Genomic DNA, 72,089 nt, shown 5'->3' on the forward strand with positions numbered 1-72,089 from the left:
TGTGATCATGCTCTATGGTATTTCTGGAAAATGAAAATATCCTCAGTAAATACCAACAGGGATCCCTTAAACAAAAATCTTGAAGGCATAGCCCACTCTGTTGGCCCATGAAATCCAGAGCACCACAGACAAAGGCACTCAGGTTGTTACTGTCTTTCTTGACTTCCAGAAGGGATTCATTACAGTTCTGAAATGTCATCTAGGGAATAAAATAAGAGAATACCAAATATCAGACCAGATTCATGACTGGAGTCAGGACTCTCTAAAAGACAGAAATCAAAATACTATTCTTAATGGAATGAAACTGAGAAATATAAAAGTAATTTTTGAAGCACAACAAGGATGTGTTAAGAGGCCTTCACTTTTAGAGTATACATAACTGATCTTGTAGCTAACATCAGAAGCTCAGTGAGGCTTTTTGCATATGATGCTGTTACCTACAAGAAGTTTACAACTGCAGAAGACTGCAGAAAATTGCAGAAAGACCTGCAGAGGATCAAGGATTGGTGCAGGGACTGGCAGTTGCCGCTGAATATATATAAATGTAGTTTAATGTGCGTAAGTAGACAAAAAGATCCATTATTGACAGACCACATCATTTGCAAGAAGTCACTGGAGAAAGTACCAAACAAAAAATTCCTAGAAAGATCAATTTTGAATGACGCAAAGTGGAATGATCACATAAAAGGAATTTTGATAAAATGTAATTCAGTGGTTTACAAAACACTTGCTTGACTGTTCTTGAGTGTTGTTCATCAGTGTGGGACACTTACTATTAAAAGAAGAGAGAGAAAGACAGACAAAGAGATAGAGATAGAGAGAGAGAGATAGAGAGAGAGAGAGAGAGAGAGAAGCTCAAACGAAGTGTGGTTATCTCATCACAATATCATTTAATAAGATCTTTAAGGAGAGGCTTAACAGTAACAAATACTACAAGAGAGGTTTTTTGTATCATGCAGAAGGTAACTGTTAAAATTTAAGAGTGTATGTCCAAAGATGAGGTGTGCTACATATTAATTTTTCCCACATATTTTAAAATGGCAATGATGTAAAAAGACAGAAATTATAGCACATATGGAAGATTATTGACATTCATTCTTCAAATGTATGACTTATGAATAAAACAGAGAAAGGGGAAAATAATAGTGGTAATAGATCTAAATTTCAACACAGAGCATAAAGTTGCTTGCAGAGTATAGATGTAGTAGTAGATCTAGATGTAGCAGGACCACATCCCAGGCCTGAATGAATGAGAAATGTATCAAAATATTAGAAGTATTCACAGTCAAGCCACAGTAGTCCATTACAAATAGCATTTTAATGTGCTTAAAAATGTTACTAGAAAGGCAAAGAGTATGTGGAATACAAACAGAATACCTGATCACAGGATACAATTAAAATCATATGGACAGTGGTCAAGGAAGTGTCTGGTGAGTAGTGCAAGGTTGCCAATATAAATTCAGATTTGTAGTAAAACTATTTCTGTTACTGATAAGTCAGACATATGTAAAGTATTAAAGAATCACTTTTTGAGCATTACTGGTGAATTAAATAAAACTTAGTTTCTGCAGAGAATCATATAACCCCCTTGGAAAATTTCTTTCCATGATTGATGTCTAGAATACTCCTCTGTGATGCTGACATGGGGGGGATTGAGTCAATAATTAAATCACTGAAGACTAAGGACTCTCATGGATATGATGAAGTGCCTTACAGAATATTAATGTACTGTGATGCACATGTTGGCTCTGTACTTACACATATTTGTAATGTTTCCTTCAACAATGGTCAGTTTCCTGAATCATTAAAGTACTCAGTAGTAATGCTGCTTTATAAAAAAAAGGAGAAAGAGATAATGTAGACAATTTTAAACCTATTTCTATGCCACCAATGTTTGCTTAAGTTACTGAAAAGGCAGTGTACAAAAGAATAACCGGGCATTTTATTTCACATAATTTGCTGTCAAATGTATAGTTCAGTTTTAGAAGTGGATTAACAACTGATAATGCTATATTCTCTTTTCACTGTGAGGCTCTGGATGGATTAAACAAAAATTTTTGAATACTAGGCATTTTTTTGGTTTAACTAAGGTGTTTGATTGTGTTGATGACAAAACATTGCTCCAGAAGTGGGACCATTATGGAATACGGGGAGTAGCTCACAGTTGGTCCACTTCTTACATTTACATCTGACAGTAAAAGCTCAATATCTGCAGTGTTCAGAATGGCAATGATGTGGGATCTGAGTGGGGCATAATTAAATGGGGGTGCCCCAGAGATCACCACTCTTGCTCCATATTTATATAAAAGATATGCCCTCTAGTATTACATTTGATTGTAAAATATTTCTGTTTGCTGATGCTATTAGTCTGGTTGTAAGGGATATTGTGTGCAACATTGGCACTGTGTCAAATAATGCAGTTCTTGACATACGTTCATGGCTTGTAGAAAATAAACTTACCATAAATTACAGTAAGGCTCAGATTTTACAGTTTCTAAGACACAATTCAACAAAATCTGATGCTTTAAATTCACAGAATGGGAATATGATTTGTGGAACTGAACAATTAAAATTTATTGGTGTTCAGACAGATAGTAAACTCCCTTGGAAAGCCCATGTTCAGGATTTAAACATCTTTCCCTGTCATACCTAAGCAAAAGAACCTGAGGAAATTCTGGTCACAAGTGAAATCAATTAGAAGTTCAAAGTCTTCTGTTCAGTCACCAATTGACCACCCTGGGGTGGCAATCAAAGATAGCAAAAGGAAAGCTGAAGTTTTAAATTTCACATTTCAGAAATTCTTCATGCAGGAGGATTGTATAAACATACTGCTGTTTGATTGTCACAAGGCCTCCTGCATGGAAGACACAGAAACAGGGGTATCTGGCATAGAGATGGATCTGAAAGACCTGAAAACAAATAAGTTGCCAGGTCTAGATCAAATCCCAATTCAGTTTCACAGAGGCTCTTCGGCATCATTGGCCTCTTGCTTAACTTGTATTTGTCATGAATACCTCACCAAGCAGGAAGTCCCAGGCTACCAGAGAAAACTGCAGGTGACTCCTCTATACAAGAAAAGTAAAAGAACACACCTACATAATTACAGGCCAATATACTTAACATGGGTTTGCTGCAGAATACTTAAAAATATTCTAGGTCTGAATGTAATAAATTTCCTTAGAGAGAAAATCTTCTGTCTATGAAAAAGCATTGCTCATGCCAAATTCAGGTTTCTGTTTTCTCACGTGATATCACATGAACATGAATTAAGGGTAACAAGGATATCCTATATATCTTGATATCTGTCAATCATTTGATACACAGACGTAACAACAGATGGTTGAGGAAGGTTTGAACATATAGATTGAGTTCCCAAATAAGTGAATTCCTCAAGGACTACTTAAGTACTGAAAACCAGTTGATTGTCTTCTAAAGCCATTGTTCATCAGAAACAGGGAGATCATCAGGAGTGCCCCAGGGAAATGTGATAGGACCGCTCTTATTCTTCTGTATACATAAATGATCTAATAGACTGGTGGAGTAGCAATCTGTGGCCTTTTGTAGGTGATACATTTGTGTATGGGAAGGTGTTGTCATTGAGGGCCAGTAGGAGGATACAAGATCACTTAGACACAATTTCTGATTGGTGTGATGATTGACACCTTGGTCTAATTATAGAATAACCTAAATTGAGGTAGATGAATAGGGTAAACAATCTTGTAACATTATCATATGGCATTATAAGTGCACTGCTTGACACAGTTACATAAATTAAATATCTAGGTATAACATTTCAAAGCACTACGAAATGGATCAAACACACCAGGATGGTAGAACAAAAGGCAAGCAGCTGATCTTGTATTATTGGAATAATTTTGTGAATGTGTAGTTCATCCATACTAGACATGGCATATAGAAAACTAGTGTGACATGTTCTTGAGTACTGCTGGAGTGTTTGGGACCCATAAAAGGTCAGATTAAAGGAAGTCATGGAAGCAGTTAAGAGGTGTGCTGCTAGATTTGTTAGCACTAGTTTCAGCTAGTATACACGCATTACGGAGATGCATGGTGAACTCAAGTGGGAATAATACTCTTATCCATTATGGATGTGGAACACTGTAACTGTGATGAATAAAGTTTCTGAGAAATTATTCCAGCCGTCTGCTTCTGTTTTATTCTTCGATTTTTCTGTATCACTATCGGTTTCAAATTGCCTGTTGATTCAGTGTCAGATGGTTCATATTTACTTCATGTTTGCAGTAGTGTGGGAGTCAAAGAGTTATTAGTATCTGTTGGTACGTTCTTGGTGTGCACATCATTCTGGAAGACATAATGTATGTTTTCCAGTGATACAATTTAATAGCACTTCACAAACTTTACCACAGGTAACAACTTCCACATGTTTTACGAAATGAAAAGATAGTCTTTGCTGTAAATGTCTGAAGGTGGCCGTGTAAGCTGAAAACCGGTTAACAATAAAATTAATATTGTAGAACAAAAGCATACTGGTGCTTTTCATTTATTATAGTCTTTGAAAGTTACTTTCTATTAGAATGGTTATATACGTCACGAGCCCTAACGTGGAACCTAATGAGATAAGGGTATCATTACAACAATGTGAGAATTATATTAAGACATTAGGAACAGTCACAATCGAGCTGCAGGAGCCCATTGGAAATAGTACTGTAAGGCAGCTACAAATCATTAAGAAGGCAAAAAGCACATGGTATGCAAATTGAATAGCTCATTGCCAAGATAAAATTAAAATTATATGGTTACTCATGAAGAAAGTACCTTGAAAACAATAGTAGTATCCCCAGACACGAGTAGTAAAAATCTTTTTGTTATTGATAAGTCACATCTGTGGCACATATTAAGTGGACACAATGTAAGCACTGCTTACTCAGAATTAACTCGATTACTGGAAACAATGGTACAACATGTGGAAACATTAGAGTTTAAAAACATTTCTCACATGGATTTGTAAATCCAATATTACACAAGTTTTGTATCAATGTACACTCCACTGTACAATGCAAATTTAATTCTGAAAACATTCCCCAGGCTGTGGCTAAGCCATGTCTTGACAATAACTTTTTTTCAATGAGTGCTAGCCTTGTAAGCTTCGAAGGAGAACTTCTGTGAAGTTGGAAAGGTAGGAGATGAGGTACTGTTGGAAGTGAAGCTGTGAGAATGGGTCATGATACATGCTTGGGTAGATCAGCTGGTAGACAAACATCTCGAGTTGAAGTTTTTGTCCAGCACACTGTTTTAATCTACCAGGAAGTTTCATACCAGTGCACACAGTACCACTGAGTGTAAATTTCATTCCAGAATTGCCAATCATCAAGAACGCTAAAGCATTCTAGTGACTGTTATACCTATCACAGAGAATTGCAACTCTAATTATTTACACATCACAGACAGCGTTTATGCATACAGAGTTACATTGACAACTGTCTGCATCTTGTTGGTAAATACCCACAAATGGTCTGCATCTGTACAAAGTTACATTTACAACTGACCATGTTTCTTCAGTAGTCTACTCTCTTTGTCAGGTGTCTATCTTCTGATGTCACTGTCTAGTTTTATGAGGGTACATCCAACAAAGCATATTTTACTATGGTACCATATTATTCTGCTGTGAGTTGGTTATCAAGATGGTACTTAATAACGTCACAACTGAATTGGAACAGAAACATTATTTAATAAAGGATCATCATGTTACTCAGTTGTCAAGAGACTAATATCAAGGTCACTGATTCCTTTACAAGCTGGTATTTTTTCTTTCAAGTTTTATATGTCAGTGGTTTATTTCAAATATTTCCATAAAACCCAAGTTTATTTTTGGTATCTTGACAAAAACTTTTAAGTACATATGATTCTCAAACTTTTTACTACCTACTGACAACAGCATTTCACAATTACTCTTCAAGTTTCAGTAAAAAAAATGCCTTTCAATAGTTGTCCTGGAGTGCCTCAATTCCATTTGTTGCAACAGCTGCTAAACTGTAACTGTTCTAGACAAGATTTCATGTTGTAATACTGTGAAAATAAACTTTTAACTTGCCTTTGAGTGAGCTGGCTGTTCTCCTTCCCATGTTTCCTCCAAATTTACAGCTTTCTGCACAGGTGCCATGCCTGGGTCTTCATCCTAATAATAAAAAGATAATCTATTCAGTTCCTAAATTTATAAATGGAATTAAAAATGTATACACTGATCTTAATTGTAGCATAAAAATAAATGTTTGGAGAAATATCTACACTCCACGCAAAATCAAACAATTCAGAATGAGCTAGTAAAAAGCATTTAGCATTTTTACTAATTGCTGTGGTTCCCTCACCATTACTTCCTTATTGGATTACAACAGTAATGTACTGAAATTGCATTTTGAGAATCTGCACCTTGTGACTTGTGTGTACCCACTTACATTGGCAATCATGATCTTTACTTTCTGCTTAGGATTTCACCTCTGGCTGACATGGATGAACTTCTTCCCCCCCAAAACAAATTTCCTGATTACACATTGCTGATACCAGTATCATATGACATGTTGTTTTATATCTACATGACACTTACTGCTAGATGCTATGAAAATAAGAAGTCTCACAAACAACAAGTGCTAATGAACTCTGGATAAGGGATAACTTTTAGGAACAATGCAATTTGGCCAACAGCGAGTTGAAGTGTAACATTTTGGACCTGGTCAATTTGATAAGCTACAATATCCCCTAGAACATAGTGGGTTTATGCACATTTTATTCACTGTATTACTTTTTACTCTTTTTTTTCTTCTACTGGAATTCACTGTTGAATAAATCATAAATACTGAAAGGTAATCAGAATATGAACAGATCAGATACAACCAGTTACTCAAAAAAAAAAAAAAAAAAAAAAAAAAAAAAAGCTCAAATGTGCAATTGTGTGTGAAATCTTATGGGACTTAGCCGCTAAGGTCATCAGTCCCCAACTTACACATTACTTAACTGAAATTATCCTAAGGACAAACACACACACCCATGTCCAAGGGAGAACTCGAACCTCTGCCGGGTCCAGCCACACAGCCCATGACTGCAGCACCTTAGACCCCTTGGCTAATCCTGCACGGCACCAGTTACTCACTGACTTGTATAGAATGATAGTCTTCCACTCTCATTGAGTTGTAGTAAGTAGAACGGTATAATGATTTTGTGATATTTAAAATGGTATTATCAGAGAAGAATTATCCAAGTAAGACTTTTCTGTTGTTTTAGCTGTAAGAAATAAGGTAAATCTCTCCTCCAATCAAAGGCTGGTTTGTAGACTGCAGTGTAAAATTCCACTAGATGTGGTGTTGCTTAGACTACCTCAAAGTTTGGAACTGATTCTTGATCTGATTTGATGAGTGCCTATAGTCCAATGAGGTTCCAATTTATGATGTCACTGGGAACTTTTCACATAATTTTATCATCGTAAAGGGTGAAAAACGCAATAAGTGACAGAAAAATTGTAGAATTGACAACACTGGACTGTTGGACATATTGTTTGACACTTATCCAGCAAACACCCCAAGCTATAAAGGAAAAAAATATTCCCACTAATTTCTTTGATGAGCAAAAGTATAATTTTACATTTATAACATAGAGAACTGTGATACAGCAGATCATCTGCTTATAGATAAAAGAACAGTGCAATGAAAAAATAAATTGAACAAAAACAAAAAAGAAAATAATAATAATAATTTACTCAATGCCTGCATATCTAATTCTAAATATTTAAACAGAATGACCTCATTCACATAATTTTGTTGGTATATTAATTCAAATTAACTTGCATCCTTCACTACAAAATTTATCCATTCAGGTGTTTACAGTTCTTCACAAGCAGGCTTAAATACCCTGATGAGCCAAAACATTATGACCACCTGCTTAATAGCTTGTTTGTCCATCTTTGGAACAAAATACATTACTGATACTGTGTATTAGGGGTCTGACAATTTGTGAATAGGTTTGTGTAGGTATGTGACATTAGATGCCTACACACAGGTCATTTCATTCACATAAGCAACTTGCCGCTTCTTTGCGTACATGCTGATGCTACCCGACAGCACCCTGGGTTCCATAGTATTTACATCAGGTGAATTGGGTAGCCAAAACATCAGTGTGAGTTCATTATGATACTTCTGAACACCACTGTTACATGGGTCTGGCTCCAAGACGTGGACAGTTATACTGCTGAAAGAGACATTGCCATCAGGGAAATCATCAAGCATGTCTTCAATTTCTACCCCAGGTCCCATGCAACTCCAACAGAATGTCTCTCACAGCATAACACCATTCCCACCAGTATGTGTCTATGGCACATTACACATTTTGAGCTGCAGTTCACCTTGATGATTGCATTTGTAGAGATGATCAAGGACCAGATGTAGCAAAAATACAATTCACCCAATGAAAAGACATGTTTCCATTGATCGACAGCCAAATCCTGATGATCTTGTGCCCACTGTAATCCCAATTGATGGTATTGTTCTGTCAACATGTGAACGCATAGTGATGGTCTGCTGCAGAGCTCCATGTTCAACAGTGAACGATGAAAGGTGTGCTCTGAAACACTTGTTCATGCACCAGCATGGTGATCTTTCAGCAGTGGAACCACAGATAACAATCTACCTTAGTTTACAGAGCAGACAAGCCTCCACAACCAACATTCTGTGAATAATTGAGGATGTCCAACTATTTAACTTCTAGTGTTAGTTTCACCATTCTTCAACCTCATTCTGTACATACTCATGAGAGTAGCATGTGAACGTTTGAGCAGCTTACCCATTTCTGAGTTACGTGTTCACACGTTCAGCATTTCCCCCTTTTCAGTCCACATCTTCACTAGGGTGATCCCTCCTTCATGACTGCTCTGATTTCATACTTTTGTTACTGCGTCATGTGCCCAGAATGCCGCTAGGTGGCATCCAATGTCATGGTGAGCATGGGTCATATGGTGTCGCTCATCAGTGTAAGTGCTTGGATTTAAATTCTGCAAGATAATCTTCACCGAAATAAAATTTTGTTGATATTTACAAATGAAGAGATTCCATGTAATTGAAAGCAAATCAATTTTGTAGCTGCCCAGTCATTTACTATAGATATCAATACTGGCCAAAATCACCTGAGTGTATCGTTAGGGTTTTCTGTGACCAGATTGTCTAATGACTGAAGCTAAAGGTAATAGACTGAAACATAGATAATATTTGCTTAAAATATGTGACAAACTCACAAATACACACACAACACTATATTCATACGAGAGATAAAAAAAATTACAGCTGCATTATTTTCGGCAAATAATGTTCATTGCACATTATTGAAACATGATAAGCTGCAATATTTTTGCCACAATCAGTAAAATTTGATGAGCACTTTCAGCAGAATGCAAAACCTTGTGTTAAAGTATACCAAGTACTTAAACACCCACAGTCTACTGAATGCTAGTCAACATGGCTTTCAAACAGGAATGAGAACAGAAACAGAAACAAGGGATTAAGTTGGAAGCAATGGGGTAAATAGGGTTGAAGACAACTGGTTTCACTTATACTTTTGTAACTGATCACAGGTTGTGGAACTCACATCAAATTATTTTGATCATAAAATCAGGTAATATGTGATGTAAAGAAAGTTGAAACAGGAGTACAACATGGCCTCCGCCTGATCCTTACTTATGCAGATGACATACACACCTCAGAAACTGCAACTGAGTTCATGGTGTTTGTAGATACGTGAGTGTAATGGTGCACAATGTTATGGTCATGACAACTGATCAAAATCTCAAGTTCTTGCATTCATTGTTCAATGCCAACAGACTGTCTCTTATCCAGACCATGCTAACTAAATTCTGCTGGAGACTCAGTTCTGCATATTTTGCTCTAAGAACTAATTCTAAGGTTTGCTCCACAGATGTTACTAGAATGGTTTATTTTGATTACTTCCATCATCTGCAGCTTATGGAATGACTTTATTGAGATCAAATTAAGTGTTAATTAAATAAAATTGTTACAGAGAAGGCTACTCAAACCATGTAATGCTACTCTGCTAGGATCGCTGTAACCTCCCTCTACATTTACAAATGTGTGTTGATGACAAGAGCTAGACTCTGTGTTCTGCAAACCAACTGTGATTACCACTTTTATAATACTCACAGATATGGGTCCCTACATACAGAACAAATAAAAACAAATGTGCTCAAGGGAATAGGAGCCATTTTGGTGTCGCTTTTGTAATGCACTACCTATTTACATAAAGAGGTTAGAGAAGGATACTGCTTTTACAGCAGGGTTAGAATTATTTCTTGTTTAAAGTATTTTTACAATGAAAGTGAGTGTAACAGATAAGGGGAATACTGGGCCCTCATTTATTGTTGAGTTCTATTGATTCATGTAACTAATGTGCCATGTATGCTGTATTTGATACCACAAAAGGATGTTTCTGGTGTCAGTTTTTTTGTTTCCTTTGTTCTAGATGCAGTGCAATACAATTTTTTAGAGATGGATTCTGGCACTAGATTAGTTGCGGTGAAACTAGCAGCAGCAAGTTTTTTGTCTGTTTTCTTTTTGGCAGTGTTATATAATGCTTTTTTCCTGAAGGGTTTTATATCAAAATTTCATGTTCTAGTAGCAGCACTGATTTACTTCTTGTGCACATTGTTATGTAATATGTTCATATGTTTTCATTTTTTCAAAACTGTTTTATATCAAAATTTCATATTCTAACAGGGTTCATATGACTCTTTAAAATTCTTATAAGGCCTTATTTCATTAACTAAGTTTTATTGGCCTTCAAAAGTCTTTATTTATATATGTCTCCCAAAAATTACTATTTTCAAAATGTCATTTCATTGAATGATTTCTGTAACTTTGTTTTACTTTATTACCTCTGGAAAGGACAATTTGGTGTGATAAGTTTACATGTGATGTGGGAAGCATTACACCATTTTCAGCTAGCATTGGAAAATCTATATGCTCTATGTGACATCACTACAAAAGCCACAGTACTTGTTAAGAAAATTTAGGTCACAGTTCTCCATCGGGGTGTACAATGACATCTATGTAAATACGACTCATGTGTACTCTTAATGGGAAAGACTAAGTCACCTGCTAATAATTTTCTTTTATTGGTTTGTTCAGTATGCTGGGTGGTTAGTGTGGTTTTTTACACATTACAGGTCACACCAAACATTTTTTTACTACAGTAAAACATCACCAGTAATTAAAGAAAGAAAGAGATTGAATTAAGCAGTTCTTCGACACTTCAAAACCCAACACATCAACTGTTTCTGAGAATTCTACATTGTGAAATACAAGCATGTCAGAGACAGCAGAGGCTCAAACAACACAAACTATCACAAATACTGATAATACATTTTCTCCTTACTTTTCTGGAAGTAATAACATTGAGGCTCAAATTCTCTGGCCTAAGAAGTGTGCAAACATGCATTACTCCTGTAATAGGTGCACTAGTATTATTGAACTTTTTGCCACTATGTTACATGGTAGACAAAATGTGAAAAACTTTTCCTGAAGAGACAGAAAGTGTGTGTTTATGCTGTTTCAGGATAGGTCCCATTTTCAGCACATATTGCTTTAGTGTGTTGATACAGAAGTTCATATTGGTTTACTGTTTGAGAAGACCCTTAATTCTTCAACACAAACTAAGCAAGTGGATATTTATTTTCAATTTTGGCATATTGAGTGGAACAGATTGTTACTTGCAACCATACATCAACCTTTATGAGACACACGACTTCTGAGGAAATATTTAAAAAATTCCAAAGTGCTACATATAATCTTGAATTTTCAAAAACTTTGCAAATATCAATGCACATTCCAGATGCAAAGTGTTGTGGGGAGGGGGGGGGGGGGGGCATAGCTTCAATTTCAATATGGACTTCATTTTGAGTAGTCTCTACCATTTGTTCAAAGATTCACCTGTGAGATGTGAAGGTTATATACTATCTTCAAACACCAAAAAATATGGGTTAAAATTTTGTGCACTTTGATGGTTATGCAATCATCCAGCAATGCCAACCGCTACAGAAAACTGGGATGACATGGAAAAGTATGCATCCAATGTTGAGAAGGGATAGGTAACAAACCAAGTTGTAAGTTATTCACAGTTACACAAGACACTGTAAAAGATAAGCTCATACTTGTTAAGTTAAACATCTTTCTTCACTTTACAAAAGTTACTGACCCATTTTTTGCTCACTATGAAAGTGAAAAACCCCTGCTTCTACCTGTTCATGCAGATCTGACAACTTCGAATTGCAACTTAACAGGAACATCCTATGTGTGAAAAGGAGAAAAAAATTACAGCTATCAGTTCTCCAGCAAAATAAGCAGAGTGCAAATATGAGAAATTTAGCTTGGGATTCGTTGGGGACCGATTCCTGTATGAACATCAAAATGAGAATAAAGTCACAGAGGGGTACACACTAGAAGTAAAACAGTTCCAAATTTTTAAAGATTGTAGAAAGGTCTCTAGTAAACTATACTCTAGTTAGACTTATTTCTTGTCTGTACACAAAAAAATTGTATCAAAGAAAGACTCCCATGTCAAGAAAATGAATATGGCTTGAAGTGGTTATGTTCATCCAGATGAATGGGACAGCTTGTGCCTACAGTATAAAAATTTTGTAGAATCAGCACCATTACAGCATTTTTTTTTTTTTTCCATTTTGGTCTTGTATTCCAAAATCTAAAAGTGGATGATATTTTGAAAACACGTGTTTAAGAAGGAATATGTGGAAACAAGAGTGTTCATGAAAGTAATGTTGACATTATCACATGGACAAACTGTCACAGAAAGAAAATTCTCAGCAAACATAAAGTTGGAAATAGAATATCTACAGGAGTCTTCTCAAATTTCTTATTGAATAATCAAAGACCACATAAGCTTTAATGGTGACTTACTACAGGTGTTAAAATGGATTTTGTCCTCAGCAAGTTCTATTGGACAGAGATATATGCTACTTCCTGACAGTAAAAAGAGCCCAGAGAGATGGGTGTGGCTCTGAAAGAAAGAGAAAATTGAAAGGAGAATGGCAATCATTAAAGAAGAACAGAGCATGTTTAGAAATTTATGTTGGAAAGCTAATAAAATCTGCTAATGAGCTGTCAGAGTAGAGCAGCCAATCGACATTGCACTATGTTGTGAGTCAAACAACTGCCAAGGAACAACTAAAGAAAAAAGAGAAAAACAACTGAGACACTGAGAAACAAACTGAAGAAAAAATAATGGTTTACAGAACTAAATGAAATTCATTTTATGTTGCTGTCCCATGTTAAACTGAATGTGTTAAGTAAAACAGAAAAAAAAGACCAAACTTAACATGCTGCTAATTTTAAAAAAAGAAAAAAATACAGTGCAAAGTCCCATCATTAGATGATTAAAATCAAGTGTATTTTTCTCAACAATTTTTTAAAGTGTTCAATGTAGTTTGTGACCAAACTGAGTAGTAATTTTCTATACTGTCATCTAAAATCAGTATCACTGCACAAGGGGTTGTTTATGCGAGAAACTCCAGATTCATCAAAGAAATACTTTGATAGTGAAGTAAGGCAATCTTGTATTTTAGTGTTCATATATTTTATGTGAAATATAATTTGTTGAAACTTACTGGTTGTGAAATTGCAGTTGTTTTAATTGTTTAAGATTTTTATGTACATTGTATAAATGTGTAGTAAGAAGCGACACCTTGAAAGCTCCTTATTTTTAAGCACCATGTCCAGCAATGACATTGATATACTTATATACTTGCTGTACATGGTGTAATCTCAATGAAAACTATGTTATTCCTGATCTGGCCTTTCCATCGTGAGTTTTCCATGGTTTTCTGAAGTTGCCAAGGTGGATGCTTGCATGGTTCCATTGATTAGGCCATGGTCAACGTCCTGCTCTATATTTGCCTTATCCTATGCTAATTTGTTTACATTTTATATATTTATATACACTGTCTACTCACATTAATGTGATTGCCAGTCAATAGCCAGAATAACCACCTTTCGAAGAGTGGATCACAGTGAGACATGGAGGAAGAAAGTCAATGATGTTCTGGAGTTACCAAAAGGGATGTGGAGTGATGCTGACTCTAGTGCCTTGAACAGTTGTGCTAGGTCTCTCAGGTGATTATCCATGGCACTAAAAGCGTGATCAAGGTGGTCCCACATATCCACAATTCAGTTTAAATGTAGGAAGTATGGTGGCCCCAACAGTATGGTGAACCCATTTTGGAGCTGTTTGAACCATTGCACTATCCTGCTGGTAGATGCCATCATACCAAGAAAAAACAAACTGCACATATAGGTGGACATGATCCACAAGGATAGATGCATAGGTGTGTTGATCCCCTGTGCATTCCAGAATATTGAGATCACACAGGGAATGCCACAAAAATATTCCACAGGCCATAACGCTCCCTCCTCAAGCCTAGAACTCTTTCTTTTCATACTCTTAACACCAGCCACTCTTCTGATGGAGCATAAAACATGATTCATATGAAAAGGCCAATTGTCACCACTTAGTGGATGTCCAGTAGCAGAATTGGTGAGCATATCTCAGCTTTTGTTGCCAATAAATAGCAAACAGCAGGGGTGGATGAACCATTCTCCTACTGCAGAGGCCTATACACAGTAACATTCACTGAACAGTCATTGAGAAGACACTTTTAATAGCCCTTTGGCTAATCTCTGCAGTCAGTGACCCAACTATTGCAGTTCTATTCGCAAGTGCACTTCTCTGCAGCCGTCATTCACCCCTGTCATGTTTGGTCAGTGGTGCACCACAGTTAAGACATTGCTAGTTTCTGACAGTGCAGTTTTTCCATGCACAGTGTACTTTAATCATGGTGGCAACCAAAGAGTTTACCAACTTAACTGTCTTGGAAATGCTTCCACCATTGGCACTAAAGCCAATGATCACAGCCTTTTGGACATCAGATAAATCGTGCTGCTTCCAAATTATGATAACACCTGCACTGTTTTCTGCATCCCTCCAAAATGCATTATATTTATATACCATCCACTGTTAGTGGTGCCACCCACTATCTGCAGGTGGTTATTATACTTTGATGTCAAACATAGACAGTGGTCACCACTTAAATGTGAACAGACTGTGTGTTATTTCCATAACATATCTAATGCATCTGATATTGTTCTATTGAATGGTCTAAGAATGAATAAATAAAATAAAATCAATAAAACAAACAATGCACTGTGCAGAGATGCATCAAAACCAAATTTTTCCATACAAAATCAGAATATGGTACATCAGTTACATTTTTCTACTGTCCACAGTGTGTTGTCAAAACATTTCATTTCATTTCAATTACTGTTGCTCCTACAGATAAATTCCACAGCTAGGTGGTTTCAAATGTATAGGATTACAAATTACACCTGTGTGTTCTAAGCAAACTATAATGTTTTCCCCTGAGTCTGCATTAAGAGAAAGAATTTCTGAATATTTTTTATTTTTATTTTATTTTATATATGTTTTAAATGATATTTAATGAAATGTTTGAAGGCACTGATGGGAGAAGACAAGATAAGTATGATCATTCATCAGTGGTGTCTCACTTTCTCCTCTGTCATCATGATTAAATTCAGCTTTATGTTGTGCACACATTTGAAGCAACTGATTGTCATCTTAAACAATATGAGATTACTAAGCCAACTACTTGTGACTGGTGTAGGGTTAGAAGGGAGAGGTGTTACATTCTGAGGAGACAGTGCTTCATGCAATGATGATGACTCTTGTATCAGGGTAAGACAAGTAGCTACAGCACATGGTTGTCTGGTGAGTATTAAATGATAACGTGCTGCAATCATACCACTTACAGTGTGTGCAAGGACCATCAAGCAGCCATTCCACCTGCAATTGTGTTGGTCAACAATGTGTCATCCCTTGTTTAAGTGCAACTGTAGTGTTTACAGAAGAGTGTGAAATACCACCTCCTGTGACTCGGTAGAAATAATTAATTATTTATCTCAAAGGAAAGATATATTTTGCGTTAACTGCAGCGATCATGTAACCCTGATTGTCGGAGTGTTAATGCTGAGCTTACTGTGATCAGCATGGCATTAACATCTCTGTTACTACTATAAATTATGATGCGTGACTGATTTTGCGCTCTCTGTTGTTCTAGGATTTTTCTGTTAGCCTCTCGAACTACAGATTCTATTCTGTCAGACATTTTAGCTCTAGTGAACTCTATTTCTTAGTATTGTAATTATTATTTTTACCTTATGACATATTATTCATTGCAATTACCGCAATATTAATATTTGCCACAATGATTTGCTCTGCTGATGGGCAGTCAAATTTCTACACAGGAAATATTAAACTTTAACGACGACAACTAATTTTCGCCATAAGTTGGCAAATTCCATTGTGTTTTCTTTGCAGAAGATGTCTGCCATGAAACTTGTAAATAAACTTCTAAATAATAATAAATAAACTTCTAAATAATAACCTAAATTGTTGTAAAAAAGGGGGTTTCCACAAAATTATTTAGTAGACAGATTTCCTGTCTCAGATATTCTATATTTCATTATTAGTCGATGCCACTTCTGGACACTAATAGGAAAAAATGCTTTTCTTTGCAAAGTTTTTCTTCCTCTTTAAAAGCTGGCCATCATACAAACCAAAAACAATATATTTACCACTGAATGACTTCTTCCAGAACTTTCCTACTAAAGGTAAATCTCATGTTGCCAACTTAACTTATAAAAGTTACTATTTACTGTCAATAGAAGTCATCTCAGTTATAAAATATTATGTCTGTTTAACAAGAGTTAACATTCTTTCAAGCAATATAAATACACTACTGGCCATTAAAATTACTACACCAAGAAGAAGTGCAGATGATAAACGGGTATTCATTGGGCAAATATATTATACTAGAACTGACATGTGATTACATTTTCACGCAATTTGTGTGCATAGATCCTGAGAAATCAGTTCCCAGAACAACCACCTCTGGCCATAATAACGGCCTTGATACGCATGGGCATTGAGTCCAACAGAGCTTGGATGGTGTGTACAGGTACAGCTGCCCATGCAGCTTCAACACGATACCACAGTTCATCAAGAGTAGTGACTGACGTATTGTGACAAGCCAGTTGCTCGGCCATCATTGACCAGATGTTTTCAATTGGTGAGAGATCTGGAGAATGTGCTGGCAAGGGCAGCAGTCGAACATTTCCTGTATCCAGAAAGGCCCGTACAGGACCTGCAACAAACGGTCGTGAATTATCCTGCTGAAATGTAGGGTTTCGCAGGGTTCAAATGACGGGTACTGCCACGGGTCATAACACATCTGAAATGTAACGTCCACTGTTCAAAGTGCTGTCAATGCGAACGAGAGGTGACTGATACGCGGAATCAATGGCAACCCATAGCACCACGCCGGGTGATATGCCAGTAAGGCAATGACAAATACATGCTTCCAATGTGCATCCACCGCGAAGTCGCCAAACATGGATGCAACCATAATGATGCTGTAAACAGAACCTGGGTTCATCCAAAAAATGACGTTTTGCCATTCGTGAACCCAGGTTCATCGTTGAGTACACAATCGCAGGCGCTCCTGTCTGTGATGCAGTGTCAAGGGTAACTGCAGCCATGGTCTCCGAGCTGATAGTCCATGCTGCTGCAAATGTTGTCGAACTGTTCGGGCAGATGGTTGTTGTGTTGCAAACATCCCCATCTGTTGACTCAGGGATCGAGACGTGGCTGCACAATCTGTTACAGCCATGCGGATAAGATGCCTGTTATCTTGACTGCTAGTGATACGAGGCTGTTGCGATCTAGTAAGGCATTCCTTATTACCCTTCTGAACCCACTGATACGATATTCTGCTAACAGTCATTGGATCTTGAGCAACGTGAGCAGCAGTGTCACGATACGATATACCACAATCGCGTTAGGCTACAATCTGACCTTTATCAAAGTCGGAAACATGATGGTACGCATTTATCCTCCTTGCACGAGGCATCACAACAACGTTTCAGTAGGCAACACCGGTCAACTGCAGTTTGAGTATGAGAAATTAGTTGGAAACTTTCCTCATGTCAGCACGTTGTAGGTGTTGCCACTGGCGCCAACCTTGTGTGAGTGCTCTGAAAAACTAATCATTTGCATATCACAGCATCTTCTTCCTGTCGGTTAAATTTCGCGTCTGTAGCACATCATCTTCGTGGTGTGGCAATTTTAATGGCCAGTAGTGTAGAAAGTTATATTTTAATGGTGCCCAATGTGGGGCCATGATTTATAGTATAGCTTGCAATTTTGTGAAAATCAAAAAGCAACAAATAAGGTAGAATCACACAAATTAATTTTTATTTTTGGTCTTTCAAGCTCGTTGTTTTTTCTTCAGAAAAAATTTCCTTTCATGCTCAGTAGAGGTCAAATCATAGTTAGAAGTAGCATTAATCAGTGAATTTTGGAAGGGAGTGCTATGGAAAATCGAAACTTTCAAAATCAATGAAAGATTCTTCCCCCCCCGCCCCCGCCCCCCTCCCCCCCCGCCCCCCCTCCCCCCCCCCGCCCCCCCCCTCCCCCCCGTGTGCAGAAGGGGACACAAAATGGCTGACTTGGCTGAGCACTGATAAATGAACATCGCATAGAGGTAAATTAATTTTGTCCTTATTGTGAATTATTATTGCTGTGATTATTTTGTGTTAGCTTTAACAGCAAATATCCATGTGAAGATTTTTCTGACTTTGAATAATTTTTGGTTATGGTAAAAGTAGGAAAGAAAGATAATTTTAGCACTGAAGTAATGGTTTCACCAGCTAGCATCAATAGTGAAGCAGAAAATAATAATGATTCTTTAATTGATTTGAACTTTGACCCATTAGAAAACCCACTACTTGGCAGCAAATTTAGAAAATGTGGTGCCAATGGCCAACACCAATAGAAGCGCCAAGTAGAACAAACGAGAGACAGGAAAACACACAATCTCAGCAGTAATGGATGCAAGCATTTCACTCGACCTGCTTACCTCTTTCTTACAAAAACTTGAACTGTGTGATCATGAGGGCGATTGAAAGCAGGAAAAACATGATCATGAAATTAAAGCTGAACTAGGCACAATTAAATCTGAGCTAATTGCAATGAAGGTAGTTTACGGTCCAATTTTAAAAGTTGAAAACCTCTCACAATGACGTAAAGATGAATGTGGTAACTTTAACTTCTACAGTCACCAACATTAACCTCAATAACCAGAAAATCCTGGACAAACAATTAGAAAGTCACAGAAAAGAATTAAATAAAGGCATATCCAATTGGATAGCAGACAAGGAATCTGAAATTGATTTAAAAATAAATGTAGCAGTCAACAATGCTGTGCAATACATACGCGCAGAAATGTGTTCCAGTACGGAAATTATGATGAAGTACATAATGCACATTCCGATAAGAAAGACACCAAAGAAGAAAGTCCTGTGTGGAAGCAAGAGATGAACACCTGCATAAGGAACCTGGGAAGGGTTATGTCAAGTGATACCAGATCGGGAAATAATTTTCCATCACAATGTGAAAATCCTGTCATTGACATTAAATCCACTTACAGGAATGAAAAAATATTTCAGTCACCCAATAAAATGCCAGTCCAAGTTAAACACATGAAAATGAACCATGTGCTAACACTACAAAGATAGAACAAAGTTTGTTGGAACATCATCATTTCCAAACTTTTTCCAAAGACCAGAAGTCAGTCCACTCCATTGTCTTCATACGAGCACTCAAGAACATCTTACCACTATGTTAGATGGAGTATCAAAAGATACAGTTCATCATATTGCACATCACAGGTGATGCAGTTTTGTGGGCGAGTGAAACACCTGAAGTATGTGGCGCATTAGCAGATTTTGAAAGAGTGTTTCTTTCTAAATACTATTCTGTGGGTATACAGGAGCAATTGGGCCAAGAAGTGTATTCTCCCAAATTGTACAACCCGCAGAAGGGAAGTTTGTGAAAATACTATTGGTTGGAGCCAATCTCTCACAAAAAGTGCTCCGCATACTGAAGGCAAAACTTCCTATCCACCTAAGAGAAAAGTTGATTAATGAATCGGATGAGGTCTTGGAACAGTTTCTGCCCGTGATCACCTCACTCAATCTCTAAGTCATATCAGGCTTATTCCAACAACTGCAATAGCTATGACATTAGTGATAACACTAACATCAGTGATGGTAACAGAAACCCCGGGTGGAAAGAACCAGTATGCAAAAATGAACACGGGTGCCTATAGTCAAAATAACCACCCAGCAAATGAACCAAACATGAATTATGGAAATAATAAGTGGAATCATAAGAATGGTAATCTGACAAATGGTTCCTATAGCAAACGGGAGGATGGTAATGGAAATGGTTACAATAATTCCAGCCACGATAGGAAAACACCATGGAAAAATCTATCGGGAATCTCCTGAAATAATAGCAGTAATGTACCAATCCAGCAAGGTGCAAATGACAGGAACAAAAGTAGTCAGTGAAATCCTAATCATGGAAATGGCTGGCCTAACCAGCAGCCAATTTTATGGGTTGGGAATCCAATGCAAAACATGATGCAAGCAATGCCTGTTATTCCGAACCCGAACAGTTGCAATACCAGTGACAACAGCAGTCCTACAATAAATTGCATATGCGAAGTCGTAGAGGAGGATACCAATACACAACAGTTAAACTAGAAATGACCGTTCTAGTGTGGTCATATTCCAAAGTGGAGGCAACTTCAAATCTGACATTAACACATTTAGGTACAACAGCGGTGTGAATATGAGGGAAGGTCTTCTAAAAGAGCTGAACACATGCAAATGTAGAGAAAATTTTGTTGTCCAAGCTGCAATGAAAGTTTCGATACACAGATCAGTGTAGAAGCTATAACAGACACAGTAGCAACATTCAGTGTCATGAATTACACAACGAAGTAAATCGCATAAGTAGACTTCCTGTTCTGCCTGTGCAAAACTGCCATATTTCTGGTGGATTAGGCACATCTACACAGCATGTGAAGCAACAGGTACTGGCTGATTTGATAGTAGAAGATGAGCACATACAATGCCACGTCTTACTCATAAAAAATTTGTCTGTTTCCTTGGATTCTCGGCTGGCATTTTCTGCACAGTAGGAACACAATGATCGACCTACAGGCAGAAAAAAGTGTAGTTACAAATGATTGTAAAACAGGGTGTGTATGTGGACAAGGAAAAAAAATTCCCAGATTTCTCCCGGATTTCCCGGTCAAAAATAGACTTTATCCCGGGTGAAAACATACTTTTTCCCTGTTAACTGACAGTATACTTTCTCTCGGAACTGTATAACTTATAAGTCCTTTGAATGATTATGGTTTTATACATGGGAGTAAAATTTTCCAGTGCTTTAGAAAACTAAACACGGGGAAAAAACACGTTTTGGTAAGATCTTTGATGTGCAGCAACATGTACGCTGCATATTTTCGTAATACAAAAGTATAAATTCGAATTCCACCAAACACCGCATGTTTACTTTCCGAAGCATTGAAATCAAGATTGTGATGTGCTTTTGTAAGCCAGTCATAGCTTATGTCATGATATCGCCTGCTGATGACAGCGGGTTTTCAGTGCTTAGGACACGTGATGTAGTCAGCCAATAGCAACATCACTGTTCAGTACCGCGAACATACAAACAGAAAAATTAATATACATACTCTTGATACACGAAACGCAAAGTTTTCACATATAATATTGGTCTGTAAGTTTAATACGCTGCAAGAGAAGCTAAGCTTTCACATACAATGTTGGTCTTTTATGCGCGTATTGCAATTTAAGGTATATCACACAAATGGGCCAGTAAAATTTTTAATAACGACATAAATGTCTGATCTTCTGGGCTTGAAATTCATCTAAATGGCTTGTCATCAAAGAGTTGATTTTCAAATGAGAGTCAAATGCTCTGTGATTTAAGAAATAAATCGTACATTATTGCACATAGCTCCGTTGTAACTGCCAGAATGGTACTTTGATGGTAACGCTTTTCAAACCACCATTCGGAATATTTTCCCGTGACCTGTTAGAAATAGGTTCATTTCCACAGTTGCCAGAGAGTGCCAGATGACAGGCGTCACCATGCTTGTGCAGCTATGATGTCGTAGGGAGCCCGTATGTTCGTACGTGTAAAACATTAAAAGATCGTACATTATGTCTTAAAAGAAACAAGCCATCAGAGAATACTGCAAGAGCATCAGAATTTCATGACCCATACTAAAATGTGCATATTTAAAGTGCACATTCGTATGTCCAGGTTCCCAGTTAAGTAGGCCACGACCTGATATTAAGCTTTTCAATGTGGTTTTCGGGATGTAAATTTTCTTGGAGTACCAGTAGTGTGTTATCTCATGTTTGGTTCTTTAATACAGCATAATGCCATACATGCTAGAAGTTGAAAACATGCACTTGAAATGCAGCAAATAGTGTGTAGAATTAAACACTTTGTATCAAATATATTGTCTGCCTCAGCGGAAAAGATTAATAAAAGAAAATTTCTTTAGCAAACCGACAAAAATAACTTCATGGTTCTGCAAGGCAATTAATGCTTGACTGTCACAAAGGTGGAAATAAAATAAAATCTGCAACTAATAACACATTTTAGCCTTCCATAATTATGTGAATGTATTTTAATTCACTTGATAGCTCCCTGCCACAAAATCTGTTTTGTTTTCATTTGACGTGAGAGGAGTGAAAGAAGAGGAAACAGCAAAATCACAAAATGTAAACACGGGCCACGTGGAGACTACCCACTTCCCTGCTGTCACTCAGACTGCTCTGTGCATCAGCCTCAGATCTACGATATTTCCGAACTGGGGTGATATCCCGCCACTCCCTCGAGCGTTTGAGAAAGGATGTCAAAAATTTAAAAAAAGGTTGAATTTTCAAAAAATATGTTCGTTTTGTAGTGCACATCTTTCTGAAGAGTCTGATGCATAAAACATATGTGTTTGAGGAAATGTAACATGTGTTATTTGGTTGTAAGTGTGCCAAAGGGCAGTGCCTCGCCTCCTCACACAGCATTCTTCTATCGCACGTCACTGTACGTTGCTCTGTGGAACTGAAACGTGTATATTTTGTAATGGATGCCATCAAACCATATTGAGGACAGTGGAAATTAAAATGTCCTGACGTCCTGTCATGCCTCTACTGCTTACAGTCAGCCAGTTTGACATCCTGTCCCTCTCTTTTTTTTTTTTTTTTTTTTTAAGGAAAAAAAATGAACTCTTCAGAAAATTTGCACTCTTTAATCCCTACCAGCTAACAACTTGCTGTTTCATGTGACATAAAATTAAATATAGGGTACATAAACCCAGTAAAAACATGTGACAAGCAAGACAATACACACTTCTTCAATCCTTAGCTCCTAGAATTTTTTTCTCTCTAATCTTGCTACAGCTTTACATGGCATGCTTTCCTTTCTGTGAAAGAATCTATTACCTCATCAAAGTTCGTCAAACGTTTTGCTACATGAAAAGTCGAAATGTCATTGTCCAATACTGAAAAAGTTGTTAATGCAAATAGGACCCAAGACTGGTGTGGTTTCCTGATCTGATTATGTCTATTTTCTCACTGTCTGCTAGATAAAACAAAATAGGCCTTTCTAATACTGCAACAATTGTAATACACACCAAATAAACGAGACTGTTTTGGCACAAATGGTCTTTTTGTAAGACTATAATTCACAAAGTACCAATATCAAATGCCTATTAGGCCTACTACAAGCAAAAAGCTTTACGTTAGGAGACAGTTTCACACTTCACCATACGCTCCAGTTTCTCAAGTATGAGATCGAAAAGTAGTAGTACGAAATTTTTATACAAACTTGGAATCGTCATATTGTTTCATAATTTGTGTGATGTGCCTGTGTCTTCTCCTTCCTCATTCCAACAAACAGTCTTTTCATCACTAATTCTGCAACTATTCCTGCCAATGTCAAAGTTTATTCACAGGTTAACTCCACTAACTCTTCCAGAATCACTGGTTTAGTGATCTGCGATTATTCTCTGGTTAGGCGTTGCTACATGTTCGTACAACGCATTTTCCACGCTTTTTCCAGAATAGAACTTAAAGCAGCTGCTAGCCAGGAACTGTACAACTGGCCCTTACTAGTATAGCGATTTGGCCAAAATTTTCTGTCAAAATTTCTTTATCTTGGATACACCGAGAAGGTAATAGGTATCTTTCTTACCTGTTATTTGTTTATTTCCACTCATATAGTCTTAATCTATGGATTTCACTAGTAATTATAACAACACTCATCATTTGCAAACCCAATCAACCACACAATCAGGCAGCGTTTGGTATTCATCTGTTCGACCTTACTACGCTCAGCTTGTATAGCCCCTTTTGTATGTAGGAAAGTTTGTTTCGTTTCAAAGTCATGAATAATCGATAGACTAAGGTGCACTGGATACTAGTCGCTTTGTATGTAAACAGTTGTGATGTCACGCTCATCGGAGGCAATTTGTTGTTACGGAACATTGCATAGTCTTCCTAAAGCCTTTGACACATTTTGCTGTTGGCAGATGCTTGTATGAGCACTGTGTTTTGTTCCTGTATATGGTGCATTTCCTTTGCAGTTTAAGTTTTATTTTCGTTTTTTATCTCGTTCATGTTCTATTGTTGCAGTATTATTCTGCAGTAGCGGGATACAGTACTATCCTTTGTTAGAGTATTGGTTCTTATGAGTCAAAATTACAAAAATTCAACTGAAAACAAAAAACAATGAAAAATTCCCAGAAATCTAAAAACTTCCCGGGTTTTTCCTGGTTTTCTCCCGGATGAAGAAATTCCCGGGTTTTTCCCAAATCTCCCTGTTGTCCCAGGCCGTATACACCCTGTAAAAGAACTGCACTGCAGCTCATTAGAAATCCAAGCATGCATGACAGATACTGGCATAACGTTGCTGCAAAATTAGTAGGTCCACGCATACTACACATTGCAGAATTTGAGAAGACAGAATTCCTGGACTCAAATGATTCAGAAGTAGCCATACACAGCAATATTCACACTATCAAAGCTTAAGTATCAGAATCATCCTATATGGAAAACATACAGAAGGAAGAGAGAGATTCTCATTCAGGAGTACACTAATATTTTTGCAGATAAACCTGGAGTAATAAAAAACTTTGTGTTGACATGGAAATTGCCCCACATGAGACATTTTGCAGAACATCGTACGCTGTACCATGGACTAAAAAGGTGGCTGTAAATGCGGAAGCTCGACAAATATTAGAGTGGGGAATCATAGAAACCTCATACTCACCATATAGCAGTCTCATTTTAGCGGTTTCTAAACCAGGGAGAAAAATAAGATTACTACTAGATGCAAATAACATCAACAAAATTATAATACCTGTACAAACTAGGCCTGAAAACTTGGAACAAATGCTTCAACATTTTCATGCAGCTAAATATTTGTCTAGTATTGGCCTCCAATTGTCCTGGACGCAGTTATCAATTTCAGATTCTTCCATTCGGTTTGAATGTCAGCACTGGAGTATTTATTTCCACTCTGGACAAGGTTTTAGGACCAGTGCTGTTAGATAAAGTCACAGTGTATGTGAATGACTTGTTAATTGCTGGAACTACGTATGAAGAAGATGTTGGTCTACTTCATAGAATTTTCCTAAAGTCCGCCTAAGCGGGGAGTAACAGTGAACCTCGGTAAGTCTAAATTTGGACGTTTGGAGTTGAAATTTCTCAGGCATATCATCTCACTCAACGGAATTGTTCCCGAGCCGGGAAAGGTCAATGCAATTGAACAATTTGCTGTACCCATGGACAAGAAACAGTTAAAGTCTTTTCTTGGCCTTGCCTCATTTTTCAGATATTTTGTACCAAACCAGTTACTCAATGACAAAAATCTTTTGTTGCTACTAAGCTAGAATATCACTTGGGCATGGAGTGAATCATATCAGAAAGCATTCAATAAAATAAAGTCCGCCCTGGTAAATGGAAACTTGTTGCACCACCCAGATATGATGCTAGATTTTTGTATTGCTACTGATGCCTCATTTTTTGGATTGGGCTCTGGTTTGTTGCAAACCACTGGTTCTCGAAATAAATCGGAAATCAAGATAATTGGTTTTGTGAGCAAGACACTGTCAGCTTGTGAAAGGTCATATACTGTAACAGATTGGAAGCTCTGCCAGTTGTATGGGCCCTTAAAAAGTTTGATTACTATGTATATGGAAAGCGTGCGATGTTCTATTGTGACCATCAGGTGCTCAGCTTTTTATTGTCATGCAAATTGCTACATGAGAGACTTGTGTGCTGGATGTTAGTATTGCATGAATACTGCTTTGAAATAATGCATGTTAAAGGACAGGACAAAGTCATAGCAGATGCGCTATCGTGTTACCACAAGACCTAACTGATTTTCAAACTGGATAGAAAAGGCACAGGAATATGAAATTCTACTGTTTGATACTAAACAGTACCGAAATAAATTTTTGCACCTCTGTAAAAATATCCATCAGTTACAGGGTTCCAACCCACAGCAGGGAGAAATTTTAAAAGTTTTTAAACAAAACACACATAATGATTTTACTAAGCATTACTCAGCAAAGGATGACATACTATGTCACCTTATCGTGTAAAACAGTGATAAATCATATATTTGTGTACCTAGCAGCCACTTAACAGACTTAATTTGGTATACTCATAGTGTTTGGGGACACTATGGTTCTGAAAAGTGCACAGGAAAGTTACAAGATTACTGTTATCTTCCTAATCTAAATCATATTGTTCTCGACACGTTGAAAAGCTGTACAATATGTCAAAAGTGTAAACCAACCAACTACAGTAACCAAATATTCTGGCAATCAATTCTGCCTACCAAACCACTGCAAACCATTTCCCTTGATGTAACTGGTACATTACCAACCAGTAGAGGAGGTGTAAGGTACTTAGTAACATTGCACAGTATTTTTATGAAATATGTGAGAATGTATCCTGTGAGAGCAGCAGCTTCCAAAACCATCAGTTTAAAATTAGCCACTGACTACATTCCAGACGTTGGTAAACCCAAAACCATCATTTCTGACAATGCATTTTATTTCACTTCATTTTATTTGAGAAATTTCCTGCAAGAAAATGAAATTAATCAGACACTAGTAATTTTCTACCACCCCCATTTGAACCTGGTAGAATAATTTTCCATGAATTTAATAGATACATAAGGACATACATTCCTCAACAGCAAACCAAGTGGATAGATCACATGAAACCATTTCAGAAAATTTATAATCACATCCCACATTCTTCCACACATTTCACACCACACAAACTGATGTTTGAAAAGCCACAGGAAGAAGATTGGATCAAACCTTTACCAAAAATAACTCACGCTACATTGTTTCATGATAAAAAAGTTAAGAAAGCCTTGCAAAACTTACTGAAACATGCAGCCCAATGCAAGAAACACCACGACACATATGTGCAATATGTTTTCAAATTCAAAAAAACCACCGCAAGACATCACGTCTTAAAAGACTGAATAAAAAGTGGCAAAGGCTTTTTATTGGACCCTACATAATAAGTGAGAGGCCTCACGAGTGTAGCTATTTGTTAAAAGTGCCATTTACAAATAAAGTTAAAGGGTTATATAACCACATGGTCCTGAGAAAGTACTATTATTAACAAGGTGTACATAGGAAAACAAACACTTCCTACACTTCATGAAGTGAACTTTATTACTTAAATGTCATTTATTTTTACGGTGTGTATATTGTGTATGTAGCTAATGACCTGTATGTTACGAATGCATTCTATTTTTCAGTACTTAGAATTTAAGTTTGTATTTTTTGAATAGAATGAAATATTTACTAATTAGAGAAGCGATTAATCGTTTAACAAGCCAAGTCATTTTATTCAATTTCATGACGAGATTTGAATAGGTGTTACAAGCCTGTTTTTCATACAGATAAACTTAGAAGTTAAAGAAAGAAATACATAGATGCTTTGCTTTTCTTTTAAAATCAATCATTAGTACTTAAAGAGTTTAGATGGTTCCAATGAATGTCTTCATTTTCTATGGTCTTTTAAAAGTAGATTCTCAATTTATGGTGATGTATAGTACTAAGTATGTTTTATATTTGTCTTAGTGTAGTGATTACACTGGTCACAAGCCTACAACTTTTATAACACAATACACAGTTAGTTGTAATAAACTTTGACTTGTTGTAAGTTCCTCAAAGAATCACAACATTTCTCCATAGGAAAATACACCAACATGCTTTATAGTGGAAGTCTCTATTGATACATTTGCTATCAATTGTCCCATATAAATTCCACTGAGAGTTTAGTTAACACAGTCCACGTGAAAGTTCCCTGCTGTGCACAAAATAAACACACACAATGGAGGCCTCATCGTTAAGTTTCACAGTAACAAATGCTGATCATTAGACCATCATTACTGTCCAGAAATTAAATAAATTTCACACAAGATGTTTACTAAATTCAGTCATTTGAGGATTATACTCATTTACATATGTATGTGTGAAAGCATAACTTTACTACACAAATGAATTTTCTATTGCTCAGCCAAGAGAGGAAAAAAATCTTGCAGCTTTATACCTACTGGCAGAAAGCAAAAATAAAGAAAGGAAAAGCCAATTCGCTATCACGTACACAAGTGAAGCATCCATAGTCTGATAAGTAAAAGGAAGTCATTTCCTTTGATTCTCCATAGGGATTATTTAATTCACTCACATTTACAGCTTTAACCAAACTAAGAATCTTGCATCACACAGCAATTGGAAAATATTTAGATTTGTTGAGAAAGTCTAATGTTGTATATGACACCTACCAAGTAAATTATTGGATTATATTCCCCCCCCCCCCCCTCAAATCCAGTTTTGTTTTTCCCAGTTCCCCCTCTGCCAAATTGGTGAGCCCATCATGACAACACATCCAAATCTGGCAAGTTAATATGAGGACACATAGGAGGAATGAGCAGCCAATGAAGGCTCGTATGTATAAGTGACTAAAGTCACATAAACCCAAAAAAGATTTGTAATCGTCTATACTAGGGCATGTTAATTTAAAATTTCAGTTACAAATATAATTTTAAAGTACCAGTCCAGGGATGATGTGAAATAATGTCTCCCATGACTCAGTAGATGTAATTAATTATTTATGTCAAAGGAAAGATATATTTTGCATTAACTGCAGTGATCATGTAATGCTGATCATCTGAGTGTTAATACCAATGCTTACTGTGATCGGTGTGGCATTAATATCTCTGTTAGTACTATGAATTAGGATGCATGACTGATTATGTGCTCTCTATTGTTCTAGAGCTTTTCTGTTAGCCTCTTGGACTATCAGATTCTATCTTGTCAGACATTTTAGCTCTAGTGGGCTCTATTTCTTAATATTGTAATAATTATTTTTATCTCATGATGTATTATTCACCAGAATTGCTATGATATTACTATTTCCCACAATGATTTGCTCTACTGATGTGCATTCCAATTTCTAAACAGCAAATATTAAACTTTAATAACAATAACTAATGTTTGCTGTAAGCTGGCAAATTCCATTGCGTTTTCTTTGCAGAAGATGTCTGCCATAAAACTTGTAAATCTACAAAATAATTTTTCTAAATAATAAAGCGAATTGTTGTAAAAACATGGGAGTTTTCACAAAATAATTTAGTGGTTAGATTTCCAGAGTCCCAGATATTCTATATTTCATCATTAGTCGACAGCATTTCTGGACACTAATAAGAAAAAATAAATTTTTTTGCAAAGTTCTACACTGCTCTTTAAAAACTAGCCATCATACAAACCAAAAACGATATGTTTATGGCTGAATGACTTCTTCCATAACTTTGCTACAGAAATTACAAAAGGCAAATCTCATGTTGCTAACTTATCTTACAAAACGTATTATTTACTGTCAATAGAAGTCATGTCAATTATAAAACATTCTCTCTATACGAAAAGATTTAACATTCTTTCAAGTAATATAAATAGAAAGTTATATTTTAAGAGGCATCGTTTGAACAAGATTAGTTCATAAATATTCACAATCTGAATATATTGGCTGATATGACTCTTAATACTGTTACTGAAACATATTGTCACCAAAGATTTTCAGTCACTGTTTATGTGATCTTTATTTGTGACAATTTGTTAGAGACATGTATTCTTTCATTGTGCCTCAGCGGAAGAATTTAAAATTCTCTCTTAAAGAATATTCTGATCTGCTACAACACACACTTTTCACTGTTGATCAAACATGTCCATAATGCATGATGCATCTCTTACTCGTTACAGCGTTATATTACATTAGTTTCAAAATAACAGATAACATCACAGACAGATACGTGCTGAAAGTGTCTACTAGGATATCAAAGTATGTGTGGCCTGCAAAATGTGCTTTTTTAGCTTGAAGGAAACCCTTCTTAAGGACAATGAGTTACTGCAAACAGAGAGAAATCAGCTTTATTTCTTTGATAGGAGAATTTTTGTCCTTGCAGATCAGAAAGAGAAAATACAGATATGATATTAGTAAACTGCAGGAATATCCATGGTAATGACCAAGAAATAACATAGCTTATTAAAGGTAATAATGTCCCCATAGTATTAGGAACAGAAAGCTGGCTGAAATCAGAAATGAATAACAACAAGTTAAGGTTCGAATATATATCAAAATGATAGGCTAGATGCCAACACTGATTCCTGGAATGTACCCTATAATAACTGTGAAGTTATAACAGAACCCAAAACTGAAATAACCTAGCTACTGATAAGCATCAAAGATGGGTCTAACAAGGTAACTGGATGCTCTAACAGATCATCTGCCTCAGGAGTCAAACTGGCAGAAAATTACAGAGAAAACTTGGGGAATATCATATGTTTCCCTAACTTGATACTGTAATAGGGGATGGGAGGACCCTGAATTTTACAGCTATAGAATGAGAGACCCATGGAGTCAACACTAGTGCCAGAGAGATAGGTTTGTGTGAGGTTATTTTGAATATCTTCTCCGAAAATTAGTCCTCACATACTGAGAGTCAACTTATGAGGGTAGTGTCTTAATAATCCAAGTAAGTAACACACCCAAGCATGTCAAATCAGTTAATGTAGAGCATGGGATTAATGATCATAACATCATCTGCCTACAGTTGTTACTAGAAATGTTACAAAGGGTAGCAAAATATATTTGCTTAACAAATGTGATAGGCACAAGTTGCAAAGTAGCTAAGTAGTCATCATCAAATATACATATATGAGGACAAAGATTTTAGGCAAAAAGTGGAATAAATTCAGAAATGTTGTACTGTTTGCCTTGGCAAGTATGTAGTGAGCCAGGGTCTGAGAGATGGTAAAAGTTTTCTAAGAAAACTGCGTAAAATTCTAAGAAAAAGTGGCATCCTATAAAGTCAGTAAACATTCGGAAGTCATCTATTCTCTGACTTAGTACTCCAGAATTGTTTCACCTTGGAATATTAAATATGATTCCTCCTCATAATCATTGCCCAAATGTTAAAATGGCAGACACACAGATAAGTGATGACAAAACAGCAAATCAACCAAAATTGTTCAACAGTAGCAGGCATTAGGACCAGATGAGATACATGTCAGATTCTAAGGAGAACTTTCTCCCCTTCTATTAACAGAATATTTTAGCTGACTATAAAAATGAAGGGCACCAATTGGTTGGCCAATGCTCAGGTCATTCCCACTTTCAAGAGGGATGATTGAATTGATACACATAATGACAGGTGTACATTGCTGATACCAATCTGTTGCAGGATTATGAAATGTGTTATGTGATCATGCCCCAGATGTGTCTGGAAAATGAAAATATCCCCTGTAAATACCAACAGGGATACCTTAAGTAAAGATCTTGAAAACACAGCCCCTCTATTGGTCCATGAAATCCAGAGCACCACAGACAAAAGCACTTAGGTTGTTACTATCTTCCTTGACGTCCAGAAAGGATACATTACAGTTCTGCAATGTCATCTAGGGAATAAAATAAGAGAATATCAAACATCAGACCAGATTCGTGACAGGAGTCAGGACTTTCTAAGAGACAGAACTCAAAATACTATTCTTAACGGAATGAAACTGAGAAATATAAAAGTAGTTTTTGAAGTACAACAAAGATGTGTTAAGAGGCCTTTACTTTTATAATATACGCAACTGATCTTGTAGCATACATCAGAAGGTCTGTGAGGCTTTTTGCAGATGATGATGTTACCTGCAGGAAGTTTACAATGCCAGATGACTGCAGAAAATTGCAGAAAGACCTGCTGAGGTTCAAGGATTGGTGAAGGGACTGGATGTTACAGCTGAACTTACATGAATGTAGTATTATGTGTGTAAGTAGCCAAAAAGAACCATTAGCAACTGACCATATTATTTGCAAGGAGTCACTGGAGACAGTACCAATCAAAAAATTAGAAGAAAAATCATTTTTGAATGACGCAAAGTGGAGTGATCACATAAAACCAATTTTGTTAAAATGTAATTCATTCATGGAAGAAGTGGTTTACAAAACACTTTCTTGACTTCTCTTGGGTATTGTTCATTAATGTGGGACACTTACCAAGTAGTATTAAATGGACAGAGAGACAAAGAGAGGTAGAGAGAGAGAGAGAGAAAGAGATAAGCTTGACTGAATTGCAGCTATTTCATCACAAGATCATTTAATAAGTACAAGATCTTCAAGGAGAGGCTTAAAAGTGACAAATATTATGAAAGAGGTTTTGAGTATCATGCAGAAGGTAATTGTTGAAATTTAAGAGTGTATGTCCAAAAAAGATATGTACAACTTATTACTTCCTCACACACACATATTGCAAAATGACAATGATGATTGAATCACAGAAATTAGAGCACATATGGAAGACTATGGACATTCATTCTTCCCACATACCTCTTGTGAATAGAACAAAGAAAGGAGAAAATGATAGTGGTAATAGATGTAAATTTCAACGCAGCCCATAAAGTTGCTTGCAGAGTACAGATGTAGTAGCAGATGTGGATGTGGCAGGACTACATCCCCAGCCTGAGTGAATGGGAACTATATCAAAGTATTAGAAGTATCCACAATCAAGCCACAGTAGCCCATTACAGATACATCTACATCTACACCTACATCCATACTCCGCAGACAACTGACGGTGTGTTGCGGAGGGTACTTTGAGTACCTCAATCGGTTCTCCCTTCTATTCCATTCTCATATTGTTCATGGAAAGAAAGATTGTGGCTATGCCTCTGTGTGGGCTCTAATCTCTCTGATTTTATCCTCATGGTCTCCTCGTGAGATATACATAGGAGGGAGCAATATAGTGCTTGACTCCTGGATGAAGGTATGTCTCGAAACTTCAACAAAAGCCCGTACCGAGCTACTGAGTGTCTCTCCTGCAGAGTCTTCCACTGGAGTGTATCTATTATCTCCGTAATGCTTTTGCGATTACTAAATGATCCTGTAACAAAGTGTGCTGCCCCCCTTTGGATCTTCTCTATCTGTGCTATCAACCCTATCTGGTACGGATCCCACACTGCTGAGCAGCATTCAAGTAGTGGGCAAACTAGTGTAATGTAACCTACTTCCTTTGTTTTTGGATTGCATTTCCTTAGAATTCTTCCAATGAATCTCAGTCTGGCATCTGCTTTACCGACGATAAAGTTTATATGGTCATTCCATTTTAAATCACTCCTAATGCCTACTCCCAGATAATTTATGGAATTAACTGCTTCCAGTTGCTGACCTGATATATTGTAGCTAAATGATAAAGGATCTATCTTTCTATGTATTTGCAGCACATTACACTTGTCTACATTGAGATTCAATTGCCATTCTCTGCATCATGCATCAATTCGTTGCAGATCCTCCTGCATTTCACTACAATTTTCCATTGTTAGAACCTCTCAATATACTACAGCAACATCCGCAAAAAGCCTCAGTGATCTTCCGATGTTATCCACAAGGTCATTTATGTATATTGTGAACAGCAATGATTCAATGACACTCCCCTGCGGCACACCTGAAGTCACTCTTACTTCGGAAGACTTCTCTCTATTGAGAATAACATGCTGTGTTCTGTTATCTAGGAACTCTTCAATCCAATCACACAATTGGTCTGATAGTCCATATCCTCTTACTTTGCTCATTAAATGACTGAGGGGAACTGTATAAAATGCCATGCGGAAGTCAAGAAACATGACACCTACCTGTGAACCCGTGTCAATGGCTCTCTGAGTCTCATGGACGCATAGCGCTAGCTGGGTTTCAAACGATCGTCTTTTTTGAAACCCATGCTGATTCCTACAGAGTAGATTTCTAGTGTCTAAAAAAGTTATTATACTCAAACATAATACGTGTTCCAAAATTCTACAACTGATCGACGTTAGAGATATAGGTCTATAGTTCTCCACATCTGTTCGACGTCCCTTCTTGAATACGGGGATGACCTGTGCCCGTTTCCAATCCTTTGGAATGCTATGCTTTTCTAGAGACCTATGGTACACTGCTGCATGAAGGGGGACAACTTCCTTTGCATACTCTGTGTAAAATCGAACTGGTATCCCATCAGGTCCAGCGGCCTTTCCTCTTTTGATCGATTTTGCATACTCTGTGTAAAATCGAACTGGTATCCCATCAGGTCCAGCGGCCTTTCCTCTTTTGATCGATTTTAATTGTTCTTCTATCCCTCTGTCATCTATTTCAATATCTACCATTTTGTCATCTGTGCAACAATCTAGAGAAGGAACTACAGTGCAGTCTTCCTCTGTGAAACAGCTTTGGAAAAAGACATTTTGGTCGCAGAGTGTCTGGACATTTTGTTTTGAACTACCTACCACTTTGATGTAAGACCAAAATTTCTTAGGATTTTCTGCCAAGTCAGTACATAGAACTTTACTTTCAAATTCATTGAATGTCTCTCGCATAGCCCACCTCACACTACATTTTGCTTGGTGTAATTTTTGTTTTTCTGCAAGGTTTTGGCCATGTTTATGTTTGCTGTGAAGTTCCCTTTGCTTCCGTAGCAGTTTTCTAACTCGGTTGTAGTACCTCGATGCCTCTTTTTCATCTCGTAGGATCTTGCTTGGCACATACCCATCTAATGTATATTGTACAATTGTTTTGAACTTTGTCCACTGATCCTCAACACTATCTGTACTTGAGACAAAACTTTTGTGTTGAGCCGCCAAGTACTCTGAAATCTGCTTTTTGTCACTTTTGGTAAACAGAAAAATCTTCCTACTTTTTTAAATATTTCTATTTACGGCTGAAAAAATCAATGCAGTAACAGCTCTATGATCGATGATTCCCAGTTCTGCATTAACTGTTTCAAATACTTCGAGTCTGTTTGTCACCGCAAGGTGCTTAAAAATGTTACTAGAAAGGCAAAGAGTGTATGGCATACAAATAGAATAGCTGATTCACAGGATAAAATTAAAACCATATGGATAGTGGTCAAGGAATTATACGGTGAGTGATGCAACGTTGCCAATATAAAGTCAGTTCATAGTAAAAATATTTCTGTTACTGATAACTCAGATATACATACAGTATTAAACAATCACTTTCTGAGCATTACTGGTGAATTAAATAAAACATAATTCTTGCAGAGAATCATATAACTCTCTTGGAAAATGTGTTTCCGAGATTGATGTGTCGAATACTCCTCTGTGACAAGACATGGGGGGATTGAGTCAAGAATTAAATAACTAAGGACTCACATGTACCTTGCAGAATATTAAAGTACTGTGATGCACATGTTGGCTCTGTACTTACACATATTTGTAATTTTTCCTTCAACAATGGTCAGTTTCCTGAATGATTAAAGTGCTCAGTAGTAATGTCGCTTTATTAAAAGGTAGAAAGGGATAATGTAGACAATATTAAACCTATTTCTGTGCCACCAACGTTCGATTAAGTTACTGAAAAGGCTGTGTGCAAAAGTGTAACTGGACAGTTTATCTCACATAATTTGCTGTCAAATATACATTTCAGTTTTAGAGCTGGTTTAACAACTGAGAATGCTATATTCTATTTTCTCTGTGAGGCTCTGGATGAATTAAACAAAAAGTTTTGAATACTAGGCATCTTTTTTTTTAGTTAACTAAGATGTTTGTGTTGATCACAAAATATTGCTCCAGACGTGGGACCATTACAGTCTACGGAGAGTAGTTCACAGTTGGTTCACCTCTTACTTTACCATCAGACAGGAAAAGCGCATTATCTGCAGTGTTCAGAATGGTAATGATGTGGGATTTGAGTGGGGCATAATTCTTTCCAGTAATACTAAACATGAAGAACATTAAAGCACTCTAGTGACTGTTGTACCTATCACAGAGAATTGCAACTCTAATTATTTACATATCACAGACAGTGTGTATGCATACAGAGTCACTTTGACAACTGTCTGCATCTTGGTAAATATCCACAAAACGTCTGCATGTGTACAAAGTTATACTTACAACTGAACATGTTGCCTGAGTACTTTACTCTCTTTTTCAAGTGTCTGTCTTCTGATGTCACAGTCTAGTTATCTGCCCCTGGTAGCTGAGTGGTCAGTGCAACGGAATGTCAATCCTAAGGGCCTGGGTTTGATTCCCGGCTGGATCAGAGATTTTCTCCACTCAGGGACTGGGTGTTGTGTAGTCCTGATCATCGTCATTTCATCCCCATAGATGTGCAATTCGCTGAAGTGGTGTCAAATCGAAAGACTTGCAACAGGCATATGGTCTACCCTCTGGGAGGCCGCAGTCACATGACATTTTTTATTTTTACTGTCTATTTTTATGAGGGTACATCCAACAAAGCATATTTTACTATGGTACCATATTATTCTGCTGTGAGTTGGTTATCAAGATGGTACTTAATAACATCACAACTGAATTGGAACAGAAACATTATTTAGTAAAGAATCATCATGCTACTCAGTTGTCAAGAGACTAATATCAAGGTCACTGATTCCTTTACAAGCTGGTATTTTTTCTTTCAAGTTTTATATGTCAGTGGTTTATTTCAAATTTTTCCACAAAACCCAAGTTTATTTTTAGTACCCTGACAAAAACTTTTAAGTACATATGATTCTCAAACTTTTTACTATCTACTGACAACAGCATTTCACAATTACTCTTCAAGTTGAGGTAAAAAAAATGCCTTTCAATTGCTGTCCTGGAGTGCCTTGATTCCATCTGTTGCAACAGTTGCTAAACTGTAACTGTTCTAGACAAGATTTCATGTTGTAATACCATGAAAATAAACTTTTAACTTACCTTTGAGAGAGCTGACTGTTCTCCTTCCCATATCTCCTCCATATTTACAGCTTTCTGCATAGGTGCCATGCCTGGGTCTTCAACCTAATAATAAAAGGATAATCCCTTCAATTCTTAAATTTATAAATGGAATTAAAAAATACACACTGATCTTAAATGTAGCATAAAAATAAATGTTTGCAGAAATATCTACACTCCACGCAAAATGAAACAATTCAGAATGAGCTAGCAAAAAACATTTAGCATTTTTACTAATTGCTGTGGTTCCCTCACCATTACTTCTTTATTGGATTACAACAGTAATGTACTGAAATTTCATTTTAAGAATCTGCACTTTGTGAGTTTGTACCGACTTATATTGGCAAACATGGTCTTTACTTTCTGCTTAGCATTTCACCTCTGGCTGACATGGATGAACTTCTTCCCCTCAAAACAAATTTCCTGATTACACATTGCTGATACCAGTATCATACGACATGTTTTACATTTACATGACATTCACTGCTAGATGCTATGACTATAAGAAGTCTCACAAACAACAAGTGCTAATGAACTGTAGATAAAGGATTACTTTTGGTAACAATGCAATTTGGCCAACCATGAGTTGAACTTAAATGTTTTGGAGCTGGTCAGTCTGATAAGCTACAATATCCCCTAGAACATGGTAGGTTTATGCACATTTTATTCACTGTATTACTTTTTGCTTTTCTTTTCTTTTTTTTCTTCTTGTAGTGAAATTCAGTGCTGGAGAAATCATAAATACTAAAAGGTAATCAAAATATGAACTCATCTGATATTACCAATTACTCACTGACGTGTGTAGAATGATAGTCTTCCCACAGTTATTGAGTTGTAATAAGTAGAATGGTATAATGAAAGGAAAATACAGAATACATGTGAAATTTAAAATAGTATTATCAGAGAAGAATTACCCAAGTAAGACTTTTCTGATGTTTTAGCTGTAGGAAATAAGGTAAATATCTCCTCCAATCAAAGGCTGGTTTGAAGACTACAGTGTATAATTCCATTAGATGTGGCGTTGCTTCAACTTTTTCAAGGTTTACAACTGATTCATGATCTGATTTGATCAGTGCCTATAGTCCAATGAGGTTCCAATTTATGATGTCACTTGGAATTTTTCACATATTTTAATCATTTTAAAGGCTGAAATAAAGCAATAAGTGACAGAAAAATTGTAGAACTGACAACACTGGACTATTGGACTTGGTGTTTGACACTTACCCAGAAAACCCCCCAAGCTATAAAGGCAAAAAAATCCCACTAATTGCTTTGAAGGGCAAAAGCATAACTTTACATTTATAACATGGAGAACTGTGATACAGCAGATCAGTTGCTTACAGATAAAAGAACAGTGCAATGGAATATTAAATTGAGGAAAAAAGAAAATAATAATAATAGTTTACTCAATGGCTGTATATCTAATTCTGAACATTCAAACACAATGACCTCATTCACATATATTTGTTGGTACATTAATTCAAATTAACTTGCATCCTTCATGACAAAATTTATCCATTCAGGTGTTTACAGTTGTCCACAAGCAGGCTTAAATACACTGAGAGCCAAAACATTATGACCACCTGCTTAATAGCTTGTTTGTCCATCTTTGGGACAAAATACATTACTGATACTGTGTATTAGGTGTCTGACAATTTGTGAATAGGTTTGTGTAGGTATGCGACATTGGATGTCTACACACAGGTAATTTAATTAACATAAGTAACTCGCAGCTTCTTTGCGTACATGCTGATGGTACCCGACAGCAACCCTGCTGGGTTCCGTAGGATTTACATCAGGTGAATTTGGTAGCCAAAACATCAGTGTGAGTTCATTATGATGCTTCTCAAACCACTGTTGCATGGGTCTGGCTCCAAGACATGGACTGTTCCCACCAATATGCATCTGTGGGACACTACACATTTTGAGCTGCAGTTCAGCTTGATGATACCATTTGTAGAGACAATCATGGACCAGGTGTAGCAAAAATACGATTCACCCAATGACCCATGTTTCCATTGATCGACAGCCAAATCCTGATGGTCTTATGCCCACTGCAATTGCAATTGATGTTATTGTTAAGTCAGCATGTGTACACATAGCGATGGTCTTCCGCAGAGCTCCATGTTCAAGAGTGCACGATGAACGATGTGCCTTGAAACACTTGTTCATGCACCAGCATTGCGATCTTTCAGCAGTGATGCCACAGATCACCATCTATCTCACTTTACAGAGTAGACAAGCCTCCACAACCAACATTCTGTGAATAATTGAAGATGTCCAACCATATAACTTCTAGTGGTAGTTTCACTATTCTTCAACCTCTTTCTGTAGATGCTCATGACAGTAGCCTGTGAACATCTGAGCAGCTTACCCATTTCTGAGATACTTGTTCACAGGTTCAGCATTTCCCCATTTGCAGTCCACATCTTCACTGGGGTGATCCCCACTTCATGCCGTCTCTGCTTTCATACTTTTGTTACTGGATCACGCGTCCAGAATGCCAGCAGGTGGCATCCAGTGTTGTGGTGGGCACAGATCATAAAGTTTTGGCTCATCAGTGTAAGTACTTGGGTTTAAATTTTACAAGATAATCCTCATCTAAGTATAATTTTGTTGATATTTACAAATGAATTGAAAGCAAATAAATTTTGTAGCTGCCCAGTCATTTACTATAGATATCAATACTGGCCAAAATCACCAATGTGTAGTGTTAGGGTTTTCTGTGTCCAAATTGTCTGTTGACTGAAGCTAAAGGTAATAGACGGAAACATAGATCACATTTGCTTAAAATATGTGGCAAACACACTCAAAAATACACACACAACACAATATACACACAAATGATAAAAAATTACAGCTGCATTATTTTCAGCAAATAATGAACATGACACATTATTGAAACATGATAAGCTGCAATATTTTTACCACCATCATTAAAATCTGATGAGCACTTTCAGCAGAATGCAAAACCTTGTGTTAGAGTGCACCAAGTACTTAAACACCCACACTGAATGCTAGTCAACATGGCTTTCAAACCAGAATGAGAACAGAAACAAAGATAAGGGACTTTACAAATGAAATAATTAGAAACATGGAGGAGGAGGAGGAGATTAGTGTTTAACGTCCCGTCGACAACGAGGTCATTAGAGACAGAGCGCAAGCTCGGGTGAGGGAAGGATGGGGAAGGAAATCGGCCGTGCCCTTTCAAAGGAACCATCCTGGCAGTTGCCTGAAGCGATTTAGGGAAATCACGGAAAACCTAAATCAGGATGGCTGGAGACGGGATTGAACCGTCGTCCTTCCGAATGCGAGTCCAGTGTGCTAACCACTGCGCCACCTCACTCGGTAATTAGAAACTTGGATAACCACAATGATGATGTAGAAGTTAAATTACACCTTTCTAAAGCTTTCACTATTGTTATTCATGAATTTCCGTAAGATAAGTTGGAAGCAATGGGGATAAAAGGGGTTGAAGACAAGTGGTTACTCTTATATTTGTGTAACAAATCACAGGTTGTGGAACTCACATAAGATCATTTTAATCACAAAATCCAGTAATATATGATGTAAAGAAAGTTGAAATAGGAGTACAACATGGCCTCCAGCTGATCCTTAATTATGCAGATGACATACTCACCTCTGAAACTGCAGTTGAGTTCATGGTGTTTGCAGATTACACAAGTGTAATGGTGTGCAATGTTATGGTCATGACAACTGGTCAAAACCTCAAGTTCTTGCATTCATTGCTCAACGCCAACAGACTGTCTGTTATTCCGACCATGCTAACTAAATTCTGCAGAAGACTCTGTTATGCTTATTTTGCTCTAATGACTAATTCTATAGTTTGCTCCACATATGTTGTTAGATTGTCTTATTTTGATTACTTCCAGTCCCCTGTAGTTTATGGAATGACTTTATTGTGGTAAAATTATGTGTGAATTAAATGAATTTGTTACTGAGAAGACTATTCGAACCATGTCATTCTACTCTGCTAGGATTCATTGCAAGTCCCTATACAAAATTTTTTTTCTTTTGTTTGCTGTAACCTCTCTGTACATTTACAAATGTGTGTTGATGACAAGACCTGGACTCATTTTTTCGCAAACCAACTGTGATTACCACTTCTATAATACTCACATATATAGGCCCCTACATACAGAACAAATAAATACGAATGTTATCAAAGACATGTGAGCCATTTTGGTGTCAGATTTTGTAATGCATTACAAATTTAAATAAAGAGGTTAGAAAAGGCTACTGCTTTTAGAGCAGGGTTAGAATTATTTCTTTTTGAAAAGTGTTTTCGCAGTGTAAGTGTGTATAACAGATAACGAGAATAGTGGGCCCTCATTTATGGATGAGTTCTATTGATTCATGTAACTAACGTGCCATGTATGCTGTATTGATACCACAAATGGATTTTTATGTTGTCAGTTTTTCTTTCCTTTGTTTTTACTGCAGTGCAATACAATTCTTTAGAAGGATATAGTAGCAGCAAATTTTTTGTGTGTTCTCGTTTTGGCAGTGTTCTATAATGCTTTTTTCCTGAAGGGTTTTATATCAAAGTTTCATGTTCTAGTACCAGTACTGATTTACTTCCTGTGCACATTGTTATGTAAAATGTTCATATGTTTTCATTTTTAAAAAATTGTTTTATATCAAAATTTCATTTTCTAGTAAGTTTTGTATGCCTATTCAGAATTCTTAAAAGGCCTTATTCATGTACTGAGTTTTACTACCCTTCAAAATGCTTTATTTTTATATCTCTCCCAAAAATTACTATTTTCAAAATATCATTTAATTGCCGGATTTCTGTAACTTTGTTTTACTTTATTACCTCTGGAAAGGACAATTTGGTGTGAGAAGTTTACATGTGATGTGGGAAGCACTACACCATTTTAAGCTACCATAGGAAAATCTATATGCTCCATGTAACATCACTACACAAGTCACAATACTTGTTAAGAAAATTTGGGTCGCAGTTCTCCATCGGGGTGTACAATGACATCTATGTAAATGAGACTCATGTGTACCCTTATAGGTTAAGACTGTGTCACATGCTAATAATTTTCTTTTATTGGTTTATTCAGTATGCTGTGTGGTTAGTGTGTTTTTTTACACATTACAGGAACACCAAACATTTTTTACTACAGTAAAAAATCACCAGTTATTAAAGAAAGAAAAAGATGGAATTAAGCAGTTCTTCGAGACTTCAAAACTCAACACATCAACTGTTTCTGGAAATTCTACAGTGTCAAATACAAGCATGACAGAGACAGAAGAGGCCCAAACAACACAAACTATCACAAATACTGGTAATACATTTTCTCATTACTTTTCTGGAAATAATAACATTGAGGCACAAATTATCTGGCCTAAGAAGTGTGCAAACATGAATTACTCCTGTAATGGGTGCACTGGTATTACTGAACTTTTTGCCACTAAGTTACATGGCAGATTAATTGTGAAAAACTTTTCCTACAGTGACAGAAATTGTGCATGTTTATGCTGTTTCAGGATAGTTACCATTTTCAGCATATTTTCCCCTAGTGTGTTGAGATATAAATTCATCTCGGTTTATCGTTTGAGAAGACCATCAACACAAACTAAGCAAGTGGATATTTATTTTCAGTTTTGGCATCCTGAGCTGAACACATTGTTACTTGTTACCATACATCAGCCTTTATGGGACACACAACTTCTGTGGAAATATTTTAAAAAATTCCAAAGTTCTGCATATAATCTGGAAACTTCAAAAATTTTGCAAATATCAGTGCATTTTCCAGATGTAACGTGTTGGAGGGAGGGGGGTGACGTAACTTCAAATTTAGTATGGACTTCATTTTGAGTGGTCTCTACCATTTGTTCAAAGATTCACCTGCAAGATGTGAAGGTTATATATTATCTTCAAACACCAAAAAATATGGGCTAAAATTTTGTGCACATTGATGGTTATGCAATCATCCAGCAGTACCAGCACCCACAGAAATCTGGGATGACATGGAAAAGTATACAACCAATGTTGAGAAGGGATAGGTAACCAAACTAAGTTGTAAGTCATTCACAGTTACACAAAACACTGTAAAAGATAAGCTCGTACTTGTTAAGTTAAACATCATTGCTCATTCTGCAAAAGTTACTAAACCATTTTTTGCTCACTATGAAAGTGATCCCCCCCATGAACCATGGACCTTGCCGTTGATGGGGAGGCTTGTGTGCCTCAGCGATACAGATGGCCGTACCGTTGGTGCAACCACAACGGAGGGGTATCTGTTGAGAGGCCAGACAAACATGTGGTTCCTGAAGAGGGGCAGCAGCCTTTTCAGTAGTTGCAGGGGCAACAGTCTGGATGATTGACTGATCTGGCCTTGTAACATTAACCAAAACGGCCTTGCTGTGCTGGTACTGCGAACGGCTGAAAGCAAGGGGAAAGTACAGCCGTAATTTTTCCCGAGGACATGCAGCTTTACTGTATGATTAAATGATGATGGCGTCCTCTTGGGTAAAATATTCCGGAGGTAAAATAGTCCCCCATTCTGATCTCCGGGCGGGGACTACTCAAGAGGACGTCGTTATCAGGAGAAAGAAAACTGGCATTCTACGGATCGGAGCGTGGAATGTCAGATCCCTTAATCGGGCAGGTAGGTTAGAAAATTTAAAAAGGGAAATGGATAGGTTAAAGTTAGATATAGTGGGAATTAGTGAAGTTCGGTGGCAGGAGGAACAAGACTTTTGGTCAGGTGATTACAGGGTTATAAATACAAAATCAAATAGGGGTAATGCAGGAGTAGGTTTAATAATGAATAAAAAAATAGGAGTGCAGGTTAGCTACCACAAACAGCATAGTGAACGCATTATTGTGGCCAAGACAGAAACAAAGCGCATGCCTACTACAGTAGCACAAGTTTATATGCCAACTAGCTCAGCAGATGATGAAGAAATTGATGAAATGTACGAGGGCAGTTCAATAAGTAATGCAAGACATTTTTTTTTCTGTAACAGGCGTTGTTTTATTCAGCATTGAAATACACCAGGTTATTCCCCTATCTTTTAGCTACACGACACTATCTTTCAACGTAATCTCCATTCAATGCTACGGCCTTACGCCACCTTGAATTGAGGGCCTGTATGCCTGCACGGTACCACTCCACTGGTCGATGTCGGAGCCAACGTCGTACTGCATCAATAACTTCTTCATCATCCGCGTAGTGCCTCCCACGGATTGCGTCCTTCATTGGGCCAAACATATGGAAATCCGACGGTGCAAGATCGGGGCTGTAGGGTGCATGAGGAAGAACAGTCCTCTGAAGTTTTGTGAGCTCCTCTCGGGTGCGAAGACTTGTGTGAGATCTTGAGTTGTCATGAAGAAGGTGAAGTTCGTTCAGATTTTTGTGCCTACAAACACGCTGAAGTCGTTTCTTCAATTTCTGAAGAGTAGCACAATACACTTCAGAGTTGATCGTTTGACAATGGGGAAGGACATCGAACAGAATAACGCTTTCAGCGTCCCAGAAGACTGCAACTATGACTTTACCGGCTGAGGGTATGGCTTTAAACTTTTTCTTGGTAGGGGAGTGGGTGTGGCGCCACTCCATTGATTGCCGTTTTGTTTCAGGCTCGAAGTGATGAACCCATGTTTCATCGCCTGTAACAATCTTTGACAAGAAATTGTCACCCTCAGCCACATGACGAGCAAGCAATTCCGCACAGATGGTTCTCCTTTGCTCTTTATGGTGTTCGGTTAGACAACGAGGGACCCAGCGGAAACAAACCTTTGAATATCCCAACTGGTGAACAATTGTGACAGCACTACCAACAGAGATGTCAAGTTGAGCACTGAGTTGTTTGATGGTGATCCGTCGATCATCTCGAACGAGTGTGTTCGCACGCTCCGCCATTGCAGGAGTCACAGCTGTGCACGGCCGGCCCGCACGCAGGAGATCAGACAGTCTTGCTTGACCTTGCGGCGATGATGACACACGCTTTGCCCAACGACTCACCGTACTTTTGTCCACTCCCAGATCGCCGTAGACATTCTGCAAGCGCCTATGAATATCTGAGATACCCTGGTTTTCCGCCAAAAGAAACTCGATCACTGCCCGTTGTTTGCAACGCACATCCGTTACAGACGCCATTTTAACAGCTCCGTACAGCGCTGACACCTGTCGGAAGTCAATGAAACTATACGAGATGAAGCGGGAATGTTTGAAATTATTCCACCAGAAATTTCCGGTTTTTTCAACCAAAATTGGCCGAGAAAAAAAATGTGTTGCATTACTTATTGAACTGCCCTCGTATGACGAGATAAAAGAAATTATTCAGGTAGTGAAGGGAGACGAAAACTTAATAGTCATGGGTGACTGGAATTCGTCAGTAGGTAAAGGGAGAGAAGGAAACATAGTAGGTGAATATGGATTGGGGGAAAGAAATGATAGAGGAAGCCGCCTTGTAGAATTTTGCACAGAGCATAACTTAATCATAGCTAACACTTGGTTCAAGAATCATGAAAGAAGGTTGTATACCTGGAAGAATCCTGGAGATACTAAAAGGTATCAGATAGATTACATAATGGTAAGACAGAGATTTAGGAACCAGGTTTTAAATTGTAAGACATTTCCAGGGGCAGATGTGGATTCTGACCACAATCTATTGGTTATGAACTGCAGATTGAAACTGAAGAAACTGCAAAAAGGCAGGAATTTAAGGAGATGGGACCTGGATAAATTGAAAGAACCAGAGGTTATAGAGAGTTTCAGGGAGAGCATAAGGGAACAATTGACAGAAATGGGGAAAAGAAATACAGTAGAAGAAGAATGGGTAGCTCTGAGGGATGAAGTAGTAAAGGCAGCAGGGGATCAAGTAGGTAAAAAGACGAGGGCTAATAGAAATCCTTGGGTAACAGAAGAAATATTGAATTTAATTGATGAAAGGAGAAAATATAAAAATGCAGTAAATGAAGCAGGCAAAAAGGAATACAAACGTCTCAAAAATGAGATCGACAGGAAGTGCAAAATGGCTAAGCAGGGATGGCTAGAGGACAAATGTAAGGATGTAGAGGCTTGTCTCACTAGGGGTAAGATAGATACTGCCTACAGGAAAATTAAAGAGACCTTCGGAGAGAAGAGAACCACTTGTATGAATATCAAGAGCTCAGATGGCAACCCAGTTCTAAGCAAAGAAGGGAAGGCAGAAAGGTGGAAGGAGTATATAGAGGGTTTATACAAGGGCGATGTACTTGAGGACAATATTATGGAAATGGAAGAGGATGTAGATGAAGATGAAATGGGAGATAAGATACTGTGTGAAGAGTTTGACAGAGCACTGAAAGACCTGAGTCGAAACAAGGCCCCGGGAGTAGACAACATTCCATTAGAACTACTGATGGCCTTGGGAGAGCCAGTCATGACAAAACTCTACCATCTGGTGAGCAAGATGTATGAGACAGGCGAAATACCCTCAGACTTCAAGAAGAATATAATAATTCCAATCCCAAAGAAAGCAGGTGTTGACAGATGTGAAAATTACTGAACTATCAGTTTAATAAGTCACAGCTGCAAAATACTAACGCGAATTCTTTACAGACGAATGGAAGAACTGGTAGAAGTGAACCTCGGGGAAGATCAGTTTGGATTCCGTAGAAATGTTGGAACACGTGAGACAATACTAACCTTACGACTTATCTTAGAAGAAAGATTAAGAAAAGGCAAACCTACGTTTCTAGCATTTGTAGACTTAGAGAAAGCTTTTGACAACGTTAACTGGAATACTCTCTTTCAAATTCTGAAGGTGGCAGGGGTAAAATACAGGGAGCGAAAGGCTATTTACAATTTGTACAGAAACCAGATGGCAGTTATAAGAGTCGAGGGGCATGAAAAGGAAGCAGTGGTTGGGAAAGGAGTGAGACAGGCTTGTAGCCTCTCCCCGATGTTATTCAATCTGTATATTGAGCAAGCAGTAAAGGAAACAAAAGAAAAATTTGGAGTAGTTATTAAAATTCATGGAGAAGAAGTAAAAACTTTGAGGTTCGCCGATGACATTGTAATTCTGTCAGAGACAGCAAAGGACTTGGAAGAGCAGCTGAACGGAATGGACAGTGTCTTGAAAGGAGGATATAAGATGAACATCAACAAAAGCAAAACGAGGATAATGGAATATAGTCAAATTAAATCGGGTGATGCTGAGGGGATTAGATTAGGTAATGAGACACTTAAAGTAGTAAAGGAGTTTTGCTATTTAGGAAGTAAAATAACTGATGATGGTCGAAGTAGAGAGGATATAAAATGTAGACTGGCAATGGCAAGGAAAGCATTTCTGAAGAAGAGAAATTTGTTAACATCGAGTATAGATTTAAGTGTCAGGAAGTCGTTTCTGAAAGTATTTGTATGGAGTGTAGCCATGTATGGAAGTGAAACATGGACAATAACCAGTTTGGACAAGAAGAGAATAGAAGCTTTCGAAATGTGGTGCTACAGAAGGATGCTGAAGATAAGGTGGGTAGATCACGTAACTAATGAGGAGGTATTGAATAGGATTGGGGAGAAGAGAAGTTTGTGGCACAACTTGACTAGAAGAAGGGATCGGTTGGTAGGACATGTTTTGAGGCATCAAGGGATCACAAATTTAGCATTGGAGGGCAGCGTGGAGGGTAAAAATCGTAGAGGGAGACCAAGAGATCAATACACTAAGCAGATTCAGAAGGATGTAGGTTGCAGTAGGTACTGGGAGATGAAGAAGCTCGCACAGGATAGAGTAGCATGGAGAGCTGCATCAAACCAGTCTCAGGACTGAAGACCGCAACAACAACAACAATGAAAGTGATAAACCCCTGCTTCCACCTCTTCCTGCAGATCTGACAATTTCGAATTGCAACATAACAAGAACATGCAATGTATGAAAAGGAGAAAAAAATTACAGCCATCAGTTCTCCAGCAAAATACGCAGAGTGCAAACATGAGAAATTTAGCTTGGGACTTGTTGGGGACCAATTCCTGAAGGAATACCAAAATGAGAATAAAGTCACAGAGAGGTACATGCTGGAAGTAAAACAGTTCCATTTATTTAAATATTGTAGAAAGGTCTCCAGTAAACTATACTCTAGTTAGGCTTATTTCTTGTCTGGACACAAAAAATGTTGTGTCAAGGAAAGAGTCCCATTTCAAGAAAATGAATATGGCTTGAAGTGATTATGTTCATTGAGATGAATGGGACAGCTTGTGCCTGCTGTATAAAAATTTTGTAGAATCTGCTCCATTACAGCACTTTTCTTTTTGTTTCGTTTTGATTTCGTATTCCAAAAACTTAAAGTGGATTATATTTCGGAAACACATATTTAAGAAAGAATATGTGAAAATATGAGTGTTCGTGAAGGTGATGTTGACATTATCACATGGACAAACTGTCACAGAAAGAAGATTCTCAGCAAACATAAAGTTGAAAGTAGAATATCTAAAAGAGTCTTCTCAAATTGCTTATTGAATAACCAAAGACCACATAAGCTTGTGTGATACTTAATGAAATGATTGAAGGCACTAATGGAAAAAGACAAGATAAGTCTGATCCTTACTCAGTGGTGTCTCACTTTCTCCTCTGTAATCATGATTAAATTCAGCTGTGTGTTGTGCACACACATTTGAAGCAACTCATTGTCATCTTAATAAATATGAGATTGCTAAGCCAACTACTTGTTACTGGGGTAGGGTTAGAAGGGTGAGGTGCAACATTCTGAGGAGACATTATTTCATGCAGTGATGATGACTCTTGTATCAGGGTAAGACAAGTAGCTACAGCATGTGGCTTTCTGGTGAGTATTAAATGATAACCTGCTGTAACCATACCACTTACAGTGTGTGCAAGGACCATCCAGTAGCCATTTTAACTGCACTGGAATTATGCTAGTCAGCAACGTGTCTTCCCTTGCTTAAGTGCAACTGTAGTGTGTACAGAAGAGGCACCATTTGAACAAGATTAGCTCATAAATATTCACAGTGTGAATATTTGGCTGATATGACGCTTCGTGCTGTTACCAAAACATATTGTCACCAAAGATTTTCAGTCACTGTGTATGTGATCTTTACTTGTGACAATTTGTTAGAGACATGTATTCTTTCATTCTGCCTCAGCGAAGAATTTAAAATTCATTCTCAGAGAATATTCTGATCTGCTACAACACACGCACTGCTGAAACGTGTCCATTATGCAAGATGCAGCTCTTACTCATTTTAGTGTTACTTCCAATTAGTTTCTAAATAACAGATAAGTTCACAGACAGATATGTACTGGAAGTGTCTACTAGGATATCAGAGTATGTGTGGCCTGCAAAATGGACTTTTTTAGCTTGAAGAAACCCCTTCTTAAGGACAATGAGTTACTGAAAAAAGAGAGAGATCAGCTTTGTTTTTTTGATAGGAGAATTTTTGTCCTTGCAGATCAGAAAGAGAAAATATAGATATGATATAAGTAAACTCCAAGAATATCCATGGTAATGTCCAAGAAATAACATAGCTTATTAAAGGTAATCATGTCCCTATAGTATTAGGAACAGAAAGCTGGCTGAAATCAGAAATGAATAACAACAAGTTAAGGTTCGAATATATATCAAAATGATAGGCTAGATGCCAACACTGATTCCTGGAAAGTACTCTATAGTAACTGTGAAGTTATAACAGAATCCAAACTGAAATAACCTAGCTATTGATAAGCATCAGAGATGGGTCTAAAATGCTAATTGGATGCTCTAATAGATCATCTGCCTCAGGAGTCAAACTGGCAGAAAATTACAGAGAAAACTTGGGGAATATCATATGTTTCCCTAACTTGATACTGTAATAGAGGGTGGGGGACCCTGAATTTTACAGCTATAGAATGAGAGACTCATGCAGCCAACACTAGTGCCAGAGAGAGAGGTTTGTAAGGATATTTTGAAAATCTTCTCTGAAAATTAATCCTCACAGATTGAGAGTCAACTTGTGAGGGTAGTGTCTTAATAATCCAAGTAAGTAACACACCCAAGCATGTCAAATCAGTTAAGGTAGAGGATGGCATTAATGATCATAACATCATTACCTACAGTTATTACAAGAAATGTTACGAGTAGGAAAATACATTTGCTTAACAAATGTGATAGGAACAAACTGCAAAGTAGCTAAGTAGTCAACATCAAATATTCATACATGAAGACTAAGAGTTTAGGCATAAAATAGAATAAATTCAGAAATGTTGTACAGTTTGCCTTGACAAGTATGTAGTGAGCCAGGGTGTGAGAGATGGTAAAAGTTTTCTAAGAAAACTGTGTAAAATTCTAAGAAAAAGTGGCATCCTATAAAGTCAGTAACCATTCGGAAGTCATCTATTCTCTGACTTAGTATTCCAGAATTGTTTCACCTTGGAATATTAAATATGATTCCTCCTCCTAATCATTGCCCAAATGTTAAAATGGCAGACACTCAGATAAGTGATGACAAACAGCAAATCAACCAAAATTGTTCAACAGTAGCAGGCATTATGACCAGATGAGATATATGTCAGATACTAAGGAGAACTTTCTCCCCTTCTATTAACAGAATATTTTAGCTGACTATAAAAATGAAGGGCACCAATTGGTCGAAAAAATGCTCAGGTCATTCCCACTTTCAAGAGGGATGATTGAACTGATACACATAATGACAGGCGTACATTGCTGACACCAATCTGTTGCAGGATTATGAAATGTGTTATGTGATCATGCAGCAGATGTTTCTGGAAAATGAAAATATCCCCTGTAAATACCAACAGGGATTCCTGAAGTAAAGATCTAGAAAACACAGCCAGTCTCTTGGTCCATGAAATCCAGAGCACCACAGACAAAAGCATCAGCTTGTTACTATCTTCCTTGTCTTCCAGATGGGATTCATTAAAGTTATGCAATGTCATCTAGGGAATAAAATAAGAGAATATCAAACATCAGACCAGATTCGTGACAAGAGTCAGGACTTTCTAAGAGACAGAACTCAAAATACCATTCTTAATGGAATGAAACTGAGAAATATAAAGGTAGTTTTTGAAGTACAACAAAGATGTGTTAAGAGCCCTTTACTTTTAGAATATACACAATTTATCTTGTAGCTAACATCAGAAGCACTGTGAGGCTTCTTGCAGATGATGATGGTATCTACAGGACGTTTACAATGCCAGATGACTGCAGAAAATTGCAGAAAGACCTGCAGAGGTTTGAGGAAAGGTGCAGGGACTGTCAGTTGCCACTGCACTTAAATAAAAGTAGAATAATGCGTTTATTCAGACAAGAAGATTTATCAATGACTGACTGCATCATTTGCAAGAAGTCACTGGATACAGTACCAAACAAAAAATTCCTAGAAAGATCAATTTTATATGACACAAAGTTGAATGAGCACATAAAACCAATTTTGATAAAGTGTAATTTATTCATGGAAGAAGTGGTTTACAAAATACTTTCTTGACTGTTCTTGAGTATTGTTCATCACTGTGGGACACTTACCGAGCACTATTAAAAGAAGAGAGAGACAGAAAGACAAAGAGAGAGAGAGAGAGAGAGAGAGAGAGACAGACAGAGACAGAGAGAGAAGCTCGAATTAATTGCGGCCATTTCATCACAAGCTCATTTAATAAGCACAAGAGCTTTAAGGAGAGGCTTAAGAGTGACAAATATTACAAGAAAGATTTTGTGTATTATGCAGAAGGTAATAGTTGAAATTTAAGAGTATATGTCCATAAAAGAGATGGACAACTTATTACTTTCTTGCTCACACATATTGCAAAATGACAATGATGAATGAATCACAGAAATTAGAGCACATATGGAAGATTATGGACATTCATTCTTCCCAAATACCATTTGTGAATAGAACAAAGAAAGGAGAAAATGATAGTAGTAATAGATTTAACCTTCAACACAGACTGTGAAGAGGCTTGCAGAGTATAGATGGAGAAGTAAATGCAGATGCAGCAGTATCACATCCCCGGCCTGCATGATCTCTGGTGATGAATTTACTAGACTATCATATATGGTGTCCTTTAAAAGCTGCTGTCTATTTAATTCTGATGCAAGATGCAGACTGACTTTCTGCCTGTAGTGCGGAAGTCTTTGCAAGGATATGGAACACTTAATAGCTACATTAGTGTATCTCTCATTGACACTGACTTTCCCTTGCACCAGGTGTGAGCAGAACAGAAAAGAAGATAGGAAGAGTTGTAGGAAATTAAAAAGAAATATTTTTCTGTTTCATGTTGAAATAACATATTTTGTTTTTCTTCGTATGAGTATTATATCTTGAAAGTAATGGCCAGCTTTTTGTTACACTATATAAATATGGGATGTGAAGTCTCATCACTCAGCAAGAGATACTGAGAAATTTAGCAATAAATGAGCAGGCAGGCAAGTAAAACCCATATCAATAAATGTATTCCCATTTCTGCTGAAAAAAGTTTTCAGATGATTAACACTTTTGCTGCTACTGACATGCACTCTGCATTCTGTACTAAGTGTGGGTTTGTTGTGGCTGTACTGCTTGCCAGATGCTGATACCTGTGCTGAAGAATGGCATTACATCCATTATGAAACACTTATCATCCAATTTTAAGAAAACTATTGGCTAAAAAAAATTATTTTTGCACATCTTCCAGTCTGTTAACTTCACTCGATAAGGAACTGAATTTATTTTAATTATACGTCATAGTTAATGTTTTGCAGCAAATTAAGTAAAACAATGTATGGTATTTTAAAGAGTGCAGAGGTAAAAACAAATTGGGTATATTTGAACAAGGTTGATTGTAGTTTATACATTGCAACAGTGAGAGGTCACCTGCTTGGGACACATAACACTGTAGGAAAACGCAACCGGCACATGTATACATGCCCGCGGCACCCAGGGGGCCAGTGGAGCAGGATGAGTGTACATGCCCACAACTGCAAAAGGGTTAAACTTTGAACATAAATAGGAAATAAGTATTAGTGGAGTGCATCTAAACTACTTTTGTTTTGCCAGTCAATTTCAACATCTAGTACTTGAATATAATAGAGGAAATTTGAAAGTAGTATTTGCAGAACTGTTATTAAACTAAAACAACATATAATCAAGTAAAGAAGAAAATAAAATTAAATGAAAATGCAGAAAACAGGCTGATTTGCTGCAACTGAAGACAATGACTTGCTAAACAGTAAAAGAAGTAAGAAAATGGAGTAGTAAAAAGCATGAAGTGACTGTCATAAACTAAATAGTATCAAAATAATGCTTACAACATGCCCCAAAACCAAATTTTATATTCTGAGTTTTGAATTATAGTAGTAAGATATGAGCATTTAATGGAAAACATTCCAAAACAGAGGATGGCTCAGCAACCATTGGATAGATACATGTAGGAAACTACTACGAAATACAGGAAATCTAACAAACTGAACAAGAACCAAACTGAAATGGATGAGATGATTATGGCTCTAATGACATTATAATGATGGGGCATATGTACAAGTGAATAGATCAAAAATGGACCAATGAGGTTTTTTCATGGCAAGAGGATAAAGTAAAGACCAAAGTCATGGCCCATAGAGGATGTGTACGTGAAAACATCTTCATTCAGCATACAACAGAAGTCTGTACTTTCACAAATATTAAAAAATTAAGTTGTACCCTGTTAATATATCAACTGTTTTAAACTGATGTTTCATTAGGCTCACCAAAGAAGATGGAAACTGAATCGATCCTACATCTAATTTACAGCACTATAATTGGATTTTTGCACTTCACTGTACTTTCCCATGTAAGACAGTCCACCATACACCCATAAATGCACCAAATTTGCACCATAATCACAAAAATTCTCTTGTACATGTGCAAGAGATTGCAAATCCTATCAAAAATCCATCAAATAATACTGAGCACTTTAGCATGAGCACTTCCACGTTATTTGAACATGATGAACACATAAACTTCTAATTATATTTATGGCCAGAGAATCTGATGTCTAATACAAAAGAATAGCATAGAAAGAAAATAACTGAAGAAAGGAAAAAAAACTGAAGAAAGGAAAAAAAATATTAATCTTAACATCCCTAGAGATGTGCCAGTGTAGTATAGCAGACCTTTTTTGAGGTAGAAGGTATAATTTTCAATTAATGTAAAGGGGTCCTGAAAAATAAAAAAAGGAGATATTAGAACTCCTAATGCAGTGTATGAAAGCTGTTGGCATTCAAAACAGCCAACAGTCATCTTGGAATGGCAGACCACAAATGCTCAACAATATCAAGATCTGGTGACTGTAGAGACCAGGAGAGATGCAACTATTCATCCTTGTGGACACAAAACCAATCCAGTACTATTTCAGCTGCGTGAACAAGGGTACTGTCATCTCGGATCACAATATCACCATTGGAGAAAAGAATATTGTACCACAGGACTGACCTGATCAGCTAAAATGGTTACATAATCCTTGGTAGTAGTGTAACCTTGTACAATAATGATGGGCCTCATAGAGTTCCACAGTGTGGCTGCCCAGATCATCATTGAACCCATGTCATGTTCCACACTTGGGTACATGAACTCGACCAGAAGTTGCAAACAGTGTAAAACAAAACTCATCCAACCAAATGACTTTCTTCCATGCTCCATAGCACAGTCTAGGTTCCATGGCTTTGGCATCACCCTTTCCTGTCATGGGCTAATTCTTCTCTGATGAGTGGTTTAGGAATTCTGGCTTAACCTGAAATTCCCTCCTTACTTGTCTATTCAAGTTTTTTGGGTGCTGACAGTATTCACAAATATGACACTCAGTTCTGCAGCAATGTTTGCAGCTGTTGTTCTCTTATTTTTCGTCACAGATCTCTTCAATAACTATCTGCAGCAGTCACTAAACACACTTTTTTTCTTCATTTTGTGACTTAGTGAATGATGTTTTCTACTTTACCTGTATGGGTTATAAATCTTTGATACAGTGTCTCTTGAAATACAAAACACTTCAGCTCTCTTGGTAACAGAAGCACCCAGCATAGATGCACCAGGAATTTGGCCATCTTCAGCTTTACTAAGCTTTGACATGATGCACTCACAACACCATAGAACACTGTTCAGACCACAACTAGCATTTCAAAGATATTGAACACATTACAGATCCACTGTTCATGGTCAAATACAACATTACAACCTGGAGAGTTGGCTAGCATCTGCGTTCATGTCCGGATCTTCATTTCTCATGGTGTTTTCATAGTTTTCTTCAATCCTTGTTTTGGCCTAGACTGTTCTTTAGTTGCCTCTAAGAGGATCTCACAATCAAAGGATAGTGCTACCTTGTGAACACACTGACAAGGGAGTGGTCCAATCTGACACCAACTGTCACATTTTTTATTTAGGAAGAATACAATAAAGGGAATGCACTACCAAAAATTTGACTGTTAGGATGAACTGCAAGTATTTTTTTCATTGTTGAAGTTACAAATTTCTGTCAAACAAAGAATCACTTATGAAGCAAAATTTTGTACATGGCTGCTCGTTCAGAGACCGTGAATAGTTACAATTGAAAGAAAACAGCCCTCAGTCACTATTTTTAATGAATTAACCAGGTTTCAGCACTGGTAGGTGTGTCTTCCTCAGAACTTAAATCAAAGAATGGTCTATAACATGGTCACAGAATTATGACTACAAATGTATGATACAGAGTATAAGTACAGAATCATCGTGAAAGACTGGCAGTACTTACATGTCATTTATAAAATAATAAATATGCCCAAAGCGCATTAGTCACAAAGATATTTAAGATAAAAAATTGTGATGGTGAGCCACTAAGAGCTGCCCGTTACTTACGCAGTTACAGATCAAAATGGTTCAAATGGCTCTGAGCACTATGGGACTTAACATCTGAGGTCATCAGTCCCCTAGAACTTAGAAGTACTTAAACCAAACTAACCAAAGGACAACACACACAGCCATGCCTGAGGCAGGATTCGAACCTGCGACCGTAGCGGTCACGTAGTTCCAGACTGAAGCACCTAGAGCCGCTTGGCCACACCGGCCGGCCGTGGTTACAGGTTGACTCCGTTTGCAACCTGTAACCGTGTAAGTAACGAGCAGCCCTTAGTGGCTCACCATCACAATTTTTTATCTTAAATATCTTTGTGACTAATGCCCTTTTGGCATATTTATTATTTTATAAATGACATATAAGTACTGCCAGACTTTCACAATGATTCTGTACTTATACTCTGTATCATACATTTTTAGTCATAATTCTGTGACCATGTTATAGACCATTCTTTGATTTAAGTTCTGAGGAAGACACTCCTAGCAGTGTTGAAACAAGGTTAATTCGTTAAAAATAGTGACCGAGGGCTGTTTTCTTTCAGTTGTACTTATGAAGCAGTTTGTACAGCCCTCCCTACCTAGCACATGACTGACCATGAGAAGAGAGCATAGCTCCATGTAGTGCTAATACACAGAGTGAAAAAACTGAAATTGAAGTGCCTAACCCATACAGAATTGCTCACATATTATTAATGAATAAGAGGCAGTTAATATTAACAGATAAATTGTTGCATGTGTATTTCTTACAAAGATAACTAGCAGAGGATAGTAAATCAAGGCAGTATTTGATGTTACAGATGCCTTCTTTCAATTGTGACTTTAATTTACTGAAATTAAATATTTTTTATATGTACAGGGGTAGGAAAAATAATGTGAACAACTATACTTACTTGGGAATGGTTTAATGATAATGGATTGGACTCTCATTTGCTGTAATACAGCTGCAACTCTTCTTGGATATAATCATTTTATCGTCTTCAGTGGAATGTTATACTACTCTTAGATCAGAAACTCTTCTAACTCCTGTAGTGACAAGGGAGGTGGAAATCTGCTTCAGAGTATGCACTCCAATACTGAGCACAAGAGTTCAATAATGTTCAGGTCCGAGGAATGTGCTGACCAGGGAAGCTGCTGCAGTTTAGTTGTCTGCTCCTCATACCATGATTTTACTGTCCTGGCTATGTGAATCAGTGCATTATTGTCCTGAAATATGGCATTTTTGCTGGGGAACAACATTTGAATCATGAGGTGCACCTGATCACCTAAAATGTTCACATAATCATTGACTGCAATCATACTTTGAGAGTAGTGATAGGAACAGCAGAATACCAAGATATGGCTACCCACACCATCATGCTTCCACCTCCAAGCTTAACCTTCGGAATCATGCAATCAGGATTGTAGGCTTCCTTTGGCATTCTCCAGAGGTAAATCCAGCCTGATGTTGGAAATAAAGAAAATGTTGACTCATCAGATCATATGACGTGTTTCCACTAATCAACCATCCAGGATCTATGCTCCTGACACTTCTTTGTGTTGATTGTCATCACTATACAGGGTTTCAAACATGGCTACTGAGGTATGCAGTTGCTTTAGCTGCTGTAATTTTGTGTTGGTGTGACAAAATTCATGTTAGCATTCAACAGTCTCTGTCATTTAGTTTTGATTTGTGCCCACTATTACGTTTACACAATGATGTCTATCCATGTTTGGTGTAGGCTGTCATGACTGTCATTGCCAGTAGAACCAATTGATTCTGTGTGTGCTTGTGTGTATCTATATATAACTTCTGCATCATTTCAGTGCAGTAATGTGTACATTGTGAATAAGTATTGTATTATTTCTATTATATGTTTACTACCTCATAAATTTAAAAAAAACTTTTTTTTAAATTTTAAATTCAGTGCATTAATGTGATATTAGTAAATGAGTGTTGTAAAATGATACTTACATATAGTGTTCATTAAAAAAGAAAGACAATAGCTTATTGGTTTTAGTTGTAAATATTTGTCATGTGTTATTGTTTTTCTGACATATTATACATCCTGGAGGACATCCTCACTATGGACCAATTGGAATGAAAGTAAATCTAATCTAATCCAAACTGTTGAAACAGTTGCTCTTGAAACATTCAATAAGTTGGCTGTCACGGTTATTGATGCTCCAGCTAGTCAGGCCCCAACAATCTGCCCTCTTTGGAACTCTGTTATGTCTTTCATTGCACATTGACCTCAGTCTCTGAATGCAAATATGAAGTGTGCACAACTAGTAAACAACTTGCATTTATGATATGTGCCTTACCTGCGTTGTTGACCATCAAAAAGAATCATCCCATTACTACCACTATTAGCATTATTTTGCCTAACCCCTGTATGTCCAAAATTGTAATAATTCCTGGAGCACGGTTCTCACAATAATTTTGGAATAATGCCAAAAAGTTAAGTGATGTGTGAATAATGAAAATAAATATTATCTTTATGCCAGGCACACCCAATAAAAAAAAAATTATTGCTTTCAGGCACACAACATTCATTACTAGTTTTATTTATACATAATTGTGGTTCAGTAAGAAATGGTCAAGGCCGCTACTCTGCTTATTGTGCTGCATACCGAGCATATTTACAGCAATTCATACAATGAGCTGATGCAAACTGACAAATGACAGAAATTTAAGATTTCTTTCCTGATAAATCTCAAATGACATAGGGCTATTGGAAATTATATTGTCAGATAATTTCATTAAAAATAATTTGCACAGTACAAAACTACTTTATTGAGAGTAACATTGGTTGTTCTGGGTGGAATCTGAATTATGTCAACAATCTTTCTGTAGTCCTCCTGAAAGACTGAGTTATTGTTATGTCTGCATCAAGAGTTCAACAACAGCAATTAACTAATTTCTCCAACTGGTTAGAAACCATTTTCAATAAAATGTTACAAATTATGCTTCCCTATTTTTCCAGATTTTGATAGGTCGATTGTAATATTTTTGCCACTACAGTCCTTTCTTAAAATTTTGGTCCTAATATACCCTGAGATCCCAAAAGACAGATATAAAGCAGAAGAAACAGTAATGCACTCAAACTTATCACTGTCATTGTTGTATAGGAACATAGCAATAACTGATTGTGCAACAGACTCTGTCTTGTTTTCCCCCAAAATGGTAAAATGTGCTCTGTGCACAGTTATTTCACGCAATCTGACTAATCGGCATTACACACAGTAGATATTGGGATAACAGCAAGCTTCATATTCACGTCAGCTATGAATTAATGGCATCTCCTCTATATTTTACTTGAAGTAAACTTAGTTGCTTTGTGACATTGTATACTCCATCATTTCCTGAATCTGCTTAATCAGGTCTAAGAAGCCTTGAAATCGGAAATGTTCATCTTCATTGAGATTTGGAAGACTCAGTCTCATAGATCTCCAGCACAGCCTCTCACAAGCTGCTCTATATGGTTCACATATCAAGAAATCTCCTCTAAAGAACTGTTGTTCATGTTATTTATTAAAGCTTTTGGATTTGTGTTAGTTAGTAGTCAGGGGGTAATGTGACTTTGTGGTCACTCTGTACAGCAAATCTTTCAAATAGTTTTTCTTTCACAGTTCTGAGAGTTTCATTTTGATGTTCATTTATTGCTTCGTGTAAATCTTTCTTTCATTTACACAGATCATGTTCAGATTTTTTGAAGCAAAACCAAGTTTGCATAACATTAAGAATTAAAGACAATGAATATTTATTCAGTTTTATCTCCATTATTAATACTTATGTTACAGCATATCAACTGGTAATTATTATGAATATCAAATGAAATGCAAATTTGATTGAGCAGTAGCTGTGAACAACCATTTCAGAGAAACTGTCAACAAACACTGAAATACACTTTACAAATTACAATCACACTGAGTCTTGTTATTTGTTTACTGTTATGCTGTCAACCAAAGATGTGAGCCTGCCACATTGCAAATGCACAGTCTGCTACAGCTTCAGTAGGACTGTACAATTTTCCAGCCACTTGATGAGCTACAAATTTGGCTATTTTCAATCTTTTTCTTAAATGCTTGCTGTGTGTCTTGCAAGGAGGGGTCCCCAGTGTTGGGATCGACTTTTTGAAACAATCGATATGGTGTTGTAGGTTCAGATCCAAGGAATCACACCCTGCAACCATTCACACTGGAGGCACTCGTTTATGAGTAACAGCTTGGTATTTCATGTGATAGTGCATAGGTTTAAAAATAGTAATCATTTACAGACCGGTTGAAAAGTGTACTGGTTAAGATACTGACCTCACATAAAAAAGGTTGATGATGCAAATGTCAGGTACACTAAAATATTTTTACTTTTCAATCTTCATTTAAATCACTTTGATCACAATTTTTATTCAATTAATTGGTTTACACACAACTTCTCTTATTTGTATTCCTTGATCGCATCACTATAATCAACATTTGAACTTCATCAGTAATTGAATTATTGCACTTATTTTTTCTTCCTGTCATCCTTTTTCCACTTGCACTCTTTGTGCACATGAATTTGACTGGTTTCATTTATCCATTGTCAATGTTTAAACATTTGTAAATGCCAATACATCATTTAAAAAGAAAAGATGAAATAATCTATTTATTCTGACTGTGCAATGGTGTCAAGAATGTATTTTTTTTTAAAGATGTATGACTTTCTGAATGGCAATCATCACACAAACATTTAAAACATATATTCTTATTGTGCTATGGATAAGATAACTGAATGATGATTTAAATAAAAGCAGGGATTATAAGTAAAACAAAATTCAAGCAAAATGAGAAATTGAAATAATGAATGCAATAAAATTGACAAAAATGTAAGATGAGAAAATGGAAGGAATTAAACTGTAGTTAGTACATAAAAATAATCAAAATCACATGAACAAGGATTCCAATTGTTAAAAAACTGATAGGAAGAAAAATTAAAGGAAATGGTGTATTTTATACGATGACTAACATGATGTGACAAAGGAATAGTAAAAAATTGCATTTAAACCAATTAACTGAATAAAAATCAGAAAAAAGTCGTTTTGGTAAAGATTTAAGAACACAAAATTTCAAAGCACCCAACATGATATGAAAAATGTGTGAATTCCTAAGGGACCAAACTGCTGAGGTCATCATACCCTAGACTTACACACTACATAAACTGACTTAAATCATCAGTCCCATGACATACACACTACATAAACTAACTTAAACTAACTTGTGCTAAGAACAACACACACACCCATGCCCCAGGGATGACATGAACCTCTGGCTTGAGTGGCCGCACAATCTGTGACATGGCGAATCAAACCATGCTGCTACTCTGCATGACCAAACACGATATGAACCCACATCCTCTTCCAGGTGAGGTCAGTATCTTATCAATGACACTATGGAACTAGTTTCCTATTTGTCACTGTTTTTAAAGCTATAGGACATCACATGGAATTCCGAAACTTTTTTATCCATTAATTGCAAACAAGAACCTACTACATTAAATGGCTCCATTGTATGATTCCTTGCATCTTAACCTACATCACTGTACAGACTGTTTCAAAAAGTCACTCCCACAGCTGGGGACCTCTTCTTGTTAACAGTTAAAACTTTGGCAAAGCCTTTCTTTCAGTGGATTGTTCATGTATAAAAATTTCATAGCATGTTTCAACATGTCAGATTGGACCACTCCCTTGTGAAAACAACCATGTACATCCATAGATTTCACTGTAAATGGTAACTAATGACAATACAAATGTTCCCTTCGGATCCCTATAGAGGATGGAGGGCAGCATTATCCTGCTCCAGGTGTCACAACTTTTTTTCCATACAACCACATCTATCTGTAATTTTCTACCAGTTTTCCAAATGATACAGAAGGGTTTGATATGGAAATATTTGTTTGGATAGAGTCCATATCAGTGGTGTTTTCATTCTTGAGCTTTATAAAGGCTCTGATGATATCTTTACGTAATGGTAATTCCATGATAGTCTGGAAGTTTGCACTTCTTGTTCACACTGCCACAAGCTTTACATGGAACTACTTCACTCAACTCTCTGAATCTCTTTGAATCTCTTGATCTGATAATTTCCCTGCCTTGCGGATAGCCCCACAGCCTGAGTCACCTTGCCACAATTCATGCTGCAACCCTTTTTCAGAATTTCCTCCTCTTGCAATGCATGCTGTATAGGTTCCACCACTGACTGTTCCTGCTAACAAGGAAAATTTAAATCTTCTTAGTTCTCAAATTTATAAGCTGAATTTAATACAAACAAAGAACAAGAATAAATATTGTAATCTGATACTCTCTGATCTCTTGACAGTATACAAAATAGGAACATTTCAAAACTGAGATGACTCTGGATTTCCTGGACAAATCAATTCCCACAAAATTAAAGAAATTTAATTAAATGTAACCTCTATGTGCACTGTGTCATGGTGAACCTAAAAGAGCACCCCTTCAAGCTAATAGCCTACTCTTCATTATTGGATGTTTTCTCAGTTAAACAATACTTTGTGAATGAACTCAGACATTTCATTTCTCACCACTGCTCAGCCAGCCAGCTGTTCCAGTTCTCATTTTCCAATTCACACAGTTTAGTTATCTGTATTGGCTGTGGAAACATGTTCTTGCCAATACGTATGATGATGAAATAACAAAAGTAGTGCATCTATGGTGGTATTTAAGTCATCGTTGGAGATACTGGTGCTAATCAGCACTGCAGCCACCAAAAAATCTAAGATGGGGCTGGTGGAAAATAAAAAAAAAATGTACAATTGCCAAAAATTTTATAAAAATGTGGGACAGTGGTGCTTGGTAATTTTTAAAAGTGCCAGATGAGAAAAGGAGGAAATTTAAAAAATGCTAGATGGCGCAACTAACCACAGTAGTGATTTCTACACCCCTTCCCTCCCACATTTCTCACCATTCCAGCCAATCACAGCCTAGCATTTTAGCAGGTATTAAAATGAAGCAGCCAGTCAGTTGAATTACACAAAAATGGTCTCATATCCAAATACATACAATATTTACCATATCATTACATAAGCTTAGCTTGAATTGTGTAAAATAGGTGCCTTGTTCAAAGATATTTGACTGTGAATTGCGTAAAATTACATTGTGCTCAAACATAATTGTCAATATGACCATATTTCCACATTGGAACAGTATGCATGTGTCACTTGAATTGGTGCAATGTTCAAAGACCTTTGCCTCTGAATAGTGCAACTTTAAGCCATTCAGTATTTCGTCTCTCTCTCTCTCTCTCTCTCTCTCTCTCTCAGTCTCAGACACACACACACACACACACACACACACACACACACACTCACTCACAAACACATGAACAGATGTGCATGCACACATGCACTGAATGACATTCCATCTTTGGATCTCACCCTCTCTCCCTTTTTATGAAAAATAATGTCTTTTGTTATCATTAAATTTCGCCTCACATATGTGCGCATAAAATCAAAAATTATGTATAATATTTCCATTTCTGCATCTTAATCACAATATTTTATGCACCAAAAACACTGTGCTGCCTCAGTAAATTCCCTTCCCCTTTTTATGTAATGATTATTTTAATGAGGCATCAAAATTGTAGTATATTACAGAGGCAGTGGGAGAAAAAACCGAAACAAAAATACTGTTGGTATCAATTTATATACCCCACATATAAATATATACATGTTGTGGGCAATTAATAATCACTTTGTGCAGATGCACTCTTCATCCAAACTCTTGTGGGAATCAGCATGAGGCTGCAAGCAATGAGGGTGATTGACGGGGGATAGAGGGCATATGCCTGTACTGTGTGAGGAGTTTGGTATTTGGGTTGGACATGAAGGGTACTGAAATAACCAAAGTGGTTAAGTTGACCCCTGATGTAAAATGAAAACCTGGATTTGAGTGCTGCTCGAGCACCAACTTTCAATTTTCCAAGTGAAATTATTTCAGTGCCTGATTGCAGCTAAGAGTGGAATTCTAATTTTGTCATGTATATATACAACTGCAGAAACATGTGTGATGTCTCTTCTTTTAGAAATGTCTGAAAGAACAGACACCAGTCATATAAATAAATTTTTCATGATTTTTTTTTCCTTTTCCATACAATGAACCACATTTTCACACGTACACTAAAACCACAGCTAACTTTGTTTTGCAGCACATATGGTTTGTCACAAAGTGAAAACATGCTGTTTTAATATACATTACAGTTCATCTTCAACACTTTTCAGAATATCATCTACTACAATCATTAGGTCACTGCATTTCAGGTAAATATTTAAATTACATATTCCTGAAATAAGCAGCCAGGCACTGTGGGGTGGGGGGAGAGGGTGGGGGGAGTGACTTGTAATGTATGGTATGTAAAGAAAACTTCACAAGCCAAAATCATTAAAAAAGAATCTTATTAGATGAAAAGTTTTGACACCACTATGCTGTCATCATCAGATCATATGTTTCTTTTTTATTTTTTATTTTTTTTACAGTATAACATCCACCACTGTTACAAGTCGCTTCACTTTGCAGAAGCATAAGATCCGATGATGACAGCATAGCTGTGTTATACAAAAAAATGCTTTTACACTGATCTTGGCTTGTTAAGTTCTCTTCAGTTACCATAAATATTTGAGACCTCTTCCATTAGATAACCAAGTTTTCATTATCAGTATCTACCTCAATAAACAGAAATGACAATGAATTGTATATTTTAGGCAAAGTGTATACAATATGATTAACAAATCCTTAATGTAACAGTCAGCCAGTTGGTCCCATTATACCAGAAACAGTTCACTATAATAAATACGTTCATTCTTATGTTGTTGTTGTTGTTGTGGTCTTCAGTTCCGAGACTGGTTTGATGCAGCTCTCCATGCTACAGTAAAAGCTGCATGCCCTCGGGAAAAATTACGGCCATAGTTTCCCCTTGCTTTCAGCCATTCACAGTACCAGCACAGCAAGGCCGTTTTGGTTATTGTTACAAGGCCAGATCAGTCAATCATCCAGACTGTTGCCCTTGCAACTACTGAAAAGGCTGCTGCCCCTCTTCAGGAACCACACGTTTGTCTGGCCTCTCAACAGATACCCCTCCGTTGTGGTTGTACCTACGGTACAGCTATCTGTATCGCTGAGGCACGCAAGCCTCCCCACCAACGGCAAGGTCCATGGTTCATGGGGGGGGGGGTTTCTTATGAGAGCTTCAAAAGCCACAAAGTGTTCAGAACATCTGAAGCATGTGTTATTGTCACATTTACTTATCAAAAACTATTTAGAGTGTAGCCAACACCAATGACTTTGCATTTGAAAACTAAACATTCTTGCAGAACAGACACAGAGCCACAAGAGAGTTATTTTAGAGAGCAAACATTAATGTATCTCAAATTAATGGAACTGAGTGTTGTAGGAGTGTGGCAGCTCTGTGACATGATTAAGTATAAATGTGTTAATACTGTTTGGACACCTCTAGGAAACAAGAATTGGCTAGTAGGAGGTGTAATGGACAATGGATGCTGCAATGCACATGTGGTAAGTTGAGAATTTGGGTCAGATAGGAGGTATGTTTGGATGGCCAAGTTAGTTAAGGCAACCATTAAAAAGAAGAGGAACTTCTGGTTCCCAGTCCAGTGTGGCTTGGAGTCATGATTTCCGACCTACCCCTTTACCTTTCTTCCCCTGTCCTCTGTCTCAGAAAATGTCTCTTATAGTTTAACTGCATGACACTTTATGAATGGGAACTGATAGTTTTATGGCAGTGAAATGTGCAGATACTTTCAAAAGTTCATGCATGTAGCAGTGCTATGACCTCCGGAGAGGGTGCCTCAGACTTGTGTGTGTATGTGTGTGTGTGTGTGTGTGTGTGTGTGTGTGTGTGTAAAAGAGGGAGAGAGAGAGAGAGAGAGAGAGAGAGAGAGATCATGATGGGCCCCAGTCAGTTTAAGGATAGTTCTATGTGTACGTCTAAGCTCTCTGTGTACATAATTGGTTTCTGCTGAATGTTACTTAAATACTGTGTCCAACTTGCTAATGTTTTCATGGAATAAATTTGTGTTCAGTCAACTGGTCACCTAGTACTCAAACCTAGTTACAACACAATTGGTGTCGAGTGTGATCCCATTTTCTGCACAAATTTCTACTCTTGTTTGTCCACCGTATTCTCACAATAGCTGATGATGTTATGGAGGACATTTTACATCAGTTAATCAAACAGCAAGAATCACTGGCCACAGAATTGTATTACCAATCACATGTGTTGGATAATCAAATTCAGGTACTTAAATCATTGGCTTTGGTTTTGTCTAGTTGGTATGCTCCTCAGTCTGTGTCATCTGCTGTTTTGCCCTCCATGGCCCACATGGTTTATTCACCTCCCTTTTCTACATACAATGAATCTGTTGATGAATGGAACACATATGAGAAACATCTACAGCAACACTTTCCAGCTTTTGGAATTACTGATGCTGTTGTATGTCATGCCTTGTTCCTTTCATGGATATCACCAAGCAAGTGTCAAGTCTTATGTCAGCTCACCCCTTTGCAGTATCCGTCTTCTTTAATGTTTGAGCAAATGTGTGAACTTCTTTCAAAATACTACTGTAAGCACACACATGTTATTGCATCCCAGCCACCAATTCAGATTAAGTGACTTTATTGTTTGAACAAGTGGTGTATACACAGTTAGATGTGTTATGTCATTGGTTTTCCTCTTTGTTGTCCCCTGGATTGGGGTGTGCCAACAATTTCCAAGCACACATTACCATGAAACCTTCTGCTAGGCCTCATTTTTTCTGGGCCCATCCAGTTCCAGTGGTACTCAGGGAACAAGTCAATGATAAATTAGATTTCCTCATAGAATCCAGCATTGTTCAGCCTATGGCATCAAGTGAATTGTCTACCCCCTTAGTTATTGCAAAGAAACCGTTATACCTGTTACACCTCTGTGGCAATTTTAATGTTTCTGTGTGTTATATCGTAGCCAGTAATGCCACCCGAGCCCACTGCCCGTCGAAAGGTTGGCAGCATCAAAGTCCGGACGCCGTCTTCATAAGCAGCGCCAGCGAGACAGGAAATCGCCGCAAGTCTGCGCGCGCCACCGCTGGCTTCTGGTTTCTTAAACGCTGGAGTCGCGAGCGCTAGGACAGTTCTGTATTCGCCGCTCAGTTGTATACTCGCCACCGAATTGTGTACTTGCTAGTCAGTTGTGTGTTCATCGCAGCAGAGTTGTTGCTTGTCGTCAGCCGACGCTGACCTAGCCGCTCCGACTCGAACTAGACAGATCTCTGTAGACACGGAGTTCACTATTGTGTTTCTGTATCTTTGACACTAAAGATAAGTACCGACTTTTATTTAATCAGAGTGTTTGGGTTTTCATCTTTCTGTTCACTGTTCCAGCGGACCGGTTGGCCCGCTATTAAAAGTGTGGCGGTGACTTCGTAAGCCGTTTCTACCGCGAATTGTTTGTCGCTATGAACACCGCCACAAAACTGGCGATGAGGACTTCCGAACTCATGTGTAGGGCTGGTTCAACTTGTTTCTTGTTATACTAATTATAGCGATAAAATTTTGGGGGCTGGTTTAATTTGTGTTCACTATGTCTGCCAACTTACAACAGTTGATCTTGTTACAGAGTCAGCAAATACAAAGTCTGGTGGAAGCAATCGCCAAACAAGCAGCTAATCCTCCAACACAAAAGGAACAAGCACAGGCAGCACCACCTTTCCGTGCTTTTGATGCATCACGAGAAGAATGGCGAGAATATTTCGCACAGTTGCAGGCGCACATGACAGTCTACAAAATCACAGGTACTGAGCGGCAGCTTTATTTAATTTCCACTGCAGGCGTGGAAGTCTATCGACTACTTTGTAAGTTGTTCCCGGAATCCCAGCCAGAAGCTTTAGACTATGACGTTGTTGTTAACAAGCTTGCTGAGTATTTCGAGTCGCGAGTTCATGTGGCAGCAGCCAAATTCAAGTTCTTCAGATTAAAGAAACTGCCACATCAATCTAATAAACAGTGGTTAACAGATTTACGGGGCCTCACCCGTCAGTGCCGATTTAATTGTGTGTGTGGAGCTTCCTACAGTGATGTCATGTTACAAGACGCTATTACTCAAAACATTGCAGATTCTCGTATTCGTGCTGCTATCTTAAAGTTGCCTGACCCGTCATTAGAGACTGTGATGAACATCATTGAAGCCCAAGATATTTTTGACTATGCTGAGTGTGAGTTAGATCAGCCATGTATTTCTCAAATTGCCTGTGCTAAGCAAGTTATGTCACGCCCGCGGCCCCACCGGCAGAGTCAGACTGTAAACACTAGCCGGCCGCGTCATGTTAAACACATTCGTCAGCCGCGTGTGCAAAATGATAGAGTTAAGTCTTGCCCTAAGTGTGTTCTAGCTCATCCTCGTGAACGTTGCCCGTTAAGAAACGCGGTTTGTCACTTTTGTCAAAGGAAAGGACACATCCAGACTGTTTGTTTGCGTAAACGCAAGAACAATTCTAGTGCTGCCCAGCCCATGGATATTCATGTTCTTCAAAGCCAGCCCGCCTAGAAGGTCACGTTTAAAGACTCTTCCACGGTTCGTGTGGGTAATAAACTTGTTCGCAATAAGCCACCCACCCAGCCCTCTGCTATGCGACCCAAGCGTAATTCAAACGCTGTAAAAAGTAATGTACAGACTGCAAGTGAAGCGGGAGTTGTTGTTGCACCCGCCCAACCCACGAGTTGTCGTACGCAGCGAACACGCGCTAAACGCGCTGATTTTGTGTCTTCCGCCTCCACTGCACCGATCCAGAGACAGTGTAATAAACTATTTGTGAAGCTACGCATCCAGGATAAGACCTTCAATTTTCAATTAGACACTGGTGCGTCTGTGACTCTCATAAATAGTGCTACGTATGCGGCTATCGGCCGCCCTAAACTTTCAGCGGCAAATCATTCTTTGGCTACTTATAGTGGAGAACAAATTCCTGTGTTAGGTGTATGTAGCGTGCCAGCCACATTCCGTGGCAATACAAAAACAGTTTCATTCACAGTGCTCCGCGCTACAGACAGTGTAAACATTTTCGGATTAGACTGTTTTGACTTGTTTGGCCTGTCTATCCAAGACAATGTGTTGCAAATTAATTCTGTTGTTGTTCCTCAAGACAGCATAACCGATTTGTGTAAACGATACAGTGACATATTTAAAGACGAACTAGGTTGTGCTGCGAACTTTGCCGCTCATATTACGTTAAAAGATAATGCTCAGCCTCGATTTTGTCGTGCTCGCCCAGTGCCTCACGCCCTCCGGGCACCTGTAGAAGATGAACTTCGTCGTTAGCAAAACAACGGTGTTATTCAACCCGTTTCAGCGAGCCAGTGGGCTCCTCCCTTAGTTATTATAAAGAAACCGTCTGGCAAGTTACGTTTGTGTGCTGATTTTAAGTCGACAGTTAATCCTCAGACTGTCATTGATTCTTTTCCTTTGCCTAGACCAGACGAGCTGATGGATAAGTTAGGGGAAGCTCGTTTCTTTTCCAAAATTGATCTCCGTGAAGCATATTTACAATTGCCCCTCGACGAGCAATCACAACAGTATTTTGTCATAAACACATCGTTGGGGTTGTTCCGTTTTCTGCGTTTGCCTTTTGGTTGTGCGTCAGCTCCAGCTGTTTTTCAGCGTTTTTTGTCACAACTTCTGGCTAATGTGCCATCGTGTTGCAACTATTTAGACGATATTGTTGTGTCCGGTCGGACGCCTGCTGAACATTTCCGTAATTTGGAGTGTTTGTTTAAAGTGTTGTCGCAGGCAGGCCTACGTTGCAACATCGATAAATGTTCATTTTTCCTTACGGAGCTGGAGTATCTGGGACATGTTATTAATGCTCAAGGCATTCATCCCTCCCAGTCACATTTAGCAGCTATTCGTGATTTGCCCGCCCCTCGCAATCTGCATGAATTGCAAGCAGTTCTTGGCAAATTGACATATTATATTAGGTTTATACCTAATGCATCACAGATTGCTGCACCGTTGCATCGTCTCCGCCGTAAGAATGTTCCGTTTGTGTGGTCAGCTGATTGCCAATCAGCCTTTCAGCAGCTTAAAGAGGCTTTATTGAATGATCGTTGTCTGGTCCATTACGACCCTAACAAGCCTCTGGTGTTAGCTTGTGATGCCTCTTCTTTCGGCCTCGGTGCTGTGTTGTCTCACCGAGTCGGTAACACCGAACGTCCTATTGCGTTCGCATCTAAATTGCTAAACAAAGCTCAGTGTAATTATAGCCGATTGGACAAGGAAGCGTTGGCTATTGTGTTCGGTGTCACAAAATTCCATCACTACCTCTATGGTAGACCATTCTATTTAGTCACAGATCACAAGCCCCTGACGTCACTGTTTCATCCGTCTAAACCAGTTCCTCAGCGGACAGCTCAGAGACTACAACGTTGGGCTCTTTTGTTATCACAATACCAGTATGAGATACTGTATCGCCCTACAGCTCAGCATGCAAACGCTGACGCGCTTTCTAGATTGCCGATTGCTGCGGATGATGTCTTCGATTCCTCTGACGGCTCCTGCCATCAGATTGACGCCGATGAGCATCAATCCCTCCGGGATTTTCTGATTGATTATCGTCAGGTGGCATGTGAGACAGCTACGGATCCTCATCTGAGTTTACTATTACGTTTTGTTCAACGTGGTTGGCCGTCCAAGGCAAAGGACATATCAGATCCTGTGGTTCGTCGCTATTATCCGCAACCTCATCTGTTGTCTGTTTCGCATGGAGTTTTGCTGTTACGCACCGAGAATGACCAGCTTCGTGTCGTGGTTCCCCAAGTGCTCCAATCCAAGGTCCTCGACTTGTTGCATCAAGGTCATTGGGGAGTGGTCCGCACCAAGCAGCTTGCCCGCCGTCATTGTACATGGATCAGCATTGATAAGCAGATTACGCAGATGTCTACAGATTGTTCCACGTGTGCCGAACACCAAGCTGCTCCGCCTCAATGCTATTTTGAGTGGGCACGCCCTGCCGGTCCCTGGCAGCGAGTACATATTGATTTTGCTGGTCCGTATTGGAATTCTCGTTGGCTCATCGTGATAGATGCATTTAGTAATTTTCTGTTTGTTGTGCCCATGCAGTCTACAACGTCTGCACAAACTATACGGGCGTTGACTTCAATTTTTTGTATTGAGGGTCTTCCAGAAGTTTTAGTGTCTGACAATGGTCCACAATTTACCTCTGCTGAATTTGAAAGTTTTTTTTCTGCCAATGGCATTCGCCATGTTCTTACTCCGCCATTCCACCCTCAATCGAATGGTGCAGCGGAACGTTTTGTACGCACATTCAAGGATCATATGGACCGCCTTCGTGCTACGCACTCTCGTCAGCAGGCCCTCATCACGTTCCTGTCGTCGTACCAGACCACGCCACGCGACGGCTCTTCACCTGCGGAGCTTCTCCACGGCCGTCGTCATCGCACCCTACTACGGTTGTTGCACCCCCCGGATCGACCCGCCACTTCTGAGCATCGCACGCGTTTTCAGCGCAACGATGCCGTTTTTTTCAGAGTTTATCACGGTCGCCGTCGTTGGGAACTTGATACCGTGATACGTGTCCAGGGTCGCGGTTTTTATACTGTTCAAGGTGCTACTGGGGTGGGAGGCATCAGAACCAGTTGCGCCGCGCTGGCCGCCCGGATTCTGCCGCTCGTTCTTTGTCCACAGATTTGGTCCACGGCGGGTTCCAGCCGCGCTTTCCGACTTCGCTGCCGCCCCCAGGGCAGCAGCAGCAGCCGTCGCCGCTACCACGCCGACAGCCCGTCCCGTTGATGCCTCCCGTGCAGCTTCATCCGGGAGCACCCCAGGTGGTCGCTCCGGCGCCTGCGGTCCCTCTTCAGTCGCCACCGCCTTCGGAGCTGATGGACGTCGACCCCTCAGTCGGGCCGCCTTCCCAC

This window comes from Schistocerca piceifrons, chromosome X (assembly GCF_021461385.2).
Source record: "Schistocerca piceifrons isolate TAMUIC-IGC-003096 chromosome X, iqSchPice1.1, whole genome shotgun sequence".
NCBI classification, from domain to species: Eukaryota; Metazoa; Arthropoda; class Insecta; order Orthoptera; family Acrididae; genus Schistocerca; species Schistocerca piceifrons.